Here is a 72089-nt window from a genome sequence, read left to right on the forward strand (position 1 = left end):
TGCATATACTTCTGATATGTGCTAGGAAAAGTTGCTTTCTTAGTTTGATAATTGTTAGCTGATCTGAGTTTATAATTCTTGTGTTCTGTGCCGTGTGCCGTTTTTGGTATTTTAATACTGATTTATATCAGCTCATGCTTAAACTAGTTGTGGAAATGTCTTAGGTCATATACCCCTTTATTTTTTGTTGACAATAGAATTTATAATCTGCAGAATCCTGCAAACAAGAAGGAGATAAATTGTGACGACAAGTTGAAGACCATATTTGCTGGCAAGGACAAGGTTGGGTTTCTAGAGATTGCAAAGCTTCTATCCAGTCATTTTCAAAAGGCTTCTTAAGTTTGTCACTTTTGCAGTTCCTGTAAACATTAGGGGCCTTCTTGATAGTAAACTTTGTACCTTAGTAGCTTCTCCTTTTATTTCTCCACTCTGGTTTTGAGATATGGTGCATAGATCTGAAATTGAAAGCTTCTCGGATTTCATGCTTGCTTTTCTCCTGGAAACTTTTGAATTTTGATGTTCAGATGCAATTGTCCTGGAATTTTTGAATTTCGTTACCATTTGCTCTTTGTTGTATTTTGTATTGAAGAATATTGCTGACTCCAACTTGCTTGAAATGAAGGTGTAAAAGTAGTAGCAGTTGTTCTTTATTTACCAAGTTCCCGGTAAATAAAGAACCATTGCTAACCAAATTTTGCATTAAATCAACTGGATTATCGGTTCAACTCTGAGATCTGTATAAGCTACCCTGAGTACCTTAATCGGTATAGTATTTTGCAGTCTCTTAATAGTATGATAAAGTGATATTCCAATATTTTATTTTATAGTCCAAATGAAATGCCTATTAATTTGGTACAGATAATCTCTGTTTAAAAAGTTTTTTCTTCAAATCTTTTCTTTTGATATCAAAATTGCTACTCCCTCCGTTTAATTTATGTGTCATAGAAAGTATTTGGCACTTGTAGTGTTAAACATGTTACTTAATTGATTTATGTTCCAATATTCTTTTTATGAATATAATGTTTGGATAGATTGTATTGTTTGCCGTCGTTTTATGATATCACACACCAGCAATATGAAAAATAAACTTACAATATTATAAAGAAAAATTATGATATGGTATATAAAAAGATAGGGTAAATGATACAATAAAATTATTTAATAATAATGAAGGGTGAGATTGAGAGAAAAAGACAAGGTAACGACTTGACCATACCAAATCGGTCATTACATAAAGTGACATATTTCGTTGTGTCATACGTAACAACGGATTTAACGATACGATACAATAAAATTTAAGTAACAATCAAAATAAACATCGTATTTAAAGGAACAATACGATACAATACAATAGGTAATAACTATCCAAACAAGCTGTAAAAGTTCCTTCTTAAAATAGAACAGACTAATAAGAAAATAGTTTCTTAAAAAAAAAACTAAATTTGAATAACCAAATACTAAAGCTATTTATGAACACATTTCTCAAGAAAAACTTTTCTGTTATAATCCTTCTGTTTAAGATTTTAAAATAAAACTTTTGAATTTGTCTTAAACTTATTACAGTTTATCATTCCTACCCGACATTTTTATTAAGGTTAGATGAAAATGTTGAAATTGTAACTGATCGAATATAAAAAAAAGGTGTTTGATGATAGGCTATAATTACATATTTTAGTCCCTTATTACACTCTAATTTACTGCACTTTAATTGAATTTGAACTTTAATCGCTAGTATTTTGCACTAATTGTGTGTTTTATGCCTTGTAAGAGTGATTACGAACTATGTAGATATTATATAATGAATTCAAGTGATTTGGAGCTTTGAAGTCCGAGTAAAAGTCCAAGGAATTAAGTCGGGATAGTGTTCGGGGATCAACGGATGATAGGGCAATGAAACGAAGAATCGAGCAGTCATATTGCGCATTGTCTAGTAAAATACACATAACTTTTCTCTCAGAACTCAGTTTGGGCTCCACAATATAGTTTTGGAAAGCTAATTCAAAGGGTTAAAACTTTCATGTTTTACATTTTTTTAAATTCCCAACAGAATAGGGTAAAAAAGTGTGCGGCCCGCGCACTGACCGCGCATATGGGGCATAAACTGGCCAAAGTGCGCGGTCGATGCACGGTTGATGCGCGGCCGCGCACGTGCTTCCGAGAAAAATCATCCAAGGTCAATTTTATAATTTGAGAGGCGAATAACCTTGACCTATATGAAGCCCAGCTCGCCCCAAAGAGGGTATCTCTATTTTTAGAAGAACTTTGGAGGCAAGAACACAAAAGGAGCAAGGCGGAGAATTCTCCTACGAGTTTTTCATCTTTTTCTTCTTAATTCCATTGTTGGTTATGACTTTTATATTGTAATATTGCATAGTAGTATGAGTAACTAAACCCGTCATCTAGGGTTGATCGAACTAATTGTTGGATGAAGTCTTGATTACGTTTTGATATAATTGAGCCGTTTTTATTCTATAATTGTTCAACTATGTGTTTCTTGTGATTAATTGAAAAGGCCCTTGATTAATCGTGTCTAGTTGTCTAGTGTTGCTTGAGAAAGAACACTTGATTAGATTGTTGTTGAACAACGCCACTTTCGAGTAAGTTAAGAGATTAATTACTTGAATTTAAAAGCAGGATTAGAGATAACGAAGCTTTGGTGTGATATTTATGAGTTGTACAAATTGTCAACTAGAGTAGTTCGAGAGAATGCTTCTAGTAAATTATCGTAATTGATCGAGAGATAAGTACCGTAAGCAAGAACTCATCATCTTTATAGAGCATTACGGCGAGATTATAGCTAACGTGTCAGGAATTAATCCGACAATTGGGAAAATCAATAACCCTAGATTCTTTTACCCTTGAATTTAACTTCATTCTTGCTTATTGATAGTTTTTATTGTCATTTTTCCTTAGTTAAATAATTTATGTTAATTATCAAATAAAATTTTGAACTCTGAAAATGGTCTGAGCTTATCATTAGCGATACGAACAATTGTAGCTAAGCCTTAGTTCTATGTGGGATTCGACTCCGGACTTGTAAACCGGATTATATTTGCGACGACCGCTTAATCCTTTTTATAAGGCATAGTTGGGCGTGACCAATGTTATAGACAAAAAAATAAAATAAAATATTTAACAATGTTCAAAAAATTATCTATATCTATACTATATTATGATAACACGAAGGCCCTTAGCGAAATGTCGTTCGCCTTTGTTACCCTTTAAAAATAAAGTTCACACTGGACAAAATAGTCATTTAAATATTTTCCTAATATGTAGGAGTAATTATTTAATTATTTTTCTAATAATTTAGGAATAGTCATTTAATTATTTTTTTAATATTTAAGAATAATTATTTTATTATTTTCCTAATATATATATATATATATATATATATATATATATAAATAATTATTTAATTATTTTTTAATATTTAAAAATAGTCATTTGATTATTTCTGTAATATTTAAGATTTTGATCAACACTAAATATGAATTGACAAGTATACTTAGGAACTACAAATTTGTTTCTCCATAGAATACCGTCTCTAAACTCTTGGAAATTGTCCATAAGTATGGACGGAAAAGAACGTAACATTCATTGTGCCTGTATTTACCAAAGCAAAATTTCTTTTACCTTTTATCATTCATTATTCATTTGTTCATTTATCAAATTATAACTCCTAGCCGAATTTCACATGCACGTAGAATTAGGAACATCAGTTAATTATTAGGAAAATAAAAAGTTCATATATTAAGTTGTATTATTTTACATGCAGAACAACACGTCTCGATAGATTTTCTTCTTACAACATCAAATTTTAAATTACCTGTTACCATTAAATAAATTTTTATGGTCTGCACCATAAGTACTTTTACCGTGTAAGTATCATATTACCAGATTTACGAGTGATTTATACATTAACTTTATATTTAATTTGTTTGAAGAATCTATTATCAAAAACTTATCTTCTTTTATACCTTAGTGCTCTACATTACATCTTTCTATTTGCTAAAGAAGATGTTTTTTTCTTACGTGGTTTAACTTTCTTGAGTACTATTGTCTATTTAATTTTGATTGCTATTTTTTGTGATTTGGTATTGCTATAAGGTGCACTTTTTTCTTAGAAATACTTAAAGATATGACTTTCTATGTTCGCGTTATACACTTTTTGTACTATAAATTTAATGATTTAGTAATAATATAATTTTGGAATAGTTGCGGAGGTCATGATGTGAAGCAATGCTCAAATAATTTTTTCCGATTATTCTATTTTATAAGGAGAATTTTTTTTATAAGATTTATGTATGCAATTTTACACTATTAGTAATTGTGTCCGCCTAGATAAGTGAATATAACTTAGACAGACTGCAACATATAAACATGCATGTTTTTTTTTTTACGTATTATAGCAAAAGTACATTAACAATCTTGGCTGGTAAGAAAAAAATTAAGTACCACTTTTTGTTAAGTAATTTTTTACCACAAGTTATTAAATCATACTCTCATATCGAAAAATACATTTTTAAAGCTTTAGAGCGGATAATTAGGTAGTAATACTATTTAAATAGACCTAAAGAATAATTTTAGAGCAAAATCTTTTCAAAAGATAAATATCAATTGAATATGTCAAAAACAAATTCAACTAACATCAAATTTTTAAGTGTCATTTAGGAGCCATTTATTGAGAAAAGGAGAAAAAGCCTATTCAAAGGAATAATTAGGCAAGTGGTCAATGATAAGAAGTTTTGATTCTTAAAATCCTTATGTTTGACATCATTTTTTTTCATAATCAATATTTATTATTTACAAGAGTTTATGCTTTTAAAATTTATTTTGTAACTCAATTATATAATTTAATATTATTTGTATGATTTTAAAAAATGTATAGTCATTGATACGAAAAACAATTTTTGCAGTTCACGCTCCTCAACAGCGTGTAATACGTTATGAAAAAAACGGCATATTTCCTCCACTAAAAAATGTTCTTAATCAGGCCCACATATTCGGATCCACCCGACCCGATACCTTCTCTCACGTTTCCCAAACAGCTGAACACACCCCTATCTCTGTTTTTCATCAATGATATTCGATCTACGGTTTAGATTCTCCGACGTCATTCTCCGGTTACCGGCGTTCATTTTCCGGTCAAACCAGCCCATACTTACCGGTGAGGGTATTTCGGTCTTTTAAGCTTAAAATCATGCCAATCTCTGACGATGAGGATGAATCACTCGTTCAATTCCTTGAATCTGAAGTCCTCGCTTTCTCCGATGAGGTAAATTTATAACTTTTACATTTTCACATTTCAATTTATTCCTCTGTTTTACGAATAGAAGGATTCATTTTACTCCCTGTTCTAATTTTTGTGATATTCCTTCCTTTTTACAAGTAATCTAACTATAATTTTCCCATGTTATCCTTAATTTCACAAGTTTCAAAAGTATTAATCTTCGTCCTTCATCTGGATTTTGGATTCGCTATGCTCTGGGAATATTGGTGTTTTTTTTTTCTTTTCAAAATCAGATAAAAGCTTCTACAGTACGTTGTGTTGATACTATCTGCAATGAATAAGATATAATCAAAGACGAGAAATTTTTGAGTCTAGATAAATTTCCTATTAATCATTTTCTCAATTTTTGCTGCTAGTACTTTAAGGTGGCGTTCTTCAGGAAAAAAGTTATTGAAATGTTGCAAAGTGTTTTCCTGTTGTGCAAGTTCCTAAAGAATTTATTTTTTGGGCAAAAAAAGATTTTTAAAAACCATTTTTTTAAATTGAAGTGGTTTGAACGCACTTTTCAGACAATTTTTTTTTCAAACACAAACCACACACAATCTTCAAAAAGAAAAAAAGTTACAACACATCTTTTAAACATTTGTTTTATACATTTTTGTTCTGAATATTTATTTTTCAAAACATTGTTCCCAAAAGTTGTCCAAACAGCTATGTGTCTGATCTTTTGCTTTAAGATATTACCTTTTGTTTCTTCTCTTGCCTCAGTGATGGATTATGGAATAGGGTCATTTTTGCGGATAGAAACAGCAAAACTCAAAAGGTTTTCATTTGCCCACAATTTTTCTACTCTCATTTCAGGAAAAAAAGAATGTTCAGAAGAGCAGGAGAGTTATTTTGGTGTGGACTCGAATGTTTTTTTTTTTTTTTGAACTTTTATTGAACTAAAACATACATGTTTATAAACTAGATAAAAAAATACTACAAGTCAGACTCTTCTTATATTTAATTCCCCATCCTTCCTAATTTATACGACAATTTTTTTTTTTTGTTGACCCAAAATGTTTGACACCAATTCATTGCTATACAACTTTTATGACTTTCAAGAATTCAATTCATTAGACTATCCAAAGTTTAACTGTTTTTCCATCGAGCTGACTTTTCGCCCACTATGATATTTCTTCCTTTATCACTACCATAATTTACAAGTGAAATTAGTAAAATAAACTCCGTGCTCAGTCAAATATCAAACAATAGGATGGTGGGAGTAATATTTAAAAAATGTTTGACAAAATATTGCTAATTTGTTACTGTAATAGTGCCATACAAAAAGGACAATTTTTTAGTATGATGCACATGTGCAGACTTATATGGAGGAAATGTGTTCGATTTCAAGCGTCGTTCTCCAGTTGTTGTTTCTTTTCCTTTGTGTTGGCGAGTTTGAGGGTGTCTTCATTTTCATTCCCTATTGTAAGTTCCATTGCAGTCTGTTTTGCTTCATCTTAAAATCTGCATGTAGTTATTGATATCTCTGATTTTGTGCTACTGGCACAGATGGGAGCGTATGATGTATTTATGTATGGACTTAATTAAAATTTAGTAATCTGATTGATATGGTTCAGGATGAAGGGAAGCAACTGAAAGTTGAGGACAATAATGATAAGTTTGGTGGAGAGGAGGAGCAAGTAACAGAGAAAATGAGAGATGTGGAGGATGAGGGGAAAGAGGGGGAGGAGGAAAGTAGAGGAGCAAAGCGGATGAAATTTGAGGGAAAAGAGGGGGACAAAAAGGTAAAGACTTTGTTATCATCTCAATCTCTTGCATTGCCAATCGAAATTAAAGCTGATGATGAATGTGCATCTTTACCTCCAAAGATGTGCGAAACTCATATGGGTACGTATGATGGTGCTGGTACCAGCAGTGTAAGACGTGTTCCAAGGATGATAGAAACTGGTATTCTCAGCAAAATCCCTCCTGAGATGCTCCATCACATTCTCAAGTTCCTTTCCTCAGAGGTATTCACTTTCTTGGCAGTGTTACTGTTTTGAGTTTGGTATAAACCTTTCTGCTTGTCATATTATATACCAATACAAAAAGAGACTGAAAAAGAGGATAAATGGGAGCCATTTATGCTTTTGTATGCCCATGGTTATTTCCTATTGACAAAAAATGTCATTTTTATGGCGATGTGGCAGGATCTTGTTGCATGTTTGTTGGTCTGTAAATTTCTAAATGGTGTTGCTTCTGATGAATCCTTATGGCGTCGGCTGTAAGTACAATGCTTCTTGTGTTTTTACCTTTCATCTCTTCCTTTTCATAGTCTCTTCATTCATGCTGCATATGCTTATCTATAATCTATTTGTCCTGGTGTTATAGGTACATGTACTAGTATTCATTTTCTTTTTAAAAAAAATGGTGGTGTCGGGATTAGCTTTTGCGTACCTCGACTATTCCATCAGGTATCTGCTAGCTCCTACCTGCACAGATACCGAGAGCACTGATACCGGATAACTCTTCCCATTAAGGCTTAGGCGGATGTGAAGAAATCACCTAGTATTTTTTTTTGTCTCTATTGGGAGTTACCCTGGTCAAGGTTTGCACCCACTTCAGTGACTACTATGCCATACCCTTGGGTGCTTGTATTCATACTGAGTCATTGTTAACTTGATTTCTAATTTCTTGTTTCCCTTTCATTTATTTGGATTGAGTCTTATACCTTTTCCATATCCTCGAGTACTCATGCATTCAAATTATCACTTTTGACTACCTTCGTGTTGACCCTTCTTATTCTTTTACTTATTCATACTTTGGTAAAAATGGTATCTTCAGAATATGTATTTCATCCATTTGAGATTGGCATTTCTTGATTGATGAAATGTTGATACAGGTATTGCTTGCGATGGGGTCTGGTGCTCCCAACAAAAAAGCCACGGGAGTGTGCTTGGAAGAAGCTTTACATCAAGGTATCTTAGATTCAAATATGAACTTGTCATCGACCAATACTTCAGCTAACCTAATTCTTTTTTACTTCTAGCTCTGCAAATTATACTCTCTACATTAGTGTTGAATTGCAAGCTCAAAACTTGTAGTAACTTTTTAGTAATGTAGATCCAAATAACTAAAGTTGAATGTTTGGGTGGTATTAGAGTATGGTTTTGGTTTAGTTTAAAATGATTGGTTTTGGGAACGTATTTGGGAACTTTTTCAGGAAATCAAATAATGTGTCCGAAAAGGCTTTAAAATGTCCAGCCTTATTTGGTTTTGAAAACTAATACAGTTTTTGCCAAACCAAATATGTGGTTTCCAGAAACAGAAATTGACTATTCAGTTTTCCCAAACCATTATTGCTGTTTCCAAACGCAATCGATATCCTAACTTAACTGCACAATTGACTTTAGAAAATGTTACCCAAATATGTAAACCAATTGTAAGAAAACTTAAGCCGAACCAAATCGAAATCCCAAAGTGGGTCAACATTAGGCTGAGTAACATATGCTAGCTCGTTGTAAATTTTTTAAGTAAATATGATATTCCTTGTGGATTGAGAAGATTTCAGATTTGGGCACTAAAAATATTTTGTTACGGTAAAAGAAAAACCACATCGTTAAATTAGGAAAAGGACAAATGTATTTTCTCATTTCTGTCATCAAGAACCACTTGATTTAACAAATTAATTGAGCATAGAAAACATTCATGATTTATCCTATCCAGAAAAAGAGAGATTGGCCTTCAAAGTGCAATGGAGAGAGCAAACTGCAAAGTGATTTATTAATGGGATATTGAAGGAAATGGAGAGAGCAAACTGCAAAGTGGGGAGATTGGCCTCTTGGGATGCTTCTTTAGTTGTGAATTGATGTATGCATCTTGTATATTAAATTTACTTTAGGTAAATTGAAATGCATTCTCTGCAGCGTGATGCAGACGACATGGTGGAGTTCGTCAGGAATTGCCCGACGGAATTCAAGGAGTATTACATCCAAATGCAGACTGCTAAAAGAAGCCAAGCTCCTCTTCTTTCTCAGGCGAGTAGTGTTTTCTGTATTTGAAGCGTTTAGTTACTTCATCGGGATATGGTATGATCACAAATAAATTTCATCTTGAATTCATTGACCGGATTTATGGGATAAAGTCCTCCTTTGATGTATCTCCATAAATCACATCGGGTGGATGCATTTTATTCTTTTCTATTTTAACTTCTTTTTGGGGGGTAGGGTGAGTCAGGAGCGTAAGGGAAGGGCGTTGTAAGAATTGGACCTTGCATCTCTGATATTTAGATATGCGGTTTTATTAGCATTTTCATTTTTGTGAAACTGGTAAAGTTGGCGTAACTGGTAAAGTTGCTGCGATGTGGCCTAGGTTCGAGCCGTGGAAACATCCTCTTGCAGAAATGCAGGGTAAGCCTGCGTACAATAGACCCTTATGGTCCGGCCCTTCCCCGGACCCCGCGCATAGCTTGAGCTTAGTGCACCAGGCTGCCCTTTTTTTTCATTTTTGTGAAAACTTCCTGAAATTCATTTTTTTTGGGCTTTCTTGAAACCTTGTTTGGATGGAGTTTCATGCATCAACCATTCTCTTACAGATATGTAAAACAGAAAACAAAAATTGAAATTAAAAAAACAGAAAGAGATTCGCGGGAATAGGACCTAAAATATCTCAAAGTGAAAAACTTACCGGATTAGACGACAAAATGTAAATACAGAAGGGAAAGAAGGAGTCAAGGTTATTCTGAATGAGTAATTAAAAAATGTTATTCCCTGATGCATCAAGCAAGCACGGTCCATTACGAAATACACCAAACTTCAAAAGCCTAGCACATGAAGACTTTTAAATCAGTCAATTGATGTTATAATATACAACAACAACAACAACAACAACAACCCAGTATAATCCCACTAGTGGGGTCTGGGAAGGGTAATGTGTACGCAGACCTTACCCCTATCCTGGGGGTAGAGAGGCTGTTTCCGATAGACCCTCGGCTCCCTCCCTCCAAGAACTCCCCACCTTGCTCTTGGGGTGACTCGAACTCACAACCTCTTGGTTGGAAGTGCAGAGTGCTTACCACTAGAGCAACCCACTCTTGTCAATTGATGTTATAATATAATATTAATAAATCAATCAATTAAAACTGATGTTCCTTGAGAATACCTTTTTTTTTCCCTCCCATGAACTCAAATAATAAACTCCACAGTAGGCGGTGCCTCTTCCCTGACCCAACGTCAAATTTTCGGATTTATCCCAATCTTTATTCTTAGTACTCCAGATTCCTCCCCCCCCCCCCCCCCCCAATCTCTCCTGTTGTTGCAGGGGATTGAGATTCAATAGTGTGTCTTTTCCTAGGAATGTAAAATTTGCAGGTAAAAGTTTACCTGAATAAAACTTGAAGGAAAAGAGAGAAAAATATGAGACAAAGAAAAGAGCTTCTCATAGAAGGGAATTTGGAGATGATGTAGAGAATAGTTGGAAGGTAGAAAGGAGCAAGCTTTTTAGGGACAAAAAGGAGAATGAAGAGACAGTTAAGGGAGAATAGAGATAGAAAACAGGATTACTCTGTCTACCATAAGATCATTTACTTATCTCCAGGTTTTTTATGAAAATAAATACTAAACCAAAAATACTGACCCAACCTAAGTCCCCCTTAATTTGCATTTAGGTGCATACGGCAAGAATCTTCTATGGTATTCATCTTTTCTTATTACTTTAATGCACAGATAAATGATGATCGTATAATTCTCGATAAGACCGTTGCTGATCAAGTCTATATTTGGAAGAAAAGCAAAGGCCTAGGTGATAATGTGGTCAATGATCATGCGTGTTCTGGGAAGACATGCGCTTACCATCAAATTGGGGATGTATTTGTCTGTGAGAAAACTGGAAATGTTCATGGTAAGAAAATGTTTGCAACAGTCCACATCAGTCATTTGATAAGTAGAAAGATGGGATCCCCGTGGGTCATTGGTTTGTGCTTATTGGTTTTCTCTTGTGTATGTGGGCACAGTTTGTGATGACACATGCAGGGAAGTTGTACTGGATCCAATAAATGGTCTGCTTGTGTGCACTATTTCAGGCCACTGTTTGGACACGATGTTGTTGTTACCAGATGAAACGGAACCAGATGTGGTAAGAACCTACTTGTAGCTTATGGCGTTTCTGGAATTCAATATTTCTGGGTAAATGTGCTCAGTCAAGTACAGAGGAAAATTTTATGTGCATCAACTTTTGAAATTCTATTTTCTGAAAATAAGTAGACAATGAGAATAGTGATATGCTAAAGTTCACTTGTTTCTGTTGGTTCTTTTTAGATACAAATTATTCCATTCTGACAAAGATGGTTGTTCTAGGTGACAAAGATGGCTGTTCTTAAGAAAAAAATGTTACAATTCTAAAATGAAAATCATGTCTATATGTAAATGAATGGTATACTTTTTGCACCTAATATTAGTGGTCTTTTACCCTTTAGATTTAACTCTTGTAGGAGTGATATCTCCATCCGTCCAAGAGTCTCTTATTTATCATTTGTGCCAGCTATATTTCTGTAATGTCTTAGTGTACACATTGCTTGTTCTTAGCTGTTTTTAATGTTTGAGGATCTAATACATCCTTCTGTATATATTAGGTCAAAATGTATGTTTGTGAGGATTGGTTTACACCTGATGTTTGAATAAATTAGCCTAGAAAAATTTGAGAGTAGCAGCAGCATCTCCCTCCTTATGCTATAATTTGTTTCCATGGAACACAACTTTTAAGATATTAAAGTATAATGTTTAAATGTTTGTTTCTATAATATATAATAATATAAATCATTATAGCGAACTTTAGCTAATTCTCTCTATGTTTGTTGAAATACAGGAGCAGCAACAAACTGGTGCGGCGGACGAACTAGAACCGTTCATGGGCTCGGGTCGTTTTGGTATGTATAGTCCTGTCTCCTAGTTTATTTATCACTCAACTCCTTTTATTCACCTATTTTTGTTTTCTGCTTATACTGCTTCAGCTCGAGCTTATGAACTGGGGTATAACTGCGATGATGAGAAGGAACTGGAAGCTGCTTTGCTCTTTTGCTGATTCAACTGTTTATTACCGTTGAAGAGTGAGGTGGGTTGGTAAGGATCTCTCCAATTTTAACTGAAGGTTTCAGAATTCAAATTTCTGGAAATAAGGAACTTCTTGGTAGAGAGCACCTTACCCTTGATGTTTAAGAAAAGGAAAAAGCTATCCATCTATAGCTGGAGCTTCGGCATGTCCAGAAATGGAATTACTATAGTTTTGTTTAACCTTGTGATTGTAAATTCCATACTTTTAGTATCATTTAGTGTAGATTGCTTAATTTAAGTTAAATTCATAAGGCTTATAGTAGTTTTGCACTTACAATTATCCTGCATGCTGGGTGTTGCTTTTTCTCTGTTGACCGATCATTTCTCTATGTATGATTTTGCCGAGTTCCTGTAAATAGCTGCAGTGAAATTTCAGGTTATCAATAGATTGATGCTAGAGCAGTAACTGCAGGACAGAAAATAAGGACCTGCAATGCAGTGGTCGCATCAATTATAACTTCTCATGTTCTAATCTTAGCGGAGGCAAAAATGCTAGGTGATTTCTTTCCATTTGCTCACGCTTTGGTGGGAAGGGTTATCGGGTACTTGTGCTAGTGAGAGGTTGCAGGTACCCGGTTGAATAATTGAGGAACGCAGAAGCTGGCCCGAACAACACCTTTATAAATTTTTATTGAAATAAAGAAATAAAAACTTGGTTATAGTTTCACCTTTCTTCTCTGGATGGTGTTAGGTTTGGTAACAGGCAGAACAGGGTCTGAAGGTGTTGAGAAGTCTTTAGGTTCTCTCCTTTTTGGAGAGTTATTTTTTTTATTTCAATAAATCAATGATATAGAACCGTTCATTGCTGGAGAAAGTTAACGACAATTGTCAAGCAAAGAATGCCTACATAAGGTAAAGAAATTAAATATGAGATAAATGTTTAAACTACATTCTTAGTACCGTTCACTCACCTTATTTTACCCTTAATGGTTCAGTTTAAAAGCAATAAAATGCGTCCATTTTCTGCAATACTTGTTAAGCTTAATGCTCAAGACTTTGAATAAGATGTTGGAGTGTTCACTAGTTCAATTGTGTGTATGTCAAGGCATATTGGCGTATTTTTCTACTCAAGGGCGTTGCCTAATGGTCAATGAAATGGAAAAGTGTCCGGGAGATTAGGGTTCAAACTCAAAAAGAAAATTTTTTATTGTGATTTCTTCCCATCTATCTAAGTTTTGATAGGTAGAATTACTTCGGTACCTTTGCTGGCGGAGGCTCGCAAGTATCCATTAGATTAGTCGTAGCGCATATAAGCTGGCTTGAACACCCCTTTTCTTTTATAAATACGTGCGTTTTTCTACTGATTGCACAATTTTTATTAAGCGAGTCTTGTTTGGGTCGCGTTTTCTGTACTTGGTTCGCTCGAGCCAACTAAACATGGAAGATTGGTATCCATCCCTAAACACAGTGCATGGATCTGCAAAGGCTGATAAGAGCGAATTTAGTAGGTTCAACTGAAATCCCAATATCCTATTTTTGGCTGGAATAACTTATACACATGGAAATTTTTATATAAAATGTAAATATATAGTAAATCACAATTATTCTGAACTAATTGACTCTAAATTTTGGATTCACATCAGGAAAATATAGTGCCACTGTAACATCTAGACATCTAGTCATAGAAAATTCAAGCGTGGAAAACAAGCTATAGATTTTCCTGACTTTGCAAGTTTGAAGTTTACACTAGTGGATATATAGGGTGACACTACTTGGAAAAAATACAGAGTAAGCATCAAATTATAACAATAAGTGAAATCCTAAAACTACCATAACACCAAATTCACACTCGTTTACTAAGTCGAATTGTGACAATAGATCGACATTGCTTAAATAAAATCTCGTGTATGGCACTAATGAACTTCTTCTCTTTGTTTCGTAAGATCTATACTTGATTTGCAGATGATGGCACGTGTTTCTTGAAAATTGACTATAAACAGTTGGGTTATGTGAACATTTCGATCTATTAATTTAATTTTTATATTTTTAGCATTGAATCCATTATATTTTTTAAAGTTATGTGTTCATATATACTATTTATTGTAATTTTGGAGATTTTACACATAAATTTATATTTCGTGTCGAAAGTTTTGAGTTCAAATGAACCCGATACGATTAAAAAGACCGAACGGAAAACAATACTACATCTTTTCCGTAGATGTTTACTTTATGATTCACAAGGAGAAGAGTCAAAAGCCTATGTTATGGAATTAGTGAGAAAAAGAAGAAAACTAGGCAAGAAAATAGTACATATAACAAGACTACAAATGTCAACTGCTACTTGACCTCAAATACTATCCGAAAAATATTCGAAATCATGTGAATGTTGAATAAACCAATATTGGTAACTTTCGGACAAAAAGAGAAATGTGTTGGTGATTTTATCAAATCTTTTAAAATAATCAAGAAAAAGAAAAAAAAGAATAAATTTTGAGTACTTAAATCAATCATTGGATGAATGATTTAAGACAAATACAAAACTTAATTCGGCCAAATCCATAGCCGAAACTCTAGTTCCACCTCTCATTTTCTAGATAAGGCAATCATATCGACATGATATCATATATTCATAAATAAAATTATAATTCTTAACAGTTAGTTAAATATTTATATAAAATTTGAAAAACTTAGAAATTCTAGTTGTAGAGATAAAAATTGAACACCTCAAATAGTAATCACGTCATATATGGTCTAAGTAACGCGTGGAATCAAAGAGACTATAAATATTCATGCATATAATCCACTCGTTATTTTCTTCCTTCATAAAATACACACTACGTATTTGCATTATCACAAGGAAACTGTAAGTACGTATTTGCGAAATCAAGATATTTTTATTTTCTTTTCTGATTTATTGGTTGTCTGTGAATTTCCAAAGCTCGTCTTTTTTTTTTTTTTCATAGAAAGAGAGAAAAAATGTTCTAGCTTTTGTGATAGGAAAATTTTCAGAGATTTGTTGGTTTTTTGTCAAGTGTCAAATCGCAGCTTTCGTTTCATTGACACTTTTAAAATTTAGGAATTTTATATATTCTGTGATCACTAATTAAATTTCACTAAGAATTGAGAGATCTTTTGGTTTTGAATATGACATACCTTGAGAATAATTGATATGTTCATTTGGCTTGTTATATTTCTTGCCTATTTACTTGCTCAAACATATAACATATGTTCCTATGTACAATTTCATGCTCTCTTTTTCGCTTGTGTGTTGGCCAACATACTGTTTGAATTGCAAGTGCAATTTTTTTTTCTGACTTAATGTAGTATTCGAAATCCACTAACCCGACTATCTCTTTAGTGGAGCGGGACAATAAGAAATGCGTTACCCTCATAGTGTACAAGTGCAAAAATTCGATTTCATGTGGTCCTTCTATCTATGATTTTTTTTTTCTTTTCTGTTTATGACATTTTCAGGTACTCGAGAATGGGAGGTGGAAAGGATAAACATGCGCAGTATCCTCCCGGAGGACAGTATCCTCCCGGAGGACAGTATCCTCCTGGACAATATCCTCCAGGAGGACAGTATCCCCCCGGAGTACAATATCCTCCGGGACAGTATCCTCCAGCACCCGGAGCTTACCCTCCACAACCTGGGGCTTACCCTCCTCAACAAGGATATCCACCACAAGGTTATCCTACTGCACAAGGATATCCACCTGCGGGACATCCTCCATAAGGGTATCCGCCAGCAGGTTACCCCGGTCAACCTGCTCCACACCATACCGGTATCATTGCTTATTTACTTTGCATGTGTCTTGAGAAGTAAATATTCTAAACTATTTATGAACATCAGAGCAAAAATCGTTAAAATATTTATTGCTCCTATAACTTAAAATAAGTAGTTGCGTAGCACCTATAAAATAGGAATTAGATAGAATATAAAATAACGATGTACAAATAAAAATCAATTGCAAGAAAAATGCAGAATAAAATAGATTGGGAAGTAAAAGTATGAAATTAAATATATCAAGATAGGACTAGTGCATTTGGTTGTTTTGCAAGATCTTTCCCCCTCCCTAGTCTTTCTCTATATCACTTTATCTAATGTTTAAAATGTTTAAAGTAAACTTACTCTTGAACCATGTTAGAGTCTTTTGTGCCAATGATCACTTCATTGAAAAGTTTAAACTGTTAGAGATCAGGTGATGCTTTTATTATTTAGTTATCATACCAGCAATAGTGAGAAGTATCATAAGCCAAAAATTTAATACTTCAGAAGACAAATTCTGTTAACTAAATCAGAAATGGGGATTGCATGTCAATAGTACTATATATTGAGATACTTGTTATATTCGGGACATCAGTGGCTGATGCAGATCGTCGGTAATGATTTCAGTCAAATCCAGTATTTTCAATGAGATTTATATGTGAAAACCTACTTAAATTACAATAGATATTAGATTTGAATCTATAATTTTAAAAGTACAATAACTTCAGTACTACAAATATTAAATGACGTCGAACCCATCAAGCTTAAATTCTGAATTCGCCTATGCAGGGCATGGAATGATGGCCGGAGTTGCAGCTGCCGGAGCTGCAGCCTATGGTGCTCATCACATGGGACACGGCGGAGGCCATTACCCTGCACCTGGTACTGCTCATTATGGACATTATGATCATGGAAAACATGGTAAGTTTAAGCATGGAAAGGCACAAGGGAAATACAAACATGGCAAATTTGGCAAGAATCATGGTGGCAAATTCAAGAAGTGGAAGTAAACTAACTAGTCATAGTACTTCAACTGACTTCATATTCTGCTCGCTTCTACTCTTTTCTACTTAAATAAGATGCAGTATAGGTCGTACTGGCCAATAGGCATTAGAAGTGATTTTTCTTTTAATTGTTGTTATATTTTTCATTTAAAGGGGTGTCTTGGCGCAACTATAATAGTTGTCCTAGTGTGACCCGAAGGTCAGTAGTAAAAATAACCTTTTGCAAAATACAACGAAAACTCAGTCCCGTCTTTTCCTTGAATCGCACGTAGCGGGAGTTTAGTACATTTGACTGTCTTCTTTTAATTTCCGAATTTTATTTTTTATTTTCAGCATAAATAGTTAATTTAAATTTTTTTCCTTTTGTTCCAATAAAAGTGAGCGACCATTTTTCTATAAAGAAAGTTTTACTAAGGAAGTGCCCTTAGCTTCTTTAATACTAACAAAATCAGATTACTGTAATATTAACTTGTTAGTATAGCATTAGATTACTCTTTCCTTTTCTTTATGACTGAAAAAATCCAAATTAAACTCAATACTTACATATCAAATCTGTTTATCATCTTATAAGGTGAGGAGCCAACCTCATTTTCATTCTCATACTCAGTCTCTCAAAATGGCTTATTATCCTTACACCAAAACCCTACTATCTATAATTATTTTATTATTCAACCTTATGCAGATCACAAATGCTTTCAATTTAACTCCAAAAATTACCCTTCGTTTTATAAATGGTCTCCCTCAAAATACTCCTTTACTCAAAATTCATTGTCAATCTGGAGATGATGATCTTGGAGTTCGTACACTAAAAGTTGGTGACAAATTTGATTTCTCATTTCATATGAATTTTATTGGGACTACTCTTTACCATTGTAGCTTTTCTTGGGGGTTTAAAGTTTAATGATTTTGATGTTTTTAGACCACATAAGAGCTATTGTGGAGGTAAGATTTTCAAGAATATCTATTACACTTGGTTGATGAAAAATTCTGGTATTTATTTGGCTCTTGGTCCTAATCCTTCACCTAATGACTTCAAATTTCTCTATCCGTGGTTGTAAAAAAAAATGGGATGTATTACATTTCTTTGTTAACTTGGAAATATAATGTCTTAATATATGAGAAGTACTTTATAGTATATAGTTAGATCTTTTTATAATAGTCATCCTCTATAACACCACTTTGCTATAACGGTCAAGTTTTCTTTGGAACCACCTTTTCATGTTATGTTATAATATATGTTCTCTATAACAATACTTCACTATAGTTGCCGAAATTTTTCGGAACAAACGATGCTGTTATAGAGAAGTCTGACTGTAATATATAGTCAGACCTCTCTATAACAGATATCCTCTATAACAACACTTCGCTATAACGCAAGTTTTTTTAAAAATCAAAATTTTATGTTATGTTATAATATATGTTTTCTATAACAATACTTACCAAAAAAGTGATACAAATTTTAATTGATAAAATTATGTGATTATAATAAACCTTTTAGCTTGATATGCAAGTGTCAAATGCTTAATGACTTAAACTCTTCTACAGTATATAGTTCAATCTCGGTCAATTATCTGTAGATTGTGAATATCTAGGTGTTAAATTGAGATTAGATTAGCATCTTTGACGGATATGTAATTGAAACTTCAGTTTGGCATTAGCAAAGTGAATTGTCCAGATTTCATTGTTTGAAAGTAGGGTTACAATTTTTTGGTTTTTATAGTATGTGAAAATACTTTTAGTGGTCGATAAACTATTCATAGTCCCAACAACTGGGCCTTCTTGTCCTTTCAAAATATCATTTTGTTTTTGGAGAATTGTAGTGTTCGGCCAAAAAAATGTACATTTGAGCAACCGTAGAAGTGATTTTTTTTTATTGTGGAGAAAAAGTTATTTTTTTTTTACTTTTTTCAAAAAGCTAAAAGCACTTGTGAAATGAATTAACTAAACACAAACTTTTACTCTTTAAAAGTATTTCTCTAAAGCTATTTAGCAAATACGTTTCTCAAAATAAACAGTTTTTAAAGTAGGCCAAACCGGCCTCATAATTGGTACTAGTATTTTGTTTCAAACCATAGTGAGGTTTTTAAGGCCAATGCTACATTTTTATCTACCTAGCAAATGTGATCCATTTTTCCACCAATGTGTTATTTCATACCTAAATAGAGATAAAGAAACTAAGTCCCTGGCCCTCCATAAATATTTGTTGCAAATAAACTCTTGTATATAAAAATGACAATCCTAATTCAAAATTCATCCACATTTATAACTTAAATACACCACAGAATAAGCTTCCGTTTGGCCATAAAATTTAAAAGTTTTTTTGTCAAATTTTGTTTTCAAGTATCTGTTTGTTTACAGATTTCAACCATTTTTTGGCAGATTTTAAAAATAAAATCTTCAAACCCCAAAAACAACTCTAGAATAGTTTTTGAAGTTTTCTACTCACAAAATTTCAAACCCTTTTCAAGTAAAATGCATGTCCAAACACAATTTCAACTTTCAAAAATCATTTTTCATCTCATTTTCAAAAACTCATTTTTTTAAGTTTTAACCAAATGTATGTCCAAACGCTAACTAAGTGTTCATTTCACAGTGTTCTCATTCCCCGTCTCTTTATATTATAATAAAGAAATTAAATGTTGGAAAATAATATCGGATCGCGTCCACCCGTAAGAGTTCTAGATAGCCCAAGTAGAAACTCGGAGAGATAGACTGCGAGGGGACTCTTTCATATCTGCTAATAAACCCATTCATTAATCTCCACCTGAAGTGTAATGTTAAATATATAAACACAATTATGGATGTTAAAAAAGATACCTTTCCATTATACAATAAGGTTTATGAAAAAAACTCTTGGCTCTCTGAGGGCATATTTAGCCTATTGAAACCAAGGGATTCTTTCCCTTTATAATAATTCCTATTGATCGGTAACTCAAGCCGCAGTTATTGCAGATGTGCTTCTACATAGTGAAATTCGTAAATCTCCTGTTTTATTTTTAATTTTCAAGTAAGAAATGTAAATCTAAACCGGAGTCAATTGTAACACCTCTTCATTCTTCGTCCCAGGGAGTTAAATTACCCAATGACTTTGAAGAAGGGAATTTTACCTATCTATACTATATATGAAACTTTTTTACCTTTCCTAATCAAGTTTTAACTTAATTACATGGGCATATATAATTTACCAATTATATACAAATTAGTATCAATGAGCATACCTTTATATTAGAAATTAAATAGGGAATCGGTATTTCCCCATCCCTGCTCTCTCTCTCTCTCTCTCTCTCTCTCCCCATCTCTCTCTGTTTTTTTTTTTTCAATTTTAACTTAGTAATTTCCTTTCATATTGCACAATTAGTGTTCGAATTGAAATTGTCAATCAATAGATTTTGAAAGTGTTTGATTCTCCACCATTGACATCCATTAAAAAGCTTCAAAGCTCTGAATTTGAATTTGGGTTTTCAAAAACCACCGTTTGTTTGGATTGAGTGTTATTGCAAACAATTGGGAATATTCATTGGAATTTATATTATGTTGATATGTATCAAATTTGTATTGAGAGAAAAAGTTTTCGTTGAACTGAAAAACTTGAATATTGATGGAAACTAAATAATTTGGATGGAGAAATTTCGAGTTCCACATTAAAAGCATTATCGTCGAGTTTCTATTCCTGGTGTTGCTAGTGCTACATCAACGGAGGTGGAGGCGTTGAAAATTTAAATGTGAAGATTTATATTCCAATAGGTAGCACTCAAAAGATTACAAAATTTTATTATTGACTCAATTCTGTCAGTTGGGGAGTAATAAGAAGATTTATATGGTCGATAGTAGATGTTGCCTTCTGAAATTCATGTGGCATATTGATATGCTCCTTGTTGTGGGTTGATAAGTCTTCTTTTTTGATGCATGTTGTATTTTTTTGCATATAAGGTGCCTATAAGAAAAGACTAACTAATAAAGCATTGTTTACCCTAAAAATCGGATAACAATTGAATTTGTACGTGATTTTAAAGATACGTGATATAATTTGATACAGAGTGATAAATCAGATCGATTATGAAAATAAAAGATAAAAAAGTAAACGCAAACTACGCAAGTTTGAGCAATCCTAGCCTTGTGAGATTAATCTCCCCCGAGCTAGCACTACTAAAAATTCGGGCAAAACTGTCCAAAAAAACGACCAAAGTGGGTCGGTAATGGCCAATAACCGTCCAAAACGTGGCCATTTACGTGTGGATGGTATTTTGAAGGTCGGAAGGGCATACCGACCAAAGTTGGCCAGTAATTGGTCGGTCAATTAAATTCTAAAAAAAAAAAAAATGCCGAAAAAACCAACCAAAGTTGGTCCGTATTTTAATTATATAATTAAAAAATGCACCATCTGGGATCGAGCCGGGGTCTGTACTGTGGCAAGATACTATTCTACCACTAGACCATTAGTGCATTTTGTTTTATTGACTGTCTTTTATTTCATTTATACTCTTTAATTATATTTTCGCACGAAAATAACCGACCAAAGTTGGTCGGTTTTATTAAAAAATAAAATTACCTACCGACTTCGGTCGGTTTTTTAAAATGACCGGCCGAATTAACCGACCGATTTTGGTTGGTTTTTTAATATTAATTTTAATTTATTTTAAATAAAAAACCGACCAAAATTGGTCGGTTTCTTGAAAAATAAATTTTGCGAGACTCAAAAATTTTTTCGCATTTTTGCGCCAAAGAAAACCGACCAAAGTTGGTCGGTTTCGTAAAAAAAAAATTAAAAAATAAAATATTATGAAAAACCGACCAACTTTGATCGATTTTTTGGCCAGTTTTTTGACCGACCAAAATTGGTCGGTCAAACGTGGTCGGTTTTTGCGAATTTTTAGTAGTGTAGAAATAATATAATTGATAATATTATTGATGTTGCCGTGCAATGAACTATGACAAAGATAGAAATAACAATATATAGCCTTTTGATATGAGTTACCATGTGTTTTACGAATTGTCAAGTCCCCCTTATATATTAGGAGAGATCTACCCTTTGAGATATAATTTTATTGTTCTATAAAAGGCAAAAGTCCTTGATTTGCTGACCGTTGGTTCCCTTTTTGAGATGTTCTGTGATTTCCGCCACAATGATTGGTTAATGACGAGAATTACGGATCCCTGTCGGATGAGTTGGCAAAGCTTTCTTCGAGACCGTTAGAAACAGGACCGGTCACGCCTTCGGCAAACTCGAGGGCAAATCTGATGGTTTCGATGGCTAATTTTGATAGTGCTTTGGTTTCGATCATAATTACCATGTGCCGATCTTGGTTGGTGGTGTTAGTAGTCAGATCGATCTTTGAACTCGACTTCACCCGATCACAGATATTTCGGCTCTGGCCTAATCAAGAAGTTTGGAAGCTTGATCGAATATCGAGCTCGGTTTTACCCGTATATAGATAGTCCCCTCGTTTTTCGGAGAGTAGATGACGAGAAACGATATGAGCTTCAGATTCTCATTATGACGCAAGTGACAAAAATATGACGTCAAAATCCCCTTATTTTTCGGAGAGCAAATGATGGAAAACGATTTGAGCTTTCGATTCTTACTTCGATAAAACATGACGATGAATTCATGACGTAAGTGATAAGAATAGTAGAAACATCCCGTAGGTCTAGTCTTTGAGGCATTAAATGTATGTCAGTTAACGGTCGGCCATCTTGGGATGTGAACCGTCGTGACGTGAACCGCCGTTTGGGAACACTATAAATACCCTTCAATCCATTCAGTAGAACCTTTTTCTTTCCAACTCTTGCTCTTGCGATTTAAGAGAACTTCATCATCTTCATCTTCTGGTTTTCTGGTTTTAAGCTTAAGAACTCCCTTCCTTGTGAGTTCTTTGAATTTTCTTCATAAGTTACCTGCTAGTTACAACTCCTCTTTTACCAACATCCTCTTCTCTCCTCTATTTAAAAAAGAATGGCAAAGACTTCAAAATCTGTTCCTAAAAAAGAAACCCCTTCTTCCTCGAAACCATCGGAAAATGTTTCACCTGCTGCTACTGAAGAACCAATACCGGAACCCCCTCTAAAGTCATTTGTCCCTTCAGGGTGCCCAACCGGGGCTGACTTCAAGATCAAGAACACCCCTTGGTACCGAGTCGGTGCGAGCCGGTCTCGAAGTACATATGCACTATTACTGACAGCATCCTCGATAAGGTCAAAGAGGACTGCCACTGGGAAGATAAACTCGTTGTGATCCCTACCCTCGAGGAATCGATCACCACCTACGTGGAGGGTTTTCTAAGTGTTTACACTTATCCTTTCACGCTGGGTTCCTTAGACCAGTCATCATAGCCTTTTGCAAAAGGTACGAGGTAACTCTGTGCATATTCACCCCTCGTTTTGGAGGATTGTAATTCTTCTGTGTTTCTTCGTGAGAAAAATCGAGGGGTATCCATTTACTATCGACCACCTCATGCGCCTGTATAGCCCTCGACTTTACCGAGGGGGATCAATCAAGCTTGCACGTAGAGCCGCTAAGGCCATATTCTCGAGCATCGACTGCAGATATGCCATTTCCTGAGAAATGGAATATGAAACGTAAGTATAACATTTCCTTCAAGATTTCGTTTATTGCTTTTCTTTTTCATCCCTTCCCATCGATGTTATGTGATGATGTAGCTGTTGCCCAGATGCCGGATGCCGTTCCTCGACTCAAGGAGTGGGTCGAGGGCATTGTGACACAAAGACCTTATTCCGAGCGATTATGGCGTGATCTCTCGAAAGTCCGATGGGAGGCTCGTAATCATGGTGAGAATTTGTTCTCTAAGTTATATTTTATCTTACTTTCACATTATCGATCTCTGAATAGTTTTATTTTCTCTTTGTAGGTCTACCAAAAGACGTCGAAATGAGGCCTCCATCAGTCGATGATGACATATACGTTGATCCCCCTGCTCCGAAGCACGACAAATAAATGAAACGAAGAAAATCTCCGAGTTCCTCGAGCCCTAAAAAGAAGAGACCGAGTAAGCGGCTGGCGCGTAAACCTAAGAATGCCAGCACCCGAGAACTCTCATCGGACTCACTCCATCGGTTGAGAGATGAGTCCGAAGAAGAAGAGGAAGATTCTAAGTTGGTGGCCCGCGTGAGAAGTGGTTCCGAAATGCCTCAAGCCATGGAGCCCGTAGAAGAAGCAGTGGCTGATGTTTTCGAGCCAGGGAGGGTCGAGACCGATTTGCCCCGAGCCAGCGAGGTCAAAAAAGAAACTGTGACCGGTACATATCTATTAGAAGATAATGTGACTAAGGATGCACTTGGGGTGATTGATCTCTCTAGGTCACCTTTGTTTACCAATTCTATGATAAATGAGGCTCAGGCGTTGAAAGGTAACCTCGGCGAAGGGGCCCAAGGAGTAGCTGATTCTTTCCACAATTTCTTCGACGGCCTGGATTCTGCTGCTTCGGAGGATGTCACCAGTTTGGGAGACTTACCGGTACTAAGGAAGATACCGTCCCCGGTGGCTGGCGGGTCTTCTTCAAGCCCAAAATTAGTGAACCAGTTCCTCGCTCCGAGTGTTGATCCTACTCAGAGACGTGCAATTTTTATGTCCATTCCGGAGGATGCCCGGGTTCGCTCTGTCCCGGTAGGGATTTCTAGTTATCTTCGGTGCTTGGTGACTGAAGAGGATTAAGCTAGAATGAACAAGGTGGAAGCGCCCTGCCTGTTCAACGAAGCTCAACATGCGCTGAATCGGGTAATTTTGAATGTCCTTTTATTATGTACTTAGATTCAATAATGAATAATCCTAACATTTTCCTTTGTGCTTGAAGGCCTCGGTGCTTCATCACGGGGCCTTTCTCCGATACTGAGAGGAGTTCAAGTGTCACGAGGTCGAGACTCGAGAGCTTTCCGAGAATAAGGATGCTTACAAGTTTCTTAGTGAGAAGCTCCAGGCCGAGTTAGAAGCGGCTCGGAAGGAGCATGCCGATTTGGTCGAGCAAGTAATAGGAATATTCAAACTTAGTGATGATGATTCAGACACATTGGCTAACGACCCAAACCTACAGGTTCAAAAGAGACTTGACAAGATCGAGCAGCTCCAGGTGGAGGTGGACATGGCTGAGGCCGAAGAATGGAAGAAAAATACGGACCGCCTGGCCTCGGAAAAAGAGACTGCCCGGGCGCAGTTGGCTTCGGTTGAGGTTCAGTTTCGGGCTATAAAGGAGAAATATTTGGTGTAGACCAATACGATTGAGGGACTCCATTCTCATTTGAACTCGATTGTTTATGGTCAAGAGGCCCTGGACAAGGAGCTTGAGGCGGCCAAGTTAGAGGTTGTTGTGACCAGGACCGAGGCCGATGATAAAGTGGCTCAGTTCAAGGCCGATGCCGAGGCCATTTAGGAACAACTGAGAAACATGGCGAAGCATGCGAGGTGGCAATCCCAATGGGAGACCCTCGAGGGAGTCCATGCTCAGAGTTTTGACATTTTGGCTGAAATCGAGAATGCCAAGATATGCAAAGCCAAGGCCCGAAAGTTAGCTTATCCCGAGGAGGATTCCGAGGGGTCTGAAGAGTTGGGTGGGTCCGATGGTGGCGAAGACCCTGTAGGCGATGATGTAGCCCCCGATTAAGATTAGGCCATTTAGGGTCATTTTACCTTTTGTACTATATTTTGTTGAGGCCGTTCGGCCTTTTGTAAAAAATATTCATCGGGGCTATTCAGCCCTTGTAAAGAATTTTTTGATATATATTATATATATATATATATATATATATATATATATATAAGGATTTTCCTTTTCATAGTTTTGAATCTTTCCTTTGCTTTATTTGTATTCGCAAAGGTCGAAATGCCTTAGCATGAAGTGATTAGGTTATGTTCGAAGGTTCAAACAAACCTTGCCTTTACTTTGTGTTAACGCATTGTAGGGATTCAGTGTTACCGAAAACTTTTCCCCAAAATAATTTATGTTTATAGCTTGTCAAAGATAGCTTTTAAAACCGGTTATAAGAGATTTTCAAAGGCTTGTTTTTGTTACGAGTCTCGAACGTCTCTGACCCGTATTAGTATGGCCGTAACCTTTTTAGTTCGGCCGCTGCTAAATAAGCTTTTGTGCCCTCGGGTGTTATTGACTCGGAAAGTCTTTAGCATTTTAATTCGGGCAATGCCAAATAAGCTTCATGCCCTCGAGTGTTATTAACTCGGAACTGCCTTAGCCTTTTAATTCGGGAAATTCCAAATAAGCTTCATGCCCTCGAGTGTTTTTAACTCGGAATAGCCTTAGCCTTTTAATTTGGGCAATGCCTATAGTCCTCGAGTGAAGTAAATGTTCAAACTCGGATTAAGGTGGCCCTTGGGCTCGATATCTTTGGCTTCTCGAAAGATGTAAGAAATATTTCAAAGGACAAGATGTTTATATGCAATGAAGAATCTTCTTTTATATTTAGTTATACATGTATACATATTTTGTGCCAGGGCTCGAGCGGTCTATGTGGGCACGGTTATTTTGACCATTTGGCCCTTACAATAAATCCTATTGATCGAGGCCCTTAAATCACGACGTTTCTTTCCTTGTTATAAATTCGATATCCAAGAATATTGACCCCCAGTGTTCGAGGTTGACCGAAGAGAGGCCTCGAATGCTGTTGTGATCATTGCCACCGGTTCGTAGTCGGCCTTCGATTCTAAGTTAGCACGATTTACTTGCTGCCTTGTTAAAAACCTTACCGGAAAACCCATTTGGGATAAAACTTGTTCAAGGAAAAAAGAGTGCAACGCGTGCTTTCAGACCTAGGATCTCGTATCATCCTTTATAGGTTGCCTACAAGTGTCAGTTTGAAATGTAAAAAGAAAAATAAAAGAAAGAATTGGGGCCGTACCTTAGCAATAATATTTGAGTTATATTCTAGTTGTTCGGTAATTGCTCGCCGTTCATTGTTCTGAGCTTGTAGGATCCTTTTTCCGGTGATCTCGATAATTTGGTACGGTCCTTCTCAGCTTGGGCCCAATTTCTCTTTGTTCGGTTTTCGGGTGCTCAGCCTGACATTTCTTAGTACCAAGTCCCATGTATTGAAGTGTCGAAGGTTGGCCCTTTTATTATAATACCTTTCGATCCACTATTTTTGGGCGCCCATTTGGACGAGGGTGGCTTCGCGACTTTCATCTAATATCTCTAGGCTCATATTCATAGATTCGTCGTTTGATTCCTTCATTGTATATTGGAGTCTGATGCTTGGTTCTCTGACCTCGACTGGTATTAAAGCTTCGGTGCCATAAACCAAAGAAAATGGGGTGGCCCCAAAACTGTATTTCGAGGTCGTACGGTACGCCTATAGGACCTCGGGTAGCATTTCCTTCCATTTTCCTTTTGCACCGGTTAACCTCTTTTTAAGGCTTTGGAGTATAGTTTTGTTGGTAGATTCAGCTTGTCCATTCTCACTAGGGTGATAGGGAGTGGATATGATCCTTTTGATCTTATGGTCTTCGAGAAACTTACTTACTTTGCTGCCAATAAATTGTTTCCTGTTGTCGCACACAATCTCAGCAGGTATCCTGAATCGACATATGATGTGGTCCCAGATGAAATCGATGACTTCATTTTCCCTAATCTGTTCATATGCCTGGGCTTCCACCCATTTAGAAAAGTAGTCAGTCATAAATAATATAAATCGAGCCTTACCAAGTGCCCATAGAAGGGGGCCGACGATGTCCATTCCCCATTTCATGAACATCCAAGGCGACAAAACTGAATGCAACAGCTCCCCGGGTTGATGAATCATCGGAGCGTGTCTTTGGCATTCATCACATTTTTGAACGAACTCCCTCGCATCGTTTTCCATGTCGATCCAGTAGTAACCGGCTCTGATAATTTTTTGGACCAGCGATTCGGCGCCCGAATGATTTCCAAAAGTGCCTTCGTGGATTTCCCTCAGAACGTACTCAGTATCCCCCGGTCCTAAACATATTGCAAGTGGACCATCGAATGTTCTTCTGAACAGGGTTCCGTCTTCGGCCAGGTTAAATCGGGTTGCTTTTGTACGCAGGGCCCTCGACTCTTTCAGGTCTGAGGGAAATTTTCTGGTCCTGAGATATTCCACGTACTTGTTCCTCCAGTACCAAGTTAGGCTCGTCGAGTTGATCTCGGCGTGGCCTTCTTCCACCACCGATCTTATAAGCTGCACGACTTCTCCCGAATTGAACTCGTTGTCTTCGACCGATGATCCCAAGTTAGCGAGGGCATAGACTTTGCTGTTTTGATCCCGAGGTACATGTTTCAAAGTCCATTCTTTGAACCGATGTAATGTCACCTGTAATTTTTCCAAGTATCTCTGCATTCGTTCTTCCCTGACCTCGAATGTTCCATTAACTTGATTTACCACAAGGAGGGAGTCGCACTTGGCTTCGATCACCTCTGCCCCCAAGCTTTTGGCTAATTCAAGGCCTGTAATCATGGCCTCATATTCGGCCTCGTTGTTAGTCAATTTTACAGTCTTAATAGATTGTCTAATTATATTACCTGATTGTGGCTTTAGTACGATACCAAGTCCGGACCTCTTTGTGTTCGAGGACCCTTCTGTAAAGAGGGTCCAGATTCCCGAAGATGTCCCTGAGTTAACCAATAACTCTCTTTCAACCTCAGGTATTAGGGTCGGCGTGAAGTCGGCCAAGATTTGGGACTTGATGGCGGTCCGAGGTCTGTACTCAATATCGTACCCACTTACTTCCACGACCCATTTGGCCAATCGGCCCGAGAGTTTGGGTTTATGCATAACGTTCCTTAACGGGTAAGTAGTTATGACACATATGGGGTGACATTGGAAGTATGGTTTTAGCATCCTAGAAGGACTTAGCAAAGCGAGCGCCAGTTTTTCTAGGTGAGGGTACCTAGTTTCGGCCTCACCTAAGGTTCTGCTAACATAATAAATTGGAAACTGCATACCTTGCTCTTCCCGAACCAAGACTCCACTTACCGCTACCTCCGAGACCGCTAAGTACAAATACAGTTATTTGTCTGTCTTTGGTGTGTGAAGTTGCGGTGGGCTCGATAAGTATCTTTTGAGCTCCTCCAGAGCTCTTTGACATTCTGGAGTCCATGAGAAGTTATTCTTCTTTTTTAATAGTGCAAAGAATCGGTGGCTCTTGTCGGATGACCTCGAAATAAATCGCCCCAGAGCGGCTATGCGTCCGGTTAGCCTTTGCACGGCCTTTATGCTGTCAATGATCGTGATATCTTCTATGGCTTTGATATTGTTAGGGTTGATCTTAATTCCTCGGTTGGATACCATGAACCCGAGGAATTTACCCGATCCAACTCTGAACGAACATTTTTCCGGGTTTAACTTCATATTGTACTTTTTCAATATGCTGAAGGTTTCCTGCAAATGTTTTAAATGGTCCTCTACTTGCAGGGACTTAACCAACATATCGTCAATGTAAACTTCTATCGATTTTCCTATTTGTTCTTCGAACAACCAATTTACTAGGCGTTGGTATGTGGCACCGGCATTTTCTAATCCAAACGGCATTACATTATAACAATATGTGCCATTTTTAGTGATGAAGGAGGTTTTTTCCTGATCACCCCTAGTCCATTCGTATTTGGTTATACCCGGAATAGGCATCGAGAAAACTGAGGATCTTGTGGCCGGCCGTGGCATCGATCATACGGTCGATGTTGGCCAAGGGAAAAGAGTCTTTGAGGCATGCTTTATTCAAATATTTGTAATATACACACATTCTTAGTTTATTCCCTTTTTTAGGAACTACCACCACGTTTGCTAACCAATCCGGGTAGTTACCCTCTCGAATGGACCCTATTTTAAGGAGTTTAGTACCTCGTCCTTGATGAAAGCATGTTTGACCTCGAACTGGGGCCTCCTCTTCTACTTGACCGGATTGATTTTTAGGTCCACGCTTAGTTTGTGAGTGGTTATCTCTGGTGGGATCCCTGTCATATCAAGATGGGACCAGGCAAAACAATCTATGTTAGCTACAAGAAATTGAATAATTTTTTTTCTGAGCTCGGGAATTAACCCCGTGCCCAGGTATACCTTCCGATCGGGTAAACGCTCGATCAATATAACCTGTTCCAGCTCTTCGACCGTTGATTTGGTTGCGTCGGAGTCATTGGGGGTTATAAAAGCTCGGGGAATCCCGTAATCATCGTCTTCATAAGTCTTCTGCTTATCCGGTTGAGTCTTAGCCTGTATCGGTGATTGCTGTTTGGCCTCTTGGTTCGCACTCGAATTTGGTTCCTTTGATGTTGTGGATGTTTATATTGGAACCACTTCTTCGACTACAAACATCTATCTTGATGCCGATTGTTCCCCATAGATTATCTTAATCCCCCCTCGGGGTTGGAAATTTCAACACTTTGTGAAGAGATGAGGGCACTGCCCTCATGTGATGGATCCATAGCCTTCCGAGTAGGGCGTTATACCTCATGTCCCCTTCGATCACATAAAACTTGGCCTCTCATATGATCCTGACGGTATTGATCGGTAACGTTATCTCTCCCTTGGTGGTTTCACATGCCATGTAGAACCCTTTTAGGATTCAGACTGCAGGCATGATTTTGTCTTGTAGACCGAGCTGTTCTACGACCCTCGACCGAATTATGTTGGCCGAGCTACCTGGATCAGTTAACACACGTTTAATTTTAGTTTTATTTACTAGTACAGATATTACGAGTGCATTATTATGAGGTTGTATGATCCTTTTCACATCCTCGTCACTGAAAGATAAGATTCCTTCCGATATGTAGTCTTGAGTTTGTTTCTCTCCGGTGATGGACACTCTGGTTCGTTTCAACATCGGCTCTTGTGGGATATCGACTCCACCGATGATCATATTAATGACGTGTTGAGGTTCGGTACCTTTTTGTTTTGTTTGTCTGTTAGAATCCTTATTCCTGAAATGATTCTTGGCCCGGTCGCTCAAGAATTCTCGAAGATGCCCATTGTTGAATAATCAGGCTACGTTTTCTCTTAGTTGTCGACATTCTTCCGTTCTATGACCGTGAGTTCCGTGATATTTGCACATCTGGTTGGGATCCCTTTGAGCTGGATCGGATTGTAGAGGTCGGGGCCATTTGGTCTCCTTGATGCTCCCAATAGCTGATACGATGGCGACAACATCTATGTTAAAGTTGTATTCCGATAGCCTCGGCGCTTCTTTAGGCTCGACGGACATGTCAAAGCGTTTTTGGTCATGAGCCTATGGTTTCTTCGACTTTGTTCATTTCTCCTTTTGCTTTTTATGGGGTTTCTCCCAGACCCACTGCTCTTCCGATCTCCATCATATGGCCGATACTGATCCCTGTTTGATCCTGTTTCACGATCGATGTCTCTCTTGACTTTGTCAAGGGTTCTGGAGGGATAAACAGATCCGAAGGGGCCCCGAGTTGATCATCTTCGACCCTGATTTTTGATTGATACCTATTGTGTACATCGGCCCAGGTAACGGCAGGGTACTCTATCAGATTCTGCTTTAATTGTTGTGAAGCCACCGAGCTTCGAATATTGAGTCCCTGAGTGAAAGCTTGAACGGCCCAATCATCAGTGACCGACGACAGATCCATTCGTTCCATTTGAAAATGGGACACGAATTCCTTGAGCATCTCGTTGTCCTTTTGTTTGACCTTGAAAAGGTACGATTTCCTGGTTTCGACCTTGATGGCACCGGCATGTGCTTTTACAAAAGAGTCTGCAAGCATAACAAATGAGTCAATAGAATTAGGAGGTAAGTTGTGATACCATATCATGGCTCCCTTGCATAGGGTCTCCCCAATTGTTTTCAGTAGAACAGACTCGATCTCGTCATCTTCCAAGTCATTCCCTTTGATGGCACATGTATAAGAGGTTACATGCTCGTTTGGATCGGTCGTCCTGTTATACTTAGGTATTTAGGGCATACGGATTTTCTTGGGGATCGGTTCAGAGACGCGCTTGGAGGAAAAGGTTTTGCATGAACTTCCTGGAATCCAGTCCTTTCAATATCAGAGGTGCTCCTGGGATTTGATCTACCCTGGAATTATAGGTTTCTACCTTTTTGTCGTTTGCTGCAATTTTCTTGTCCCCTGAGTCTATCCACTTTGTCAGCTCCTCGAGCATCTTTATAATTTCGGGGTTAGGGCCAGATTCTTCTTCATTCGACCTTACAGCGACCGACTCAGTTCTGCAGGCGACTTCTCGGGGAGGATCGGGTTCAACCCTGCTTGGTGCCTGGCTTTAGCTCTGCAACTGAGCTATCACCACCTGTTGGGCTTGCAGCATTTCGAAGATCATCCGTAGGCTGATCCCGTCTTCTTCAATATTTTGCATGTTTCGAGTTGCAGATCGGGCTCTACTATGGACGCTATTTTCGGGGCCAGTATGGAGGTTCGCGTCGATGGCCACATGAGAATTAACGTCAATCGGATCCGCGGTCCGAATTCTAACGGGGTCAGCGGGTGGCCCTACGTTACCGGGCGCCACGTTGTTATTCTCACCTTGATGACCGGACCCGTTATCGATATGTAAGTGTGCTAATTGAGAGTTTGTCATTTTTAGCCTGAAATCAAAGACACTTCAAAGAGCAAGTGTAAAGTAGTGTGTGTTATGGAGATTTGTATCAAATAGCCACTATTATCCTTAGCTCCACGGTGGGCGCCAAACTGTTTACCCTAAAAATCGGATAACAATTGAATTTATACATGGTTTTAGGAATACGTGATATAATTTGATACAGAGTGATAAATCAGATTGCTTATAGAAATAAAAGATAAAAAGGTAAATGCAAACCACGCAATCCTAGCCTTGTGAGATTATTTTGTTGGAAATGGCTATAGAATGAAAATATTTTGGGCTTCTTTTGCCAAACATAATTTAAGGCACAAATTTTGTCAATTCCTATTATGTGTTGTTACTTGGTGTCAATTTCCCAATTTTCTTTGTGGTTGGTGGGGGGAGGGGGAGGGGAAGGGGGGAATGCACAAACAACCATTTTAGGGTTAGTACTTAGAGATTAGCTAGTACTTATTTTTTTCTGAAAAATTGAAATAAAAATCTTAATTTTAGGACTGTATACGGGTAAAGTCGAACTCGAGATTTGACCGAGCATTCAACACAACAATTTGGGATCGAGAGATGGTGATAAAATCCCGAAGATCGGTTACTGCCTTACCGGATTAGTTACCGGAACCACCAGACTTGCCTTCGAGTTTACCGAGGTCATAACCGGTCTCGGTTATAACGGTCTCAAGGAAAATATTTCCAGCTTACCCGACAAGGGTTCGAATTGAGAGATATTACAATCGAAGAGCCAACCTTCGACTGTTCAATATCACAGAACATACCAAAAAAGGGACCAACCTTTGACACTACAATCACAGAACATACCAACGAATCGAGAGATATTACAATCGAAGAGCCAACCTTCGACAGTTCAATATCGGGGATTTGGTACTAAGAAAGGTCACGACGAACACTCAGAATCCGAGCGAAGAAAAACATGGACCGAACTGGGTGGGTCCTTTTCAAATTATCGATATCGCCGGGAAAGGGTTGTACAAACTCGGAACAATGAACGGTGAACAATTATCGAACAACTGGAACATAACCCACTTGAAGCGATATTACTGCTAAGGTACGACCCCGATCACCTTCTTTTACTCAGCTACATTTTTGACTAACACTTGCAAATACCCAACACACTTTTTTAGGCCTGAAAGCACGCGTTGCACTCTTTTTTTCTTGATCTGATTTTGTCCCAAATGGGTTTTCCGGCAAGGTTTATAACGAGGCATCAGTGAAATCATGCTAACTTAGAATCAAAGTCAAATAGTATTCGAGGCTTATCTACAACAAACCCCGAACACTGGGGGGCATAATCCAGGGGGAATGATTTTTGATTCTTGTGCTCGAACAATCTAGGCCCAGTCAATAATTTTTTAATAAGATTTCTGTAAAGGCCAAACAGTCGATTGAACCGTGCCCACATAGATCACCCGAGCACGGACACAAAATACAAGTTTAACTTTGTACACTACACACAAAATTGAAAGCAAATCTATGCCTTTTGGATAAAAGTTCATGTCCTTTCAAAGATTTTTCGTTTGGTTCCCCGAAGACATCGAGCCCAAGAGACACTTCACTCGGGGACTTCCACCTAAGGCATTGCCTAAATTAAAGGCTACGGTCATTCCGGGATAACGAAACACGAGGGCACAAATCTTATTTGGCATTGCCCGAACTAAAAGGCTATGGACATTCCGGGTTAACGAAACCTGAGGGCACAAAACTTATTTGGCATCGCCCAGACAAAAAGGCTACGACCATTCTGGGATAACGAAACCCGAGGGCACAAAGCTTATTTGGTATTACCCAAACTAAAAGGCTAAGGTCATTCCGGGATAATGAAACTCGAGGGCACAAAGCTTATTTGGCATTGCCCGAACTAAAAGGCTACGACCATTCTAGGATAATAAAACCCGAGAGCACAAAGCTTATTTGGCATCGCCCGGACTAAAGGGCTACGGCCATTTCGGGATAAAGAAACCCGAGGGCACAAAGCTCATTTGGCATTGCCCGAACTAAAAGGCTACGACCATTCCGGGATAACAAAACCCGAGGGCACAAAGCTTATTTGGCATTGCCCGAACCAAAAGGCTACGGCTATTTCGGGATTATGAAACCCGAGGGCACAAAGCTTATTTGGAATTGCGTGAACTCAAAAAGACTACGACTATATTAAAACGGCTCGGAGACATTTGAAGCTTGTAATAAAAGGTACCTTAGGCAAAATTACAATCAAAGGAATTATAAGTACTTTTGGGAAAAATTCCGGCAATACCGAATTTCCGCATTGCCTTAAGAAAAATCAAAGGCAAGGCCTGCTTGGAACCCCGAACAACTCTTACTATTTAATGCTAAGGCATTTCAATCTTTGCAAAACATAAAGAGAAAGACAAAGGAAAAACTCAAGAATTATCGAGAAACTTGTATTTTATATATATATATATATATATATATATATATATATATATATGGTCTTTACAAAGGCATAACAAGCCTTGACAAAAAATACAAAACAAAATCAAACAAAAACAGCCTAATCTTGGCCGGAGCCCACCTCATCACCGGGATTCCCGGGGTCTTCTCCACCCTCGGACCCGCTTGAGTCCTCAAAATCTTGCTCCTCGGGATAAGCCAGCTTCCTGGCCTCGTCTTCGAACACCTTGGCGTCCTCAATCTCAGCTGATAAATCAAAACCCCGAGCGTGAACTTCCTCGAGGCCCTCCCTCCGGTATTACCACTTCATATGCTTAACTATATTTTTTACAAGGTCCTAATCTGCCTCGGCATCGATCTTTTACTGAGCCACTATTTTTCCAACTTCGGCTTTGACCACAACGACCTCTGACTTGGCCATTTTTAGCTCCCTAGCCAGACTTTCTCGATCTGAGACAGCCGAACCTAACCAGGATTTGAGTTCCTCAAACTTTTTGGTATGAACCTCGGCCCTCTACTTTGCCGCTCTAAGATGGACTTCAGCCGAGTTAGTTGTGCCCGAGCAACCTCTTCTTTCGAGGCCAAACGATCCATTCTACCTCTCCATTCATCGGTCTCAGCATTGACTATATCCAAGTCAGCTCGGAGCTGGTCTATTCGATCGAGTTTTTGCAGGACCTACGGATTTTGACCATCAGTCACCGAATCTAGTTCATCATCACTAATATCAAATATTTTACCTTCTTGGTGAGGTCAGCATGTTCCTTCCGAGCAACCTCCAGCTCAAACCGGAGGCTCTTAGCCTCCCATTCGAACTACTCGCTAAGAAGTTTAAAGGCATCTCTCTTCTTAATGAGTTCTCAAACTTCAGCTTCAAGTTGTTTCATCTCTTCTCGGTACCTTAAAAAGGTCTCGTGATGAAGCACCGATGCCTATGAAGCACGAAGAAAAATGTGAAGTTCTCTATGAAATAACCTAAGTACAAAACTGAAAGTCATCGAGGAAAATACGAAGATTATCCGGTTAAGCGCTTGTTATGCTTCGTTGAATAAGCAAGGTGCCTCCACCTCGTACATCTTGGCCTGGTCATCCTCGGTCATCAGATACCGAAGATAACTGGCCAGCCCTACATGGGCAAAAAGAACCCGTGCATCCTTCAGAAGGGAAATAACAATGGTGCATTTCCGATCAGGATATGCACTTAGGGTAGGGAATTGGTCGACCAATTTCGGGCTCGAGGAAGGCCAGCTTGCTTCAGAGGGTGAGCTCTTCCTCGGTATCTCTAAATCGCCAAATTCGATGGCATCTTCCGTGGCCGTCGAATCCACCCCATCAAAAAACCCAGGTAAGGGTTCGTTCGCTCTTTGGGCCCCCTCGACGGGGCGTTCTTTTGTAGCTTGGGCCTCGTTAAACATCGACATTGTGAATGAGGGAGACTCGGAAATCTCTATCAGGCCGAGTGCTTCTTGCGAGGTTTTGCCTGCATCTCGGGAAGCTTCAGTTCCTGCCTCCTCCTTGGCCTCCCCTACTTGATGAAGATAGGCCTCGCCTCCCCCTGGTTCGGAGGCCCATTGCCTTTCGAGCTCATACTGTCCACCGGATCAAAGGCTTCTCCTTCCCCCTCAGACTCATCCCTCAATCGATAGAGTGAGTTCGGAGACAGTGCTCGACCACTGGTGCTCTCCTTAGGTTTAGGCACAAAATTATTTCCTTGGCTTCTTCTTCTCAAGGCCTGGAGAACTCGGAGCCCTTTTTTTTTTCTTCTCTTTATCCTGCCCCGAAGCAGAGGGCTCGGTGAAGATATCGTAATCACTGGATGGAGGCCTCATCTCAAAATCTTTTGGTAAACCTGCAAAACAGAAGTAAAGTAAGTCAGAGATTGATAGCGCCAAATGGAAATCAAATGACACTTGAGAAAACTCTCACCATAGGAACGGGCCTCCCATCGGCCCTTCGAGAGCTCGCGCCACGAACGCTCGGAATAAGGCCTTTGTTTCACAATGCCCTCGACCCATTCCTTGAGTCGAGAAACTGCATCCGGCATCCGAGAAACAGCTGCACCACCACAAAATATCATTGAGAAGGGAGGAAAAGAAAAGAGCGATGAACGAAATTTTAAAAGCGAGATTATACTCACGTGTCATATTCCACTTCTCAGGAAATGGAATATGCTCGGCTGGGATCAAATCTGAGGTCTTCACTAGGACAAAGCGGCCTAACCAGCCTTGGTCCCGATCTTCATCGATGCAAGAAAACGGGGCCTTACTGGCCTGACGGGCCAGCTTGATCAGTCCACCTAGATAAAGTTGGAGAACTTTATAAGCTGTTACACCCTATATTTTCATACGTAAAAATGCGTCGTAAGCAAACTAATGTAGGACAAAAAAATGAGATAATATTTAAAAGTATATAAAGTAAGTTAATCATGTTACCTCTGAGGTTACAAATATTAAAGATCATGAACAACAAGTACAAAGAGGGTTGGACAGTTCAGAAGCTAAAGCAATTAAATAAAACAATGTTTCGTCGAAAGTCGACAAGTTGGGAATGTTATAACATGTACCTTTGGGGTGAGACTAGGGTGATTAACATGATAAGGAGATTATGTTATGATTTATATTAGTCGTATGACATCCGTGTGTTATGTTTTAATGTCAAGCGAGTTGTGGAACAAAAGTCGATGAAAGTCATCACAAGTTACACTCATAAGTTTTACTGAAATTTTGGGTCAAATGTAACTGCGATTTTCTCCCAATATACTTAGATTTATGGGGTGTTCCACCCATAAAATTAAATATCTATGAGTCTATTTTCCAATGCATTAAACCGTTTGTCAATACGACATTGGAGTAGAAAGATATGGGCATTTGTGCGATACTGCACAAGCTGCTAGGTGACAAGTAGGTGTGTCACCTACTTGCTTAAATGAAAGCCCAAAAATGGGCCATTTCGGGTCGTCCAAAGAGGCCTTTTAAGCGCCTATTTTCTTCATATATTAGACTTAAAATATAGCATAATAACCAGACATAAGCTCTGCAAAGAATCCTCCCAAAAATTTCCCACAAACCCTAATTGATTTTCTCTCCCTTTCAAGTTCTAATTGGAGGTAAAACCTAGAGTTTGAAGAACCAAGATAAGAGCTGAGTTATCCAACAAATAAGGTGAGTTTACTGCTCTCTTTCATCCAATTTTTCTTCTGTAAATTCATGGTAAGTCGTTCTATACTTGTAAGAACTCACGGGACGGTGATCGGAAGCCGTGAGTTCGAGTTATTCACTTGTAGCGGACTGTTTTGTGGACTGTTTTGTGTTGCTGTTGGGCTGCGTGTTTTACTACTATTTTGTGGAGTTTTGGAGGAGGAAGGGGGTTTATAAACACCATATAAATGTAGGGTGGTTGGCTGGTCGTTCGTCATAACATTTTCGGGTCGTTTGACACTACTACGGTGGTCGTTTTGTGTACGAAGAGATTGGGGTGTGTTGGGCTGTTTTGTAGTATTTGATGGTGTATATAGGGCTGGAAAATGATGTATATATGTTGTTATTGTTCTGTTCTTGTATTGTTGGTGTTATCTTGAATTTGGAGGAAGTAAGGATTATAGGGGAGATGCTGCCCGTTTTAATACAAAATAAGTTTGTCGTTCGTTGTGCGATAGTTGTACCTTTCGTAACTTAACGATAGTATTATTATCGTTCTTGTAGATTAAGGTGCAAAGAGGTGAGTTCAACTTGGTGATTGGAAAGATTGTGATAAGGTATGTTAAGGCTAAGCCTTCCTTCATTTTGGCATGATCTCGTAGCTACATGTGTTAGTAATGAGACAAAAAGAGAAGTTCATATTCATGAATTTATTCACACTATTCTAGTCTCATAAGTTACAATATTATTCCTTATCGAGACTCTATATTCAATTTTAGTATTGTCTTCTTCCAGTCAAGAGAGCAGCAAGCCTATATATACAGTATTACAGTATTTTCATTACCATCGAGCTATAATCGATGGGCAGGCCCCTATTGGGCAACCTCTGATCAGATGAAAAGTTATATACCGAGCCTACTGTGGCCGAGCGCCTATGAGCGAGCCCAGCATGGTCGAGATACATAGCCTAGTATGGCCGAGCGCCTATGAGCGAGCCTACTATGGCAGAGCAGTTATATATACCGAGCCTTATAAGGCCGTACAATTATTTTACTTACTATATTGAAGGAGTTGAGTCAGTATCAGCAGGTAAGTATATCTCCAGATCATCTTTGACTCCCAGTTACTTCCAGTTATTATATTATCAGTTCAGTTTCAATTTTCAGTTATGTTATTGCCTTACATACTCGGTACATTATTTCGTACTGACGTCCCTTTTCCGGGGACGCTGCATTTCATGCATGCAGGTTCAGATAGACAGACGAGTAGATCTCCTCAGTAGGTGTTTCCCGAGTTCAGCTTGATCGGTAAGCTCCATGCCTTTCGGAGTTGCCAGGTCTAGAGTGTTGTGTACATCTTATGTATATCTGTATATATGTTATGGGTAGGTCGGGGCCCTGTTCCGATCATAGTACATCTATCAGTAGAGGCTTGTAGACATATCCTGTTGGTTAGTGCAGTATGTTGGGTTTGTAGGCCTGGTATGTATAATTTGGTGGTTTGTCAGTTGTAGTAGCTATGACGGCCTTTTCAGCCTAGCTTTATATTGATGTTTAGTTAGCGCTAGTTTCCATTCAGTTTTATATTTTGCTTCGCAAATTGTCTTACAAGGTGGCCCCATGGCCAAAGTATGACATTATGTGTTCAGAGTCCCTTCGTCGCAATTTGGTACGCCAGGTTAGGTGAGGCACCGGGTGCTTGTCTCGCTCCTTAGGTTCGGGGCGTGACAAACTTGGTATCAGAGCAGTTCTGTCCTAGGAAGTCTACAAGCCGTGTCTAGTAGGGTCTTGTTTATAGATGTGTTGTGCACCACATTATATAAGCAGGGAACTACAGGGCATTTAGGAGTTGGTTACCCTTCTTTGAAATCTAAATCGTGCTATAGAACTGAGTTATAGGAAATTTGAATTAAACTTATGTGTTGGTGTTTGCATGCACAGATGACGGTGACTAGGAAGACTACGGCTAGCCAGAGGAGAGATACAGCAGTAGGTGAGGGGACCAGCAGGGTACCCCCAGTAGATGGGGCCCAGTCTGAGGCTCAAGGTGAGACCCCTACTCAGCCATTACCGGCTCCTCCACCAACTACGGAGATTCCTAGGGAAACCGCACATCCAGTTCCCCCTCCACTTCCATCAGATCGGGACTTAAGGAGTGCGGTGCATTTGTTGACACAGTTGGTAGCTACCCAGCAACAGGCTAGGGCATCAGCTAGTGCAGGAACTTCTGAGGGGTCTGGGAGTTCAAGGGTCCGAGAGTTTATTGCTTTGAGTCCCCCAGAGTTCACGGGGACAGATCAGAGGGAGGACCCACAAGATTTCATAGATCAGCTTCACAGGATCTTTCGTGTTATGCATGCCACGGAGAAAGAGGCAGTTGAGCTAGCAGCTTTTCGACTCCGAGATATAGCCATCCTTTGGTACGAGAGATGGGAGAGGTCCAGGGGACGTGATGCACCTCCAGCTATTTGGGAGAATTTTTCAGATGCCTTCCTTGACCAGTACTTACCACGGGAGATCCGACAGGCTCGAGTCGATCAGTTTCTAGCCCTCAAGCAGGGTAATATGAGTGTTCGAGAGTATAGTCTCCGTTTTGACTCATTGGCCAGATATGCACCATCCATAGTTGCTACTATGCGGGACAGGATTCACAGGTTTATAGCAGGGTTAGCCCCAGAGTTAACCGAGGCATGTGCCACCGCTGCATTGCAGGATAGTATGGATATCTCCCGGATTCAGGCATTCGCCCAGAATATAGAAAGGGGTAGGCATCGGCAGCAGGGTACAGAAAGGGCTGAGCAAGGGCAACGTAAGAGGATGAGATTTCCCAGGTCTCAGGAGCAATATCAGGGTAGTTATAGGACCCAGTACTTCGGACGGCCACCTAGGCCTCCGCCACCTCAGTTACAGGGTTACAGGTATGACCGCTATACTCAGTCAGGACCAGGTGAGAGCTCATGGGCGTCGGGTTTGCAGCGACAGCGAGGATCTGCGCAGACATGGTCATTTCCTCCACGGTGTGACATCTGTGGTAGAGGACACTTGGGCCAATGCCGAGCAGGTTCTGATGCTTGTTATACATGTGGGCGTCCAGGGCATATGATGCGAGATTGCCCAAATAGAGATTCGGGGGGAATGGCACAACCAGCGAGTTCAGCAACAGGATCATCTATGTCCGTGCATCCTTCAGGGTGCGAGTCTCAGTCTTCGGCTTGTAGAGGTCGGGGCAGAGGTAGAGGTTCCAGTTCAAGTGGTAATCAGAACCGTATCTATGCTTTAGCGGGTCGACAGGACCAGGAGTCTTCACCAGACGTTGTGACAGGTATATTAACCATTTGCTCTCACGATGCTTATGCTTTGATAGACCCAGGATCTACTTTATCGTATATTACCCCATTTGTCACGAGGAAGTTTGGTATAGTGCCTGAAATACTAAGTGATCCTTTTGCGGTATCTACACCGGTCGGAGAATCGATTATTGCTAGACGGGTTTACCGAGGTTGTACGGTGACAATTTGTAGTCGTCAGACCTCAGCTGACCTAGTTGAGCTAGAGATGATGGATTTTGATGCTATCATGGGCATGGACTGGTTGGCAGCTTGCTATGCCACAGTTGATTGCCGAGCAAAGGCAGCCAGATTTCATTTTCCGGGTGAGCCAGTCCTTGAATGGGTAGGTAATACACCAACACCCAGAGGTAGGTTTATTTCCTATCTGAAGGCGAGGAAAATGATCGCAAAAGGGTGCATTTATCATATTGTGCGAGTTAGAGATGCAGATGCTGAGATACCTACACTTCAGTCTATTCCCGTAGTCAAAGAGTATGCAGATGTGTTTCCAGATGAGCTTCCAGGTATTCCTCCAGAGCGAGAGATTGATTTTAGCATCGATTTGCTTCCAGGAACTCAACCAATATCCGTCCCTCTGTATAGAATGGCACCTGGCGAATTGAAGGAGTTGAAGGAGCAGTTAAAAGATTTGCTGGAGAAAGGTTACATCAGGCCCAGTACCTCACCTTGGGTGCACCAGTACTATTTGTGCGAAAGAAAGACGGCTCGCTGAGGATGTGTATCGATTATAGGCAGCTGAACAAGGTAACTATTAAGAATAAGTATCCACTTCCAAGGATCGATGACTTGTTTGATCAGTTGCAGGGGGCTAGATGCTTTTCAAAGATAGATTTGAGGTCGGGGTACCACCAGGTCAGAGTTCGGGAAAAAGATATTCCGAAGACAGCCTTCAGGACCCGATATGGCCACTTCGAGTTCCTTGTCATGTCCTTCGGGTTGACTAATGCACCCGCTGTATTTATGGACTTGATGAATAGCCTATTCCGGCCATTTTTAGATCTGTTCGTGATAGTATTTATTGATGATATTCTGGTTTATTCCCGTTTAGAGGATGAGCATGCGGACCACCTACGAGCGGTACTCCAAACCCTCCGTGATCGTAAGTTGTATGCTAAGTTTTCTAAATGTGAGTTCTGGTTGAAGTCTGTAGCATTCTTGGGGCATATTGTATCAGATGAAGGGATAAAGGTGGACACTCAGAAGATTGAGGCCGTGAAATATTGGCCTAGACCTACCACTCCGACAGAGGTTCGTAGCTTTCTAGGCTTAGCAGGATACTATCGGAGGTTCGTAGAGGGTTTTTCTTCCCTTTCGGCACCATTGACGAAGTTGACACAGAAAGAAACTAAGTTTCAATGGACAGAGGCTTGTGAGCGGAGTTTCCAAGAGCTTAAGAACAGGTTGACCTCAGCTCCAGTTCTAACACTTCCAGAGGGTCTAGAGGGTTATGCCGTGTATTGTGATGCATCAGGTGTCGGGTTAGGATGTGTCCTGATACAACATGGGAAGGTAATTGCGTATGCTTCAAGGCAGTTGAGGAAGCACGAGAGGAATTATCCGACCCACGACCTCGAGTTAGCTGCGGTTGTCCATGCACTTAAGATATGGCGGCATTATTTATATGGTGTTCATGTTGATGTATTTACTGATCATAAAAGCCTGCAATATATCTTCAAGCAGAAAGAGTTGAATTTGCGACAGAGGCGATGGCTTGAGTTATTGAAAGATTACGATGTTAACATTCTCTACCATCCAGGAAAGCTAATGTTGTAGCAGATGCATTAAGTCGCCGATCTATGGGTAGCTTAGCACATGTAGATCCCGAGAAAAGATAATTAGCTAGAGAGATTCATCAATTGTCTTCGTTGGGGGTTTGTTTAGTAGATTCTGAGGATGGTGGAGTTGTACTCCAAAATACTACAAAATCATCCCTCATAGCGGAAGTCAAAGAAAGGAAATACGAGGACCCAGAGTTGGTCGAGCTGAGAGAGCGAGTTCCGCAACAGAAGAAACCACTGTTAGAGCTAAAGGGAGATAGGGTTCTCAGTTATAGGGGTCGTTTGTGTGTTCCAGATGTAGCAGGGCTACGAGATAGGATTATGTCAGAGGCACATTATTCATGGTATTCCATCCATCCTGGGTCGACGAAGATGTATCATGACATTAAGGATGTGTACTGGTGGAATGATATGAAGAAGAACATTGCTGAGTTTGTCGCCCAATGTACTAGTTGCCAGCAAGTGAAGATAGAGCACCAGAAGCCTGGAGGGCTAATGCAGACTATAGAGATCCCGACATGGAAATGGGAGGCGATAAACATGGACTTTATCACGGGTTTACCTCGTTCTAATCGTAAGTTCGATTCCATATGGGTGATAGTCGATAGGCTCACGAAATCAGCTCACTTCCTACCGGTCAGATCTATATATACAGCAGAAGATTATGCAAAGTTATATATTAAGGAGATAGTGCGGCTACACGGAGTACCAGTTTCTATTATATCTGACCGTGGGGCTCAGTTTACAGCACATTTTTGGAGGTCATTTCAGAGAGGTCTAGGGACTCAGGTGAATCTCAGCACAACTTTTCATCCACAGACTGATGGACAAGCCGAGCGCACAATTCAGACGCTCGAGGATATGTTACGAGTATGTGTGTTGGATTTTAAAAGAAGTTGGGATGAACATCTACCTCTTGTCGAGTTTGCATATAATAACAGTTACCACTCCAGTATTCAGATGGCTCCGTACGAGGCTTTGTATGGGCGTAAGTGCAGATCTCCTATAGGGTGGTTTGATGTTGGGGAATCTGGGTTATATGGGCCAGACCTGGTTCAACAGGCCATAGAGAAAGTAAAGCTTATCCGGGAGCGACTGTTGACAGCTCAGAGTCGTCAGAAGTCATATTCTGACGTGCGGCGACGAGACTTAGAGTTCAGGATTAATGACTGGGTATTCTTAAAGGTATCACCTATGAAGGGCGTGATGAGGTTTGGCAAGAAAGGCAAGCTTAGCCCACGGTATATTGGGCCTTATAGGATCATTCGGAGAGTGGGCCAAGTAGCTTATGAGTTAGAGTTGCCCTCAGAATTGGAGTCTGTCCATCCAGTTTTTCACGTATCTATGCTACGAAAGTGCATTGGCGATCCTACCCGAGTGGTGCCCACGGATGATGTACAGATTACAGAGGACTTGTCATACAAGGAAATTCCAGTTGCCATCCTAGACCGACAAATCCGCAATCTACGAAATAAGGAGGTAGCTTCCGTAAAGGTTTTATGGAGGAGCAAGAATGTAGAAGAGATGACGTGGGAATCGGAGGAAGAAATGAAGTCTAAATACCCCCACCTATTTCAAACTGAAGATATGGTTCGAGATGGGACGCTACAACATAGCTCTATGTAGGCTAGCAGGTCATCAGGTAAGCTTTTATTTTTCACTTTCAATATTTATGATTTACGGTCGGTGAGGCAAATTGCTGCTATTTATAAAGATTGGCCATATGTGGCATGCATAGTATGTTTCTGGCTACGTGCAGGTTGGTTTTAACCTAGTGTACGAAGGATACTTTGGCAAAATTTTCCAAAGTCTCTAAGAGTAAACATTCGAGGACGAATGTTCCCAAGGGGGGAGTGATGTTACACCCTATATTTTCGTACGTAAAAATGCGTCGTAAGCAAACTAATGTAGGACCAAAAATGAGATAATATTTAAAAGTATATAAAGTAAGTTAATCATGTTACCTCTGAGGTTACAAATATTGAAGATCATGAACAACAAGTACAAAGAGGGTTGGACAGTTCAGAAGCTAAAGCAATTAAATAAAATAATGTTTCGTCGAAAGTCGACAAGTTGGGAATGTTATAACATGTACCTTTGGGGTGAGACTAGGGTGATTAACATGATAAGGAGATTATGTTATGATTTATATTAGTCGTATGACATCCGTGTGTTATGTTTTAATGTCAAGCGAGTTGTGGAACAAAAGTCGATGAAAGTCATCACAAGTTACACTCATAAGTTTTACTGAAATTTTGGGTCAAATGTAACTGCGATTTTCTACCAATATACTTAGATTTATGGGGTGTTCCACCCATCAAATTAAAGATCTATGAGTCTATTTTCCAACGCATTAAACCGTTTGTCAATACGACATTGGAGTAGAAAGATATGGGCATTTGTGCGATACTGCGCAAGCTGCTAGGTGACAAGTAGGTGTGTCACCTACTTGCTTAAATGAAAGCCCAAAAATGGGCCATTTCGGGTCGTCCAAAGAGGCCTTTTAAGGGCCTATTTTCTTCATATATTAGACTTAAAATATAGCATAATAACCAGACATAAGCTCTGCAAATAATCCTCCCAAAAATTTCCCACAAACCCTAATTGATTTTCTCTCCCTTTCAAGTTCTAATTGGAGGTAAAACCTAGAGTTTGAAGAACCAAGATAAGAGCTGAGTTATCCAACAAATAAGGTGAGTTTACTGCTCTCTTTCATCCAATTTTTCTTCTGTAAATTCATGGTAAGTCGTTCTATACTTGTAAGAACTCACGGGACGGTGATCGAAAGCCGTGAGTTCGAGTTATTCACTTGTAGCGGACTGTTTTGTGAACTGTTTTGTGTTGCTGTTGGGCTGCGTGTTTTACTACTATTTTGTGGAGTTTTGGAGGAGGAAGGGGGTTTATAAACACCATATAAATGTAGGGTGGTTGGCTGGTCATTCGTCATAACATTTTCGGGTCATTTGACACTACTACGGTGGTCGTTTTGTGTACGAAGAGATTGGGGTGTGTTGGGCTGTTTGGTAGTATTTGATGGTGTATATAGGGCTGGAAAATGATGTATATATGTTGTTATTGTTCTGTTCTTGTATTGTTGGTGTTATCTTGAATTTGGAGGAAGTAAGGATTATAGGGGAGATGCTGCCCGTTTTAATACAAAATAAGTTTGTCGTTCGTTGTGCGATAGTTGTACCTTTCGTAACTTAACGATAGTATTATTATCGTTCTTGTAGATTAAGGTGCAAAGAGGTGAGTTCAACTTGGTGATTGGAAAGATTGTGATAAGGTATGTTAAGGCTAAGCCTTCCTTCATTTTGGCATGATCTCGTAGCTACATGTGTTAGTAATGAGACAAAAAGAGAAGTTCATATTCATGAATTTATTCACACTATTCTAGTCTCATAAGTTACAATATTATTCCTTATCGAGACTCTATATTCAATTTTAGTATTGTCTTCTTCCAGTCAAGAGAGCAGCAAGCCTATATATACAGTATTACAGTATTTTCATTACCATCGAGCTATAATCGATGGGCAGGCCCCTATTGGGCAACCTCTGATCAGATGAAAAGTTATATACCGAGCCTACTGTGGCCGAGCGCCTATGAGCGAGCCCAGCATGGTCGAGATACATAGCCTAGTATGGCCGAGCGCCTATAAGCGAGCCTACTATAGCAGAGCAGTTATATATACCGAGCCTTATAAGGCCGTACAATTATTTTACTTACTATATTGAAGGAGTTGAGTCAGTATCAGCAGGTAAGTATATCTCCAGATCATCTTTGACTCCCAGTTACTTCCAGTTATTATATTATCAGTTCAGTTTCGATTTTCAGTTATGTTATTGCCTTACATACTCGGTACATTATTTTGTACTGACGTCCCTTTTCCGGGGACGCTGCATTTCATGCATGCAGGTTCAGATAGACAGACGAGTAGATCTCCTCAGTAGGTGTTTCCCGAGTTCAGCCTGATCGGTAAGCTCCACGCCTTTCGGAGTTGCCAGGTCTAGAGTGTTGTGTACATCTTATGTATATCTGTATATATGTTATGGGTAGGTCGGGGCCCTGTTCCGATCATAGTACATCTATCAGTAGAGGCTTGTAGACATATCCTGTTGGTTAGTGCAGTATGTTGGGTTTGTAGGCCTGGTATGTATAATTTGGTGGTTTGTCAGCTGTAGTAGCTATGACGGCCTTTTCAGCCTAGCTTTATATTGATGTTTAGTTAGCGCTAGTTTCCATTCAGTTTTATATTTTGCTTCGCAAATTGTCTTGCAAGGTGGCCCCATGGCCAAAGTATGACATTATGTGTTCAGAGTCCCTTAGTCGCAATTTGGTACGCCAGGTTAGGTGAGGCACCAGGTGCTTGTATCGCTCCTAGGTTCGGGGCGTGACAAACTTGGTATCAGAGCAGTTCTGTCCTAGGGAGTCTACAAGCCGTGTCTAGTAGGGTCTTGTTTATAGATGTGTTGTGCACCACATTATATAAGCAGGGCACTACAGGGCATTTAGGAGTTGGTTACCCTTCTTTGAAATCTAAATCGTGCTACAGAACTGAGTTATAGGAAATTTGAATTAAACTTATGTGTTGGTGTTTGCATGCACAGATGACGGTGACTAGGAAGACTACGGCTAGCCAGAGGAGAGATACAGCAGTAGGTGAGGGGACCAGCAGGGTACCCCCAGTAGATGGGGCCCAGTCTGAGGCTCAAGGTGAGACCCCTACTCAGCCATTACCGGCTCCTCCACCAACTACGGAGATTCCTAGGGAAACCGCACATCCAGTTCCCCCTCCACTTCCATCAGATCAGGACTTGAGGAGTGCGGTGCATTTGTTGACACAGTTGGTAGCTACCCAGCAACAGGCTAGGGCATCAGCTAGTGCAGGAACTTCTGAGGGGTCTGGGAGTTCAAGGGTCCGAGAGTTTATTGCTTTGAGTCCCCCAGAGTTCACGGGGACAGATCAGAGGGAGGACCCGCAGGATTTCATAGATCAGCTTCACAGGATCTTTCGTGTTATGCATGCCACGGAGAAAGAGGCAGTTGAGCTAGCAGCTTTGAACAGTGAACAATTATCGAACAACTAGAACACAACCCACTTGAAGCCATATTACTGCTAAGGTACGACACCGATCACCTACTTTTACTCAACTACATTTTTGACTAACACTTGCAGGTACCCAACACAATCTTTTAGGCCTGAAAGCACGCGTTGCACTCTTTTTTTCATGATCAGATTTTGTACCAAATGGGTTTTCCAACAAGGTTTATAATGAGGCAGCAGTGAAATCATGCTAACTTAGAATCGAAGTCAAATAGTAATCGAGGCTTATTTACGACAAACCTTGAACACTGGGGGGCATAATCCGGGGGAATGATTTTGATTCTTGTGCTCGAATAATCTAGGTTCGACTAATAATTTTCTATTAAGATTTTTGTAGAGGCCAAACGGTCGATTGAACCGTGCCCACATAGATCACCCGAGCCCGGACACAAAATACATGTTTAACTTTGTACACTATGCCAAAAATTGAAAGGAAGTCTATGCCTTTTGGATAAAAGTTCCTGTCCTTTCAAAGATTTTTCATTTGGTTCCCCAAAGACATCGAGCCCAAGAGACACTTCACTCGGGTAATGCCACCTAAGGCATTGCCTAAACTAAAAGGCTACGGATATTCCGGGATAACGAAATCCGAGGGCATAAAGCTTATTTGGCATTGCCTAAACTAAAAGGCTACGGACATTCTAGGATAACGAAATCCGAGGGCACAAAGCTTATTTGGCATTGCCTAAATTAAAAGGCTACGGCTATTCTAGGATAACGAAACCCGAGGGCACAAAACTTATTTGGCATCGCCCGGAAAAAAAGGCTACGACCATTCCGGGATAACGAAACCCGATGGCACAAAGCTTATTTGACATTGCCCGAAATAAAAGGCTACGGCCAATCCGGGATAATGAAACCTGAGGGCACAAAGCTTATTTGGCATTGCCCGAACTAAAAGGCTACGACCATTCCGGGATAACGAAACCCGAGTGCACAAAGCTTATTTGGCATCGCCCGGACTAAAAGGCTACGACCATTCCGGGATAACGAAACCCGATGGCACAAAGCTCATTTGGCATTGACCGAACAAAAGGCTACGACCATCCCGGGATAACGAAATCCGAGGGTACAAAGCTTATTTGGAATTTCCCGAACTAAAAGGCTACGGCCATTCCGGGATTACGAAACCTGAGGGAACAAAGCTTATTTGTTATTGCCCGAACTCGAAAAGACTATGACTATATTAAAACATCTCGGAAACGTTCGAAGCCCGTAACAAAAGGTACCTTCGGCAAAATTATAATCTAAGGAATTATAAGTACTTTGGGAAAAATTTTCGGCCATACCAAATTTCCGCATTGCCTTAAGAAAAATCAAAGTCAAGGCCTATTTGAAACCCCAGACAGGACCTAACTATTTAATGCTAAGGCATTTCAATCTTTGCAAAATATAAAGAGAAAGACAGAAAAAACTCAAGAATTATCGAGAAACTTGTATTATATATATATATATATATATATGGTCTTTACAAAGGCATAACAAGCCTTGAAAAAAAAAATACAAAACAAAATCAAACAGAAGCAACCTGATCTTGGTCGGATCCCACCTCGTCACTAGGATTCCCGGGGTCTTTTCCACCCTCGGACCTGCTTGATTCCTCAGAATCTTCCTCCTCGGGATAAGCCACCTTTGCATCCTCAATCTCAGCCGATAAATCAAAACCCGAGCGTGAACTTCATCGAGGGCCTCCCTCCGGGATTACCGCTTCATATGCTCAACTATATTTTTTACAAGGTCCTGAGCCGCCTCGGCATCGACATTGTACTGAGCCACCATTTTTCCAACTTCGGATTTGACCACAACAACCTCTTACTTGGCCATTTTTAGCTCCCTCGCCAGACTTTCTTGTTCTGAGATAGCCGAACCTAACCAGGATTGGAGCTCCTCAACTTTTTTGGTCTGAACCTCGGCCATCTCCTTTTCCGCTCTAAGCTGGACTTCAACCAAAGTTAGTTGTGCCCGAGCAGCCACTTTTTACGAGGCCAAACTATCTATTCTGCCTCTCCATTCATCGATCTCGTCTTTGACTATATCCAATTCAGCTCGGAGCTGGTCTATCCGATCGAGTTTTTGTAGGACCTGCGGATTTTGACCATAAGTCACCGAATCTAGTTCATCATCACTAATCTAAAATATTTTTACCTTCTCGGTGAGGTCAGCATGTTCCTTCCGAGCAACCTCCAGCTCAGCCCGGAGGCTCTTAGCCTCCCATTCGAACTACTCGCTAAGAAGTTTAAAGGCATCTCTCTTCTCAATGAGTTCTCGAACTTCAGATTCAAGTTGTTTTAGCTCTTCTCGGTACCTTAAAAAGGTCTCGTAATGAAGTACCGGTGCCTACAAAGCACGAAGAAAAATGTCAAGTTCTCTATGAAATAACCTAAGTACAAAATTGAAAATCATCAAGGAAAATACGAAGATTACCCGGTTAAGCGCATGTTGCGCTTCGTTGAATAAGCAAGGTGCCCCCACCTCATTTATCTTGGCCTGGTCATCCTCGGTCACCAGATATCGAAGATAACTGGCCACCCCTACAGGGGCGGAAAGAACCCGGGCATCCTTTGAAAGGGAAATAACAATGGTGCATTTCCGATCAAGATATGCACTCAGAGCAGGGAATCGGTCGACCAATTTCGGGCTCGAGGAAGGCCCGATTGCTTTAGAGGGTGAGCTCTTCCTCGATATCTCTAAATCACCAAATTCAATGGCATCTTCCGTGGCCATCGAATCCACCCCATCAAAAAAACTACGTAAGGGTCGTTCGCTCTTTGGGCCCCCTCGATGGGGCATTCTTTTGTAGCTTGGGCCTCATTAAACATCGACTCTATGAATGAGGGAGACTCGACAATCTCTATCATGCCGAGTGCTTCTTGCGAGGCTTTGCCCGAATCTCAGGAAGCTTCAGTTCCTGCCTCCACCTCGGCCTCCCCGACTTGATGAAGATCGGCCTCGCCTCCCCTGGTTCGGAGGCCCTTTGCCTTTCGAGCTGCGGCGGCATGCTGGCCACCAGATCAAAGGCTTCTCCTTCCCCCTCGGTCTCATCTCTCAATCGATAGAGTGAGTCCGGAGACAGTGCTCGACCACTGGTGCTTCCCTTAGGATTATGCGCCAATCTTCTGCTCGACGTCTTCTTCTCAGGGCCCAGAGAACTCGGAGCTCCCTTTCTTTTCTTCTCTTTATCCTGCCTCGAAGTAGGAGGTTCATTGAAGATATCATCATCACCAGATGGAGGCCTCATCTCAATATATTTTGGTAAACCTACAAAAGAGAAGTAAAGTAAGTCAGAGATCGATAGCGCGAAAAGGAAATCAAATGATACTTGAGAAAACTCTCACCATGGGAACGAGCCTCCCATTCGCCCTTCGAGAGCTCGTGCCATGAATGCTCGGAATAAGGCCTTTCTTTCACAACACCCTCGACCCATTCCTTGAGTCGAGGAACTGCATCCGACATCCGAGAAACAGCTGCACCACCACAAAATATCGATGAGAAGGGAGGAAAAGAAAAGAGCGATGAATGAAAACTTAAAAGCGTGATTATACTCACGTTTCATATTCCACTTCTCAGAAATGGCATATGCTCGGTTGGGATCAAATCTGAGGTCTTCACTCAGACAAAGATGGCCTAACCTTCCTCGGTCCAGATCTTCATCGATGCTAGAAAACGGGGCCTTACTGGCTCGATGGGCCAGCTTGATCAGTCCACCTAGATAAAGTCGGGGACTTTATAAGCGCATGAAGTGGTCGATGGTAAATGGACACCCCTCGGTCTTGCTTACGAAAAAATGGAGGAGAATCATTATTCTTCAAAAGGAAAGGTGAATTTGACAAAGGGTTACCTCGTACCTCTTACAGAAGGCGATAATGACCGGATCCAATGGGCCCAGCGTGAAGGGATATGTGTAAACACTTAGAAAACCCTCCACGTGGGTAGTGATAGCATCCTCGGGCTTGGGGACCACTACGTGCTTATTAGCCCAGTTGTAATCTTTCTTGACTTCAGATAGGACGTCCTTGATGATCGAGCAAATATATCTCGAGACCGGTTCACACCGATCCGGTACTGAAGAGGGTTTCTCACTCTTAAATTCAGCACCGGTCGGGCACCCCACGAGGATGAACAATTTCAGAGGAGGCTTCGATGTCGGTTCCTCAGACGAAACATTTTTCTCGACAACCGGTCGCGGAGCAGGGGGAGTTTCTTTTTGGGGAACAAATTTTGAAGTCTTCGCCATTTCTGTAAAAAAGGAAGAGAAGTAAAGGAAAGAAGTTTTAAGTGAAAAACAATGAATGATTGGCAAATGAAGAACTCTTATGAAAAATCTCAGAAAGCCAGAATAAAAGAGCTTAGAAGTGTTAAAATCTCTTAGATACGAGGGCAGAAGGTTTGAGTGTAAAGTTTGAATGAACAAAGGAAGAGGTATTTATTATTTTTCAAGCGACGGTTCGCATCTGAGAATGCCTGACCAGCGACTGACAAACATTTAATGCCTTAAAAACTGGACCGACGGTACGTTTCAACTATTTTTGTCGCTTACATCACTTTTTATGTCGCTTACGTCATGATTTATCGAAGTAATAATCGAGAGCTCATATTGTTTCTCATCATTTACTCTCCGAAAAATGAGGGGACTTTATGTCATGATTTTCGTCGCTTACGTCATAATATATCGAAGTAAGAATCTGGAGCTTTTATCGTTTTTCGTCATTTACTCTCCGAAAAATAAGGGGACTATTTGTATACGGGTAAAATCGAACTCGAGATTTGACCGAGCATCCAACACAATAATTTGGGATCGAGAGATGGTGATAAAATCCCGGAGATTGGTTCCTGCCTTTCCGGATTAGTCACCGGAACCACCAGACTTGCCTTCGAGTTTACCGAGGTCATAACCGGTCTCGGTTATAATGGTCTCAAGGAACATATTGCCAGCTTACCCGACAAGGGTCCGATGTTCCCGCAACTAACCGGACATTATGGCAAAAATCACGGAACATACCAAAAAAGGGACCAACGGTCACAAAATCAAGGTCCTTTTATACTTTTTATGGAATAATTGAATAATACTTTAAAAGTAGGTTTCTTTAATATATAAAGGGGTCTCACAACTCATGAAGGACATGATAACATACACTCATAAGCAATACATTAACGTTATTCTTTTTAAGTTCTTTGGTATCTTGGTGTCAATAAAAGTACTTTTAGCTCAAGGGTGGCCAGCTTTCCTAGGCTAAAATTATCCAATTCACGTGGTTTGCAGTTAGTTTATCATTATTTATTTAAATTGCTATCTAATTTGTCGTTCAATATCGAATTAATTCGCATATCCTTTAAACCACTAACAAATTTAATTGTTATTCGATTTTGAGGGTAAACAAGGACAATTCAGGATATTGTATCCCGAAAAATTGAACTGAAAAAGTAAAATTCAGTACGTTTGCTAATTCCTAAATATCAGCCTTTAGAGTGGCTATCCGGTATCTTTACTACATTTGTTTCAACTTTCCAGGGTTTTTACACTTTCAGCTCATCCCCAATATTACTAGCTTTAGTGAATATCACAACAATAGATTGCCTAATGTATATGTCCGAAGTGTTTTTTAAAGTGGGTAAATGTGCAAAGAAAAGTTCAACATCGGCTACAACTTAAGGACCTGTTTGGCTATGAGTTTTGCTAAAATAAATTTGAGATTTATTTGGCAAACATATGTTTGGCCATAGATTTTGCCCACATTTTAGCAAAATTCCAAATTCAAAATCCTAAAATCACCTCAATTGTTGATTTTGGGCCAAAACATGACCGTTATATTTTTAATTTTTTTAAATATTACCGCAAACTTTTATAATTTGTAAAGAGCCCACATTTATTACGACCAACTAAATATTTGATGAATATGCTCCCTTATCAGCTCAATCATTTGTGCATCTTACTTTTGCATCTGATTTGTAGGCTAAATGGCTTTCTGAACACTCATATCAGTTAACTTTTTTTTTTTAATTAGGAGCCGTAATTCTCTAATGGGATTTCACTATAATTAATGATTTATATAGTTCATTATAAAAATAATAATTTTGTACCAAACTTATTTATGTTCAGGGCTATGGTTTGTGATAATGATACTATTGGGTATTTGTGATAGTTTTTAGAACTTGTGGGTATAATTCATGTTTCATATTTTTTTAAATAAAAAGTGAAATATGTTTTGAAAAATCATGTCCAAACACATTTTCATCTTCAAACCAAACTTCACCCAAATCAGATTTTTTAAAACAAATTTGAAAATTTATGGCCAAACGCTAACTAACCTGGTCCCAAAATCGGATATTTATGCAACTCTGTTTATTTTCCGTTGTAAGACCAGAAAAAAGAATTTTGTTTAAGCACTCATTTTTTAAAATGGGAATAACTTTTGTACTCAAAATATTTTTCTTTTATGATTCACAACATATTTACGTCGTTTGTCATTTCTTGAATTAAATTAAGTTATTCGAGATTTCGAATTAATTAGTTAACCTATCTTTTCATTTTCTATGAGAACCATTTTGTCATTATCCAAAAGTCAGTTAAAAGGCTAAGTGTCAGTGCCCCCAAATGTAAGAAAAAGTCTTTTTATCATAAAAAGTTTTTAAATTTATCTCATCTTATAAGTCAATGCTTACATAGACAATAAATTGCATCGAAAAAATAAAATCTTAGCCGAAAAATATTGCAACAATCATATTATTTGACTTCAAATATTTGAGTGTACATTCTCTATAAATACTCTGATTCTTCTTTCCAATAGTAAATAAATTTAAGGGCACTTGAGCTTGATCTTGAATATGTAGTTGTTGTCACGAACGATGATCTTGAATTCAACTAGCACGAACTTTGATTTGAACTCGTATTACTTAAACCTTGATTTGTTCTTCGTTCTTGAGCTTGAACTTGATTGCTTGAAGTTTGAAACTTGAAACTTGTGGAGGAATTTGCAGCGTTTGATCCACGAGCTCTTTCTTGCTTCTTGTTATAACTTCTGGTCCCATTTTCTGGGTTATGAAGACCCCTATTTATAGTTGTGGGAGGGAAGAGTTGCGATGAGAACAATCTCTTTCCGACCAATCTACAGATTGAAGAGTGACAAGGCCCCATTTGATTGGTCAAAACATGTCACTTGCACACGTGACATGATTTTATTGGCCTTTTAATTTGACTTGGCATGCATTGTCATTTTGACACGTGGCACAATCCTATTGGCTCTTCTGTTTGACTTGGCATGTCATGTCATTTGACACGTGACACCAAACTGGGCCTTTAGGAAGATATCATCTTGGGCTTAATGAAGTGGGCTCATTACTTGTAGTCCAATTAAATGGGCTAGCCCAATAGATTAAGACCATTATTTAATCAATATATATTGGATTTATAATTAATCTAACTATATTAGTCCAATAAATTTATTTGAACTAATATAACTTGAATTTAAAATATAGTCCAAATTATTTTAGTGATTTAATTCCACTAAAATTAACATGCCTACAGCTTAGACTTAAGAAAATAAATTGATTATTCCCAAAAAAAAGTTGAATTTTCCCAAGTTCACTCATGTAGCAGCACCTGATCCCATGAACCTCTTCGTTGGCCACCAAATAAGTAAACATAAATTTAGTTCTTAAGCGATAACATTAATGACCTCACGGGTCAAGAATTTTTAAATAATTTCCTATATTTTAATAAATTGAATCTTCAAAAAAAAAAAAAAAAAAACTCTAACTTCGCAAGTCCACTGTAGCCACATAACATATCTAATTTGACTTTAATAGAGTCAAATTGGACAAAGAACGTTAGACTTACCGGAAAGAAAAACCAAAAATAAAATAAAAAGAACACTCCCTATTCAGAATCAATTAATGTTTAAAAAGAAATAGAAAATATTGAATATTAATTAAATTAATAAGGATGGTTAGTTGTGACTTCACTAAGCTGTTAGGCAACACCAAGTGGCATTTGTTGGCTTTGACTCATCTCCAATATATATTTCTAATTTGTTTGTTGTTTATTGACAACTTGTTAATTACTAATTTACTATTATAGTAGTGTAATCATCACCATTTTTTATTTACTATAATACTTTTTAATTAGGTCTATTCTACCTCTAGGTTTACTGTATAGATAAGTCTCACTAGACTCATACAAGTAGATGTTTTTTGGTCAAAGAGGTTGAACCTTAAAGGTCGCTAATTTGCATTTTCATTCAATTTATTTTTAATCTTTCTAACAATATTGGTAAAATACAATACGTGAATCACAAAAAATACTAGTAAATAAGATAGCTAATTGATGATCTTTGTTTACCCGAAAAAAGGGATAGAGTTGAATTTATGCGCAGTTCCGAAGATACGTGGTACAACTTAATACAGAATAATAAGATAAATAAAAGTATGAATATAGATTGGAGAAAACGTAATCTAGGCCAATCAATTATGAACAGTAAAATTTAGGATTTAACAAAAATAGAATCAATCTAAGAATCTAGAAAGATAGCTCTTGCTGGTAGAGGGGATAATACAATTTGTGATAGTGTAAGTCCTCCAACGGATGCCTTACAAAAATGATAAACAAGTCCTTTTATAGTGAAGGGGTTTAGCTCCAAGCATAATAAAATAAACATTAACCCATGATAAACCAGCTTTTCCATAATTTCTGCCAAGATTCCCTCTAGTGGGATTACAACGGCTTTTGTCTGCGAGCCCGATCTTGCTTAGAACCCTCGATTTTGGTTCGAGCTTGATTTCGGCTCGAAACTTGTGATCTTGACTCGAGCTCGATCCCGGTTCGAGTCCTCGAACGGATTCCTGGTCGATGTAGGTTGGTTTTTGGATTATCTGCACGATAGATCTACCCGTGCCATAGTTCGATTCTTGTTCGAGTTTGATTATGATATCGATCTCAACACGGACCGGCCTTCCCAGGCTCTAGATTAGTTCGTCCCCCTCTTCTTCGGGATCTTACTTCGACACATCACCCTTCGAACCGTACCGGACATGCCAAATCTATTTTGACCGTATACAGATAGTCCCCTCGTTTCTCATAAATAAATATGGCGAGAAACGATATGATTTTCAACAGCTCGATCGGATTATATTTTGTTGATTCCATCAGGTTCGACCATGACGCACATGATAGCTATCCCAAGGCATTTAATGCATATCAGGCGGTGGTCGGCCACTGCTGATAATGAACCGCCGTCGCTTCGAACCTATAAATCACTCTCGCCTTTATCTTTTACCAATTTTACATCTTCAATCTTCTAAAATCTCTCAATCTCTTCTTACAACAGAGCTGTGATTTCTTTCCGAAAGGATCCATCAATTCTACCAAATCTCTATCACCTCCTTCTGCTCTTTATTTTTGAATTCAAAAATGGCGAAAACATCGCAAACAGTTCCTCAGAAAGAGAAAGCTTCATCTTCACAGTATGTCGCCGATGAGACACTGGTGGAACCACGGCCAGAGGAGTGTGTCCCCGGGGCGTGCGTCCTTACTTCAGATTTTAAAGTTGATAAAGGTTCATCGGTCCCTGGCCGGTGTGAGCCGGTATCGAGGTACATGTATTCGATTACTGAGAAGCACCTCGATCTGTTAAAGAAGGACTGCAATTGGGGGGAAAAGAAGTGATAATACCTACCCCTGATAAAGACATTACTTCTCACGTGAAAGGGTTTTTGAACGTATATACTTACCCTTTCACTTTGGGTCCCCTCGATTCCGTCGTTATCGACTTCTGTCGACAGTATCAGGTAACCTTAGGCCAGGTCCATCCTTCTTTGTGGCGGATCGTTATTCTGATCCGATATTTCGTGAGCAAAATTGAGGGGATGTCGTTCACCCTCGATCATCTTATCCGGCTGTATCGTCCCCGACTTTTTCGGGGAGGGTTAATAAAACTCTAGCATCGGGCTACCAAGGCTTTGTTCTCAAGTATTGACGAGGACAGGGACCGGGGCTGGATGAGCAGGTTCGTTCGAGTAAGGACTTTGGACCCGATCCCGACCGAAAAGATGCCCTTTCTCGAGGAGTGGAATTTGAAACATAAGTGTGATTTTGCTGTTGCTTCTATTTTGTTCTTTTATTTATTCTCTTATCGACACTCCCCTTTTCGTGATGTAGCGGTTCCCTGGATGCCCGGAGCGATTCCCGACCTCAAGAATTGGGTACGGGCTCTTGTTTCGACTTCCACATACGCCGAGCGCTCGTGGCGTGATTTGTCTAAGGGTCAGTGGGAGGCCAAAAACCATGGTAAGCTCATTTGTCCGGAATCTAACGAGGCGCTTCTCGGTATATTTTTAATAAGGTTTCCCATATGCAGGTTTGGGTAAGGATGCGGTCTTGAGACCTCTGTCTAATGAGGAGGATGTCTCGACCTTCGTTCCAAAGCCTGTGAAGGAAAATAAAAAGAAGAGAGCTTTGTTGTCCGAATATCCCAAACCAAAGAAGAGGACGGCTTGTAAACCAAACAAGAATGTCATTCCTTTGACCATAGAATCCGTTTTGCGCCTAAGAGATGAAGAAGAAGAAGAAGAAGAAGAAGAAGAAGAAGAAGAAGAAGAAGAAGAAGAAGAAGAAAATAATGAGTCCACGCTGGCGGTCCGGACGAACAGAGCCACCGATGCTTCAATGCCTGCTGGGTCGAAGATGCCCTATGGGGCTCCGTCTCGAACTGAAAATATACCGGAGAGTGGTTCCGGTAGAGTCCCCGAACAATCGGATGTCGAAGACACCTCTCATCGGAATCAACCCGCAGGGGTTACAATCAGGGAGCCCTTCGAACCCCTCCGAGCCGAGGGGAATGCTCCGAGCGATTCACTTGAGGCAGCAGCGATCGAGGACTCGCCTTTCTTTCCTGCTTTTTCTGCAGGGGTGATTCGGGAAGCTCAATCTCTGGGGGCCCTTAATCTAGATAGGCCTCATGATGAAGAGGACCCGTTTCGTGACCTGTTTACTGGTATCGAGGACGTTGCCGGTGCTGGTGATGAATCAGATCTTTTTCACGGTTTGCGGCAGGCTTTGGACCAAGAGAGTCTTTTGAAAACCCTTTTGTTGGTACTGCCTTTATGTTCGTCTTTCATTAACTTCACTCCCTGTTTCTTCGTAGGCTGCGGTAGTCCATCGAGAATAATGTTCTCGTTCCCAGAATGAGCTGCATCGATACGCGGCCGACCTGAAACGCGCTATCGATGAGAGGAACTCTCTCAAACTTTCCTTAGGATAGAGAGAGGAGGAAATAAAAGATCTCTGGGTCGAGCTGTCCAAGGCTTATCTAGACCAGAATGATTTGTCTGAGCAGGTAATGATTCTTTTGAAAACCTATGGGTTCGATACCGGAACGGTATCTAACATTTCGGTCTCACAGCTGTAGCAAAAAATCGAGATGATAGGGAGGCTACGTGAGGAGGTCGATGTGATAAGGATGGAATCCTTGCGGTGGAAAGAAGGTATGGACCACTTTGCTGCAGAAAAAGAGATCGCTCGAGCCCAGTTATCGTCGTGTGAAACCCAACTTCAGAAAGTGAAGGAAAAAAACCTGGTTCAAGCAAAGAAAATCGAGGAGCTCAAGGCTCGGTTGGTCTCAGTACTCGCCAAGGCCGAATCCGATGCCGAAAAGGCAAAGACTTATGCGGATGCGCTCGTGGCCGTCTATCGGGCTGATGCTGAAGCTGCCCAAGTTCAGGAAAGAGAGGCAGCCGAATCCGCCGATGTTCGGGCGCATTGGGTTGCCGAACTCGCTAAGTATCGATCCAGGAGAGAAACCCTCGAGGAGATTCATTCTCGCGGCTTCGATCTAACGAAAGAGATAAAAAGGGCAAAAGAACTCGAGGCTGATGCCGAAGCTCTGGTTTTCGATGATGATGATGACGATGATGGGAGCAAAAGTGGATCCGAGAACGGGGGGAATCTGATAAAGAAAAGACCGCTCCCATTTAATTTTTTTTTTTTGCTGTAGCCACCCATGTAAATAAATTTTGTGTATAAGCCTTTTCTCTTGCCGACTTGCCTTTGATTCTGTTTCCTGGGTTGCTGTGATTTGCCTCATGAATATTTCCATAATTTTTTAAACCTATTAATCAAACTCGAACCTCGCAGTCTCTTCATCCGAGCGAGTGTCTGCTTGTGCTCGATTTAACTGTCAATGATTCGATTTTGAAGAGAACATAGCCCGTGGGCGTGACGGTCGAGCGAGTGTTCACTTGTGCTCGAATTAATGTAGCCCGTAGGCTTGGTCGAATGAATGATTCGAACTCGAATTAATGCAGCCCGTAGGCTATTTGGTTGAGTGAGTGTTTGCTCGAACTCGATTTAAAGAATAGCCCGAAGGCTTGATCGAGTGAATGATTCGAACTCGAATTAATGCAGCCCGTAGGCTATTTGGTCGAGTGAGTTTTTGCTCGAACTCGAGATAAAAAATAGCCCGTAGGCTTGATCGAGTGAATGATTCGAACTCGAATTAATGCAGCCCGTAGGCTATTTGGTCGAGTGAGTTTTTGCTCGAACTCGAGATAAAAAATAGCCCGTAGGCTTGATCGAGTGAATGATTCGAACTCGAATTAATGCAGCCCGTAGGCTATTTGGTCAAGTGAGTTTTTGCTCGAACTCGAGATAAAAAATAGCCCGTAGGCTTAATCGAGTGAATGATTCGAACTCGAATTAATGCAGACCGTAGGCTATTTGGTCGAGTGAGTTTTTGCTTGAACTCGAGATAAAAAAATAGCCCGTAGGCTTGATCGAGTGAATGATTCGAACTCGAATTAATGCAGCCCGTAGGCTATTTAGTCAAGTGAGTTTTCGTTCGAACTTGAATTAAAGAATAGCCCGTAGGTTTGATCGAGTGAATGATTTGAACTCGAATTAATGCAGCCCGTAGGCTATTTGGTCGAATGAGTGTTTGATCGAACTCGAGATAAAAAATATATAGCTCGTAGGCTTAATGGTCCCATTATATCTTAATTCTTCACATGTTATTACACGCCCGGGTTCGGGCCAACTTATACGAATATGGCTCGCTTCGATCATTTGGCTCTTTATAGTTTTCCCATCGGGCTGTTCCTGTGAAGTAACTCTCTTACGGGGCCTCAGATATTATCATAAGTGCTGCACGACCAGTGGTTGCCTCATTAAAAACCTTGCTGAAAAACCCATTTGGGATAAAAACCGGTCTTAAGGAAAAAAGAGTGTAACGCGTGCTTTCTGATGAGAGATCCGTCCCCTGTTCGGACTTTTGCAGGGGTCAGTTTCGAGATGTAAACGAATATGGAAAGGTAGTACCTTAACAATAGTATCGTTTCAGATGCGATACATTCCAGTTGCTTGATAATTGTTTGCCATTTATAACGCCGATCCTGTACGATCCCTTTCCGATATCCTCGAGTACCTGATATGGTCCTTCCCAATTCGGTATTGATGGTAATTTTTCTTAACACTAAGTCCCCAGGCTTGAAATGGCGGAGCTTGGTTCTTCGATTATAATATCTTTCGATTCGTTGCTTTTGGGTGGTCATTCGGACGAGGGCAGTTTCTCGCCTTTCGTCCGATAGTTCGAGGCTTGTGTTCATAGCCTCGTTATTTGATTCTTCCATCGAGAATCGAAATATGGCACTGGGTTCACCAACCTCGACTGGTATTAATGCTTTGGATCCATATACTAAGGAGAACGGGGTCGCCCCCGTACTGGATTTTGATATTGTCCGATATGCCCAAAGGACTTCGGGCAGGATTTCTTTCCATCTCCCTTTAGCATCGTTCAACCTCTTCTTTAAGTTTTGAATGACCGTTTTATTCGTTGATTTGGCCTGCCCGTTCTCACTAGGGTGGTACGGCATCGACAATATCCTTTTTATCTTATGGTCCTCGAGGAATCTTGATACTTTGCCGCCAATGAATTGCTTTCCATTGTCACATACTATTTCGGCGGGTATCCCGAACCGGCATATGATATGATCCCAAATAAAGTCTATAACTTCTTTCTCTCTTATTTTCTCGAACGCCTGCGCTTCAATCCATTTAGAAAAATAGTCAGTCATAAACAAAATGAATTTAGCTTTACCTGGGGTCGATGGCAGAGGGCCGACGATATCCATTCCCCATTTCATGAAAGTCCACGGGGATATGACCGAGTGGAGTTGTTCTCCAGGCTGGTGGATCATTGGCGCGAACCTTTGACATTTATCACATTCACGAACAAATTCCTTTGTATCTTTGCCCATATCGATCCAATAATACCCTGCTCTGATTATTTTTTGGACTAATGTGTTGGCTCCAGAGTGATTCCCGCAAGTACCCTCATGCACTTCCCGTAGGACATAATCAACATCCCCTAGACCCAAGCATACCGCCAATGGTCCGTCGAACGTTCTTCGGTACAGTGTTCCATCTGAAGCCAGAGTGAATCGAGCAGCCTTGGTCCGTAGGGTTCTGGACTCTTTAGGGTCCAATGGGAGTTTCCGTTTTTCAAATATTCCATATATTTGTTTCTCCAATCCCAAGTTAAGCTTGCAGAATTTATTTTGGCGTGTCCTTCTTCGACTACCGATCTCGAAAGTTGAACCACATTCCCCGAGCCCATATCATCTACCTCGACCGATGACTCCAAGTTCGCCAGTGCGTCGGCCTCATTATTCTGTTCCCGTGGTACATGCCGTAAAGTCCATTGTTTGAAATGGCGCAAAGTGATAAGCAGTTTATCTAAATACCTCTGCATTCTACCTTCTCGAACTTCGAAAGTTTTGTTTACTTGACTCACCACCAGCAAGGAATCGCAGTTGGCTTCAATGATTTCTGCTCCCAAATTTCTAGCTAGCTCAAGACCTGCATTCACGGCTTTGTACTCGGCCTCGTTGTTAGTCAATCTGATAGTTTTAATAGATTGTCTAATAATGCCACCCGTGGGTGGTTTCAAAACTATGCCCAGCCCGGACCCTTTTACGTTTGAAGCCCCATCCGTAAAAATGATCCATACCCCCGATGATGTACCTGATTTCAACAGTTCTTTTTCGGCTTCGGGTATGAGGGCTGGTGTGAAATCGGCCATGAAGTCTGCTAGGACTTGAGACTTGATGGCCGTTCGGGGTCGATATTCGATATCGTACCCACTGAGTTCGACGACCCATTTGGCCAGCCGTCCTGATAACTCGGGTTTGTGCAAAATATTATAAAGCGGATAAGTAGACAATACGTATATGGGATGACATTGGAAATACGGCCTTCACTTCCTTGAGGCACTTATTAGTGCAAGCGCCAACTTTTCTAGGAGCGGATATCTAGTTTCCGCCTCTCATAAGGTTCGACTTGTATAATAAACTGGGAATTGCGTACCTTGCTCTTCTCGAACCAGGAGACCGCTTATGGCGACTTCCGACACTGCTAGGTACAAACAAAGTTTCTCATCAGTTTTTGGAGTGTGAAGCAGTGGTGCGCTTGATAGATATCATTTTAGTCCTTCTAATGCTTGTTGGCACTCTGGGGTCCACGAAAAATCGTTCTTCTTTTTGAGTAGGGAAAAAAAATTATGACTTCGATCGGATGACCTCAATATGAATCGGCTTAGGGCGGCGATCCGACCCATTAGTCTTTGCACGGCCTTTACGCTGTCTATGATGGTGATGTCTTCAACAGCCTTAATTTTATCGGGGTTAATCTCTATTCCCCGATGTGATACCATGAAGCCGAGGAACTTGTCCGAACCGACACCGAAGGCACATTTTTTGGGGTTGAGCTTCATTTTGTATTTCATCAGAATCTCGAACGTTTCCTGCAAATGAATTAAATGGTCCTCTGCGCGCAGGGATTTGACTAACATGTCATCAATATAAACCTCCATTGATTTTCCTATTTGTTCTTCGAACATTTTATTCACTAGGCGTTGGTAAGTGGCCCCTACGTTTTTTAGCCCGAAGGGCATCACATTATAACAATACGTCCCATATTTGGTGACAAACGAGGTTTTTTCCTGGTCCTCCGGGTTCATCTGTATTTGATTATACCCGGAATAGGCATCGAGAAAAGTGAGGATCTCGTGTCCGGCCATGGTATCGATCATGCGATCGATGTTGGGCAATGGAAAAGAATCTTTGGGGAATGCTTTGATCAAATCCTTATAGTCCACGCACATCCTAAGTTTGTCCCCTTTTTTAGGGACTGCGACTACGTTGGCTAACCATTTGGGGTATTTTACCTCCTGAATGGACCCTATTTTGAGAAGTTTGGTTACCTCATCCTTTATGAAGGCATTCTTTCTATCGGACAGGGGTCTTCTTTTTTGCTTAACCGGTCTGAACCTATGGTCCAAACTTAGCTGATGCGTCGTTATGTCCGGCGGGATTCCTGTTATATCTAAATGGGACCAGGCGAAACAATCGATGTTATTGATAAGAAATTGAACGAGTTTCTTCCTGAGTCCAGGGCTCAGCCCCGTTCCCAAGTATACCTTTTGCTCGGGCCGGCGCTCGATTAATACGACTTGTTCTAGCTCCTCGATCGTTGATTTTGTGGCATCGGAGTCATCGGGAATTACGAAAGATCGAGGGACCCTTTGGTCTTCATTCTCTTCGATTTTTAGGTCGTCAGGCTGGGTTGGAGTCACTTCCGTGGTTGCTATTTGGTGTCCCGTTCTCCTTCCGGGCCCGATCCCTTTATCGGTGAAAGTGAGGACATTGGTTTGGCTTCATCGACGATGAACATTTCTTTTGCGGCTGGCTGCTCTCCGTATACCGTTTTGACATCTCCCGACGCCAAAAATTTGAGTACCTGGTGCAGGGTCGAAGGCACGGCTCTCATGTTGTGGATCCATGGCCTTCCGAAAAGGGCGTTATACCTCATATCGCCTTCGATCACATGAAACTTTGTTTCCTGGACAGTTCCGACCACGTTTATTGGCAAGGCTATCTCCCCTTTGGTGGTTTCGCATGCCATATTGAACCCGTTTAGGACCAGAGTTGCAGGCACGATTCGATCATGTAGGCCGAGCTGTTTTACTACCTTCAATCGGATAATATTGGCCGAGCTACCTAGATCGATCAACACACGCTTAATCTTAGTTTTATTTACGAGTACAAATATTACCAGTGCGTCGTTGTGAGGTTGGATGACCCCTTCTGCATCTTTATCACCAAAGGACAAAGTTCCCATGGGTGCGTACTCTTGAGTCCGAGATCGCTTTTCCCTCACCATCGATGTTTTAGTGCGCTTAAGCATCGGTCCCCGGGGGAGGGGAGGGGGGGTATCGGTGCCGCCGATGATCATGTGGATAACATGATGTGGTTCTTCTTGCTCGTTCTGCTTGCTGACATCCCTACTTCTAAAATGGCTCTTCGCTTTATCACTCAGAAACTCCCGAAGGTGCCCTTTGTTAAATAGGCAAGCTATTTCCTCTCTTAGTTGCTTGCAATCTTCCGTTCTGTGGCCATGGGTTCCATGGTATTCACACGTTTGATTGGGATTTCTCCGGGCAGGATTGGTTTGCATTGGTCGGGGCCATTTAGTGTCTTCGATGCGTCCGATGGCCGATACGAGAGCGGATGCGCCAACGCTGAAGTTATACTCTGATAATCGAGGTGCTTCTATGGGCTCGGCATATTTGTCGAAGCCGCTCTTACTCATAAGCCCCCGAGAACTTTGTCCCCGATCAATTCTTTGACTGTTCCGAACTGCGTTGCGTGTTGAACCATTGTTTACTCAATCGGTGATGTATGGTCGATATCGGTCTCTGTTTGACCTTTGTTCTCTGTCGATCTGCTTTTGATTAATAACTGTCCTGTTCTGATGAACAGGTCTGTACGGGGTCCCCGACTGATCGTCCACGACCCTAATTTTCGATTGATATCGGTTATGTACATCTGCCCATGTTACCGCCGGGTACTCGATCAAATTTTGCTTCAGCCGATGTGATGCTGTCGAACTTAGCTCGTTCAATCCTTGGGTGAAAGCTTGTACGGCCCAGTCGTCGGTGACCGGGGGTAATTCCATGCGTTCAATTTGAAATCGGGATACGAATTCCCTCAGGGAGTAGCGTTTCTCCCTGCCTTTGCTTTAATTTGAAGAGGTCTGATTTTCTCGTTGCGACCTTTATGGCACCAGCATGTGCTTTTACGAACGAATCCGCTAACATGGCAAAAGAATTGATGGAATTTGGTGGTAAATTGTGGTACCGAATCATAGCTCCTTTCGAGAGGGTCTCCCCGAACTTTTTCAATAGCACGGATTCAATCTCGCCATCTTCCAAATCGTTGCCTTTTATGGCACACGTGTAAGAGGTGACATGTTCGTTAGGATCGGTCGTACCGTTGTATTTGGGAATTTCGGGCATACGGAACTTTTGGGGATTGGTTTCGGTGCCGCACTCGATGGAAAAGGCTTTTGTATGAAATTTTTTGAATCAATCCCTTTTATCATTGGCGGAGCTCCCGGGATTTGATCGACCCTGGCATTATACGTCTCCACCTTCTTGTCCCCGATTCCTGCTCGTTAGATTTTACTATGGGAGGGTCCGTTCTGGGGGTGACCTCTCGAAGTGGGTTGGAAACCGGCCTGCTTTGTGCGTGAGTTTGGCTCTGTAGCTGAGCTATTGCTAATTGTTGGGCTTGTAACATCTCGAAGATCATGCATAAGCTGGCCCCGATCTCCTCCGGGTTTTGGGTGTCTTGGGCTACGGATCGAGCACCGCCCTGAATGCTTCTTTCCGGTTCGGAACGCTGGTTTGCTTCCAAAGCAATTTGTGAATTGACATCTAGTGGTATTCCGACTCGAATCTCGGGTAGTGACAAGTTGTTGGTTTCATTTTGAAGGCCAGCTTCGTAATCGGTCGGCGAAGCCATTTGGTCGGTGGCTATTCGTAGCCGAACCTGAATTGAAGGTTGTTTTCGGAAATAAATGACCACTATTATCCTCGGCCCCACGGTAGGCGCTAAACTGTTTACCCGAAAAAAGGGATAGAGTTGAGTTTATGCGCAGTTCCGAAGATACGTAGTACAACTTAATACAGAATGATAAGATAAATAAAAGTATGAATATAGATTGGAGAAAACGTAATCTAGGCCAATCAATTATGAACAGTGAAATTTAGGATTTAACAAAAATAGAATCAATCTGAGAATCTAGAAAGATAACTCTTGCTGGTAGAGGGGATAATACAATTTGTGATAGTGTAAGTCCTCCAACAGATGCCTTGCAAAAATGATAAACAAGTCCTTTTATAGTGAAGGGGTTTGGCTCCAAGTATAATAAAATAAACATTAACCCATGATAAACCAGCTTTTCCATAATTTTTGCCAAGATTCCCTCTAGTGGGATTACAACGACTTTTGTCTGCGAGCCCGATCTTGCTTAGAACCCTCGATTTTGGTTCGAGCTTGATTTCGGCTCGAAACTTGTGATCTTGACTCGAGCTCGATCCCGGTTCGAGTCCTCGAACGGATTCCTGGTCGATATAGGTTGGTTTTTGGATTATCTGCACGATAGATCTACCCGCGCCATGGTTCGATTCTTGTTCGAGTTTGATTATGATATCGATCTTAACACGGACCGGCCTTCTCAGGCTCTAGATTAGTTCGTCCCTCCCTTCTTCGGGATCTTACTTCGACACATCACCCTTCGAACCGTACCGGACATGCTAAATCCATTTTGACCGTATACAATCTTATACCATAGTAAACTACAGATTCTGATTATTATCACATGAATTTTTTTTTGGCCAAAATAAAACTTGTAAAATAAATTCAACTATTTTAATTTTTAAAGCTCAAAGTGCCTGCATACCATTATTTTTTTCGAAATTTGAATTAGCAATACTAGGAATTTTAAAAATGCTCTCGACTAATATAAGTAAACGGTTGACTGTAATGAGCAAATTGCACCTCATTAGAGACAAAATTTGTAGGGTCATTATGTTGAGATTGTTTCAAATTCATGATTAAAGAAAAGATTAGAGAAAATATATAGTTTTAAAATATGAATAAACGTTAAACCTGACAACTTATATGCCTTAGTCTTTCTATGTTTAGTTTTTAAATTTTGTCAAACCAACAGTACTGCCAACTGGCTTTTTTTGTTGGTTTTGACTAATTAACTAGAGTACAATCTAGTTAAGGTGATTCCTTCAACACCCAATGTATTACAATGATATTATTTTTTAATCCTCAATTAAATTACAAAAATTAGTTGGCATTAATATCTTAATAGTATACGCATGTACGTATTACGTACATGCATGAGTACTCGAAACAAGAGCACGTGTCCACGGGTGCACATATTCAGCAGCCTAATTAGATAATTAAATTGACTAAGCATGTACTAATCATTTTTTATTATATAAAAAAACCTCAAACATGACAGCTGAGGTATGACTCTGAAAATAAAAAAAAGATATAAGTAAAGGCCGCAGCATCTAGGGTGTGTGTGTTTGCTACTAACTAAAATATTTTCTGGTAATTATTTTTTAACTTTTCCATATTTAGAAAAATATTTTTTTTTATGAATTTATTTCCCCTCAATTTCACAAAATTAACTTTTCTACCAAGAGAAAAAAAAAAATTATTCGAAACTCTTTTTCAACCCTCCCACTCCTCAATCCACCCCAGGCAACCATCTACCCCATCACCTGAACCATCCTATCAACACCGCACATCGGCACCCCCTGGCCAACCTCCAACCCTCACCCCTCGGCACAACCATCCCTCGCGACCCCAACCCCTAACCTCATGAACCCTCGAACCCACAATCCTCGAATCCCCGAACCTCCCCCCTCCCCCAAGCCCCAAACTCACCCTCATCCACAATCCCGTCCCCCGCCCCCACCCATTCCGTCCCCCATAGAGTTTGCCTATATTAATACTTCCTTTATCCAGGTTTATTTGTTTACTATAACTTGGCACACTTCTTAAGAAACAATAAATAACATGGTAATTTCACTATATCACCTCTATTTATTATATATTGGAAAATGAATTGAAAATAAGTAGTATTTATGAGAAGGGTAAAATAGGTATAAAATGGTAAATTATTCATTGGTTTTTCAAACTAGACAAGTAAAAATAAATATCTCTTTTTAGTATAATTGACAAGTAAATTTGAAGGGAGGAAGTATAAATACTTTTCGAATAATAGTTTTTGCTTGCTACTCAAACACTAGGAAATAAGTAACAAGGGCTTCTGACTTTTTCGAGGGCATCGATTCACTTATTTTCCAGCAAAATATTTTTTTCATCCCAAACACACCTTTAATTAACTAACTATTCATTATTAACATAATTAAGTTAAATTAGGCATTATGGAGTGCCATGGGACACTGCAAATTAGAACAGCCTCACCTTATCTGTAAAGTATAAGAATGACTTGTAATGAAAGTGATAGAATCTCCATACTAACTACCCTACAACCCCCTCCCCTCACCAAATCATGTATCTATCTATATTGTTTATAAGTATATGTTTATTTTATGCTAATATATAGAGTCAAAAGCTAGAGAAGTGAACTCTTGGGAGTCACTTATGGGCAAGTTCCTAGTAAATAAACTTAATCATGAAAGAATATTATAAAAAACAAATCACTGCTCATTGGATTTGATAACATCATATTAAAGAAAGTGGTTTTGAAGTGGTTTCCACTCCACAAGTTGTAGAAAGAACAAAATAGTACTAAAAATGAAAAATAATTTATATCAACGTGGGACCTTTAATTAGGAGGAAAAAAAGTTTTATTTGGCTTTTGCTTTCTTTTATTTCACTTATATTGTGCATGGTGCATGGAATTTTCAAATCCCGTCCCATCTTTCACTGTCTCATTTCAATTATCTTAAAATGCCAAAATCTCAGTAAAAGCAAAAATAGTAAATATTTTTTCTTATCCGTCCAATCTTTATTCTGTAAAGTTACTTGATCTTTATGTGAGTGGGCAAAAATAACAACTATCCAATAGAATAAGTTGAGATATTCACAAGCTAATTCGAGAGTTAGGGTGGAAAGGTAGTTGATAATTGCATATTTTTCTTGTGATCAAAACAATTAGTGTTAATTTTGTACTTTCTTATTTTTTTTATTTCTATTAATACATGTTGTTTTTTAAACTTCAGTTTTTTTGCTATAGCTTCTTTTTTTCATCTTACCTTAAGCCGAAAATTTATCAGAAACAAACTCTCTACATTCTCAAAGTAGGAGTAAGGTTCATATAACATACTACCCCTCTAGATCTCACTTTTGAGATTACAATGAATTTGTTTCACTTTTTTTTTGGGGAGGAGGGGGGAAGGGGGTTGGTGGTGGTCTGAGGGGTGTGGATTAATTATTGCTAAGCTCAGGTACAACAACAACAACCCAGTATAATTTCACTAGTGTGGTCTGGGGAGGGTAGTGTGTACGCAGACCATACCCCTACCCTGGATAGAGAGGCTGTTTCCGATAGACCCTCGGCTCCCTCCCTCCAAGAACTCCCCATCTTGCTCTTGGGGTGACTCGAACTCACAACCTCTTGATTGAAAGTGGAGGATGCTTACCACTAGAGCAACTCACTCTTGTCTGCTAAGTTCAGCTACAAATCCATAAATGTGTGAGCTGACTAATTAAGTTGTGGTAAGGTAAGGGAAACATGGAGGACTACCATTCTCCTGTTTTGTCATTTAATTCAAAATTATTTTTCTAGTCCATACCACAAGAAACAAAAAAAGAAGGGAAATATTATATCATAACTTTTGATCAACTTGCAAATAATTAATGTCTAGATGGTTTTCTAAGAAAACTAGGATACATCCCTGGTTTTATTTAGAACATTGTTTTTAATATATTTTTGGGGAAGCATATTCCTAATCTTACGTGCATATACATAGAATATAATCTAACTCTTGACTTCAAGAATTATAGATGTATTCATGCATGTTTTAATAATAGGGTCAAGTACTTCTTAATTAATATATCAACATCAAAGTAATTGATTCTCCCATTTTGAGCCCAAAATCAGTTCAAACTTATGCATTTAGCATGTTATTATTGTTCATTGGGAGCATTAACTATTGTTCTTGTTATTGTAACTTATTATCATTTGATCATGTTATTATAAAATAATTATACAATTATGACATAATAAGTTCACAGGAAATGTGATAGTATCCATGAAACTTGAGAGTATATGAGTGTGTTTGGTAGGAAGGAAAATATTTTTAGGAAAATATTTTTATATTTTTTAATTTTTTTATATTTGGTTGGCTTAAATGTTTTGGAAAATATTTTTCTCATGAACTCATTTTTCTCAAATTAGAGAAAAATATTTTCTCTGTCAAGAGAAGGGAAAATATTTTTCAAAACTCCTTCTCAACCTTCCCACCCTATTCCCAACCCACCCACTCCCACCCTATTCCCCATCTCCACCAACCCACCCCCACCCAATCCTAAATAAAAATATTATTAATAGTACTTTCTTTTCATGTTATAAATAGGTTTTTTTTGCATTTCAACTAATGAGTATTTATTTACATGATATAAAAAAAGTATTTTTTTTATTTCAATAAAAAGGGTACTTTCTTTTCATAGAAAAAATATTTTCTTTCATTTCAACAAAAAAAATATTTTCTTTTCATGATGTAAAAAAAATATTTCCTCCGTTTCAATTTATGTGAACCTATTTGACTGGGCACGGAGTTTAAGAAAAGAGAGAAGACTTTTGAACTTGTGGTGTAAAATGAGGCACATATATTTT

General features: G+C 39.7%; 2 protein-coding genes across 3 annotated transcripts in view; both read left to right on the top strand.

Moving 5' to 3' along the window:
* LOC104120876 (upstream activation factor subunit UAF30-like) overlaps positions 1 to 557 on the top strand; it is a 3022-nt gene extending 2465 nt beyond the window's left edge. The window contains exon 2 of the mRNA XM_009632748.4: positions 214 to 557. Coding sequence (XP_009631043.2) covers positions 214 to 339 — 126 coding nt within the window. The 3' untranslated portion in view covers positions 340 to 557. The remainder of the gene's footprint in view (positions 1 to 213) is intronic.
* A 4504-nt stretch (positions 558 to 5061) lies between these two features.
* On the top strand, positions 5062 to 12604 carry LOC104120873 (F-box protein SKIP31). 2 transcript variants are annotated; one of them, XM_009632745.4, is made up of 10 exons: positions 5066 to 5278; positions 6856 to 7023; positions 7108 to 7248; positions 7429 to 7502; positions 8121 to 8196; positions 9145 to 9255; positions 10942 to 11116; positions 11229 to 11350; positions 12080 to 12140; positions 12225 to 12604. In XM_009632745.4, the coding sequence occupies exons 1-10, from the start codon at positions 5204 to 5206 to the stop codon at positions 12293 to 12295; spliced, it is 1074 nt and encodes a 357-aa protein (XP_009631040.1). In that variant the 5' UTR covers positions 5066 to 5203; the 3' UTR covers positions 12296 to 12604. The 2 variants fall into 2 exon arrangements, with proteins under 2 accessions (XP_009631038.1, XP_009631040.1); XM_009632743.4 differs by having other exon boundaries at positions 5062 to 5278; positions 6856 to 7248.
* The last annotated feature ends 59485 nt before the right edge of the window (positions 12605 to 72089 follow it).

The sequence above is a fragment of the Nicotiana tomentosiformis genome, chromosome 12, assembly GCF_000390325.3.
Source record: "Nicotiana tomentosiformis chromosome 12, ASM39032v3, whole genome shotgun sequence".
Classification (NCBI taxonomy): domain Eukaryota; kingdom Viridiplantae; phylum Streptophyta; class Magnoliopsida; order Solanales; family Solanaceae; genus Nicotiana; species Nicotiana tomentosiformis.

Coding starts and splice junctions, on each gene's coding strand:
- LOC104120873 (XM_009632743.4), top strand. CDS start 5,204: ATGCCAATCTCTGACGATGAGGATGAATCACTCGTTCAATTCCTTGAA. Junction 5,279..6,855: donor TCCTCGCTTTCTCCGATGAG/GTAAATTTATAA, acceptor GATATGGTTCAG/GATGAAGGGAAGCAACTGAA. Junction 7,503..8,120: donor GAATCCTTATGGCGTCGGCT/GTAAGTACAATG, acceptor ATGTTGATACAG/GTATTGCTTGCGATGGGGTC.